A 72089-nucleotide genomic window follows, 5' to 3' on the forward strand; every position below is an offset into this window, starting at 1 on the left:
CCTTGCTGGAGCAAAATAAACCTTTCAATTTTGATGAGCATTGCTTGGTAGCTAGTTGGTACCAAGGTCACAGTCTACATGGATCACTCTACTATAAGGTATTTGGTGAGCAAGAAAGATGTCAATCCAAGATTGATTACGTGGATACTCTTGTTGTAGGTGTTCGACTTGGAAATTAGAGATCGAAAGGGGACTGAAAATCAAGTGGCTGATCACCTGTCAAGGTTAGAATTTGGAAATGAAGATGGCAATGGAAAACTTATTAAAGAAGACTTTCCAGATGAGCAGCTATTAGTTGCCATGACATTACCTTGGTATGCCGATATAGTGAACTTTTTAGTAAGTGGTGTAATGCCACCTAATCTTAACAGCCAAAGAAGATGAAAATTCCTTCATGATGCCAAGCATTATTATTAGGATGAACCCTTCCTATTTAAGCATTGTACTGATCAGATAGTTAGGAAGTGTGTCTCTGATGATGAAATACATAACATTCTGCAGCATTGTCATTCAGCTCCTTACAGAGGACACTTTGGAGGAATGAGAACTACTGCCAAAGTATTTCAGACAAGATTTTATTGGCCGAGTTTGTTCAAGGATGCTCATGAATTTTATCAATTGTGTGACTGTTGTCAGAGGACATGAAAGCTATCTAGGAGACACGAAATGTTGCTGCAAAATATTCTAAAGATTGAGTTGTTTGATGTATGGGGAATATACTTTATTGGTCCATTTCCACTGTCAGTGGGAAACTTGTACATACTGTTGGCAGTGGACTATGTCTTTAAGTAGATCGAAGCTGTTGCGCTTTTTACTAATGATGCAAAGTCAGTAATGAAGTTCTTGCACAAGAACATTTTCATAAGATTCGGTACGCCTAGAGCCATTATTAGTGATGAAGGATCCCATTTTGATTGCAAGCTAGTAGCTAATGCCTTGCATCAGTATGAGGTGAAACATAAGATTGTCACGATATATCATCTCCAGACAAATGGACAAGCTGAGATTTCTAACTGAGAAATTAAAAAGATTCTAGAAAAAGTGGTGAACCCAACTCGTAAGCATTGGTCCTCTAAACTGGCTGAAGCTTTGTGGGCTTGTCGTACTACATTTAAAACACCGTTAGGGATGTCACCTTTTAAGCTTATTTATGGAAATCCATGTCACCTACCTGTTGAGCTTGAGCATAACACATTTTGGGCTATTAAAAAGCTGAACATGGATTGGGTCACTGCTGACCATAAAAGGCTGTTAGAGCTAAATGAAATGCAAGAATTCAGGGCACATGCATATGAAAATGCTAAACTGTACAATAAGAAGACTAAACGTTGGCATGATAACAGAATTATGCCAAGAAAATTTGAACCAGGGCAACAGGTGTTGTTGTTCAACTCTAGGCTCAAATTGCTCCCTGGTAAATTAAAATCTCGCTAGTCGGGTTCCTTTGAAGTAGCTCAAGTGTACCCGCATGGAGTTCTTAGTATCAAAGACCTAAAAACGGGGCTCACATTCAAAGTTAATGGACAACGCTTGAAGCACTACTCGTGTGCTCATGTGGATCGTGACAAGCAATCCATTGACCTTCGAGATGTTTGAGTTAGCAGTTTTGTTTTTATTTTCCTTTCTTTAATTGATTTCTTTCATTTCGTTTTTATTATCTGTTATCATTAATTATTTAATGTGGCTTCATTTATGCTTTTGTCTTTGATTAATGAATAGTTTTTCTAAATTTCCAGAGACAGAATAAAAGTTTGGGATTATCAGTTGTGATACTAAGAGGACTTTGTCGCGATATCTCAAAAAGGAAATTATGCCGTGGCAAACTGGGTGAATGAATGTTGAGGTACGAGGTAACATGGGTTGATCGAAAAAAAGTTCCAAGGGAGAGATTTTTGGATAGTTGGGTCCATTCTGTTACTTGGGTAGCCCAAGGAGGAAAAGCCCAAGCTTTTATTTTAGGGTTAGGTCACCTTACATTTTCCCCCAAAAATCCCCTTATTTTTCCCTCCTCCACGCCATAAAGATTACTCTGCATGTTTCATTTTTTCTGAACTGTCAACATTATCTCTTCTACTCATATCGTTTCAACTGCTCACGTCTCTTACGTTTCCCACAAAGTTTCCATCTTTTCCATTTCTTTCTCTTCAACTTTTCCTATATTTCCTCTGACCATATTTTCTAAGATTTCTTTCTATCTTCCTTCAATGGCACAAGTAAAGACTGCTTCGAAGGTTGTTGAATCGTCGCAAGCCAGCATTACCTAACCTAAAACCTTTTTCAACAAATTTGCGGCCACAAAATACAACAATAACATCTCAAAATGCCCTTTTTGTTTCAACCAAGGGTTCTTATTCAATGACGAACCACACATGGGCTATGATGAGTTGATGTCCTCTATCTTAAAGAAGCACGGATGAAGTATTTTCTATTTATATCCCGAGGATATTCAGGAAGGTCGTTCGTGAATTTTATGCATTGTTAACTCACCTGATTCTCCTTTTATCTATGTTCGTGGCACTTCAGTTCCGTTTGATGAAGATCATATTAATGCCCAATTTGGGATTGCTGATGTGTAAGATGAACACACACCTTTCGCTGACAATGTCACTACTAATGGATTGACTCAAGTCTTGAATGATTTATGTGTCAAAGGTACGAGTTGGACTATTTCTAGTTAAGATTGCTAAACTGTTGAAAAGGCTTCTTTAAAGCTTATTGGGAAAGTGTGGTACCATTTTCTGAAGAGTCGTCTCATGCCATTAGCTCACAATACAACTATTTCAAAGGAGAGGATGCTTATTACACTCCATCATCATAGGGGGAAGAATCAATATTGGCTGAATCATTTTTCAGTAGGTGCACCGGTGTGCCGAGAAAAATATTTGCAGCCTAAACTTTCCCTCCCTCATTACTTTTTGGTGCCACATTATTAGAGTCCCTCTCAATGTTGATGAGGATGTCACCCCCAACAAGGGAGGACTGTCTCGAGCCATTTTTGCCAAACTCCAAGGCATTGATGCTACAAAATCAACTCAGCACAATCAGGCTACCACTTCTACTGCTGTACATTTTCCCACGGTAGCACCCTTAACATCTCGCAACTTCTTCGAACAACAAGTGTTGCACTCCTTAAAGCAACTGGAGCAAAGGATTTCCTTCTTTGAGATTCAGTAGATTCAACTAGTTGAAGTGATGGTCAAGGCCCAAGAGCAGTAGGCTCAATATTGGACTTATGTGAGGAACAAAGATTTGGCTCCTAAAAGATCCCTGCAAAAGAACTTTACAAAGCTAATGCCAGAATTCTCGGCCTTTTCCACCTCTTTGCTCCAAATTCCTAAAGCTGTAGAGGAGCCAACTCAAACTCTTACTGCCAGAACTGAATCCGTAAATTTGGGAATCGCTGCTAATGAAGAGGAAACTGTTGTTGAGGAACCTAAAAAGACGACATCATTAAATCTTGAGAATGAAGAAGAAGAAGAGAAAGATGAAACTGCCACTGCCACTACTGCCACCATGAAAGGTAAAGACCCTATTCCACCCACCCCACCAGCTTCCGCGACTACACAAGACTGTGACATCGGTTGTCTTATTGATAAGCTCACGGAAATTGATAAGGAGGGGGATGAAATGAACCTTTTTGAATAGGAAGCTGTGGTTTAAAGTCAGTGCCCGTAAATCCAATCACAGGGCCGAATGAAGTAACTACACTCCAGTCCAAGTGAGGGAAGTTTTTTTTCCCTATCTCATGCATTTTATTTCTTTTGCCATGACATTTTCTGTACATATCTAAATTTGGAGACTACTATAACCAATCGCAAAATGTAATATTAAAGCTATAAATTTGGTCCATGTATTTTTTAAATTTTCAATCATAACCTAAATAGTAATAGTTAAATCTGTTAAGTCAAATTTGTTATTAGTCTCTTACTATGTAGATTAAGTCATTGTTCTTCAATTTGATCTTTTGGTCTTTATAATTTTCTAAGTTTGAAATTTCAGTCTGACTCAAACGATAGTTGTTGTATTTTTCTTTTGGGTATTATATGGAAATATGAAGCTAAAATAATATATGTGGCATACAAGATTTTAGAAATAATGAAATTTAACTCAATGGATTTAATATATACTATTTGGTCAAAATTGAATTTTACAGCTAAAGAAAATTATAAAAATATCAAATTATAGTATATGGATCAAATTTGTAACTTACACATAATACAAAGACTAATAACAAATTTTACTTTGTTATGAAATAATTCCAAAGCCTACTCTAGGGCACCGTCATCGCCACCCATAGCCATTTGCCACCCATCCCATCGATGTCGCCTTGGGGAGCAATCAGTATTGATTAAAAGATACTTAAAACTTAACGTTGAATGTAAATACAAATTAAATACAATCCAATAATTAAAAAAAGAAAAAAGCTTTGTTTGTGATATGAACATAAAAGAAAAATAAATAAATAAAGGGCAAATTATCAAAATAATCACTTTTGTTTTCCTCAAGTTACATTTTAGTCCCTTGTGTTAACATGTTGTAACATTTTAGTCACTAAGCCATTAATTGTTGTTATCGGTGTAACGATAAACAACGTGATACGTTAAATCATCATTTCAAACAAAATTTTTAGGTTAAATTATACAATTGGTCTCAATATTTTCTCGTTTTGAGGAATTTTTTTTCTTTTATGTTCTTTAAACTTCCTTTTTTTTTCTTTTTTTCATTTTCTTCTGCTTCTCCCTCTATTTTTCTCCCTTCTCCATCTTTTTTAACGTAAAAGAAAAAAAACTAAATTGCTCCAAAACGAAAAAAATATAGGGACCAATTGTATAATTTAACCTAAATTTTTTGTTTAAAATGATGACTTAACGTGGCATTCACTAATTCTTATTACGATTAATGATAATTAACATTCAATAACTAAAATGTTATAACACAATAATGTAAGTGAGTAAAACATAATATTTTAAACATAAGTGACTAAAATGTAACTTGAGGAAAACAAAAATAACTATTTTTAGAGTTCACTCATAAATAAATAAGAAAAAATGATCGTTAATAATAGTATTGTTCACAACTTAAAAAATGGGAGATAAAAGTCGTAAAGCTCAAGTATGAACTATAATAATACATGTTTGAGTCGAGAGTCTTGAGACTTTGTAGGCTTTGGGTCTTTGTATGTCCTCAACCCATCCAAACATGAGATTTAAGAAGGAATTTTCCGCACTCCAGTCCTGTCCCTGTCCTTGTCTCGTTAACAAATTCATGGCCTTATTTTCCACAAGGTTAGACAATTGCGTGTCTCAATCAGTCTTGACTTTATAAACTCTGGGACGGTATTCTTAACCAATCCGAACCTGGCACATCTTTTCTAAATTAGACTTTTTTTGGCACTCCAATCTTTGGGTCTTCTCCGTCTCCTATAGGATGAAAGCTGCTCCTTATTTATTTTCCATAGAAAAATCAAAGTTAGCTTCTTGACTGGGTCTATGCATTACCGGATTTTCCACAAGGTAGACAATGAGCGATGCTTTAACTCTAAAACATTGGGACTTCATCTTAACCAATCCGAGCATGGCAGATATTTCCTAAATTGGACTTCTTTTGGCACTCCATTCTTGAGCCTCGTCACCATTCTTTATTATGAAGTTGCTCCTCATTTACCACAGAAAACTTACGTCTTTTTTTTACTGGGCTATTTCAGCAATTGTATCGGGCCATGAATATAGTCAAACTAAAAATATATATTTATATTGGTTTAGGTACAAATGCATTTGTGGGTGATAGAATTTGGGATGCTAATGAGGATAGATTTTTCTTCATCTAGACTTTAACTTTTTCATCTCCCATAATACTGAATTCAACCCCCTCCAAGAAAAACCTCTTCACCTAATAACCCTTTCATCAGTACCTAAATTGATCAAAATTAGTAGAAACATTTTTTTTATAAAATAAATAAATAAATAAACAAACAAAAGAGAAAGTTTAACTTGGGAGAGCTCTCTAAAGAAACATTGACAAAAAAAGTTCAAAGTTCACCAAATATGGCTTCCCTTTACTCCACCATAGTTTTCTTGTTTCTTTTCATGTTCCTTGGCCTTACCAGTCATGGCAAAGCAGCACCAACATACACCTCCCATTACTGTGATAATACCACTTCCTTCACGCCCAATAGCACCTTCCAAGCCAATATCAAAACCCTTCTATCCTCTCTTTCTTCCAATACCAATAGCAGTAAAAATGGGTTTTACAATATAACCGCAGGGCGAGACCCCAACTTGGTCTACGGTACCTTTCTTTGCCGGGGCGATGTATCTGCTAATCTCTGTCAAAAATGCGTGGAAACTGCCAGCAACGATATAGCTCGACGGTGTGTTACGGAAAAACTAGGTGTGATTTGGTACGATGAGTGTACTGTTCAGTACTCTGATCAAAACATTTTTTCCATCATCCGTGAAGTACCGGGAATGGATAATAGCAGTTCAGTAAGCATCCCGGGCGACAAAGATCGTTTTGATCAGTTATTATCGGACCTAATTGTACAAGCCCAATTTTAGCCCGAGGCCCAAAACCCGAACCAAACTAAACCTAACCTAAACAGACCCAAAAACAATCCATGGCCCAATACCAAACACCCAATTACAACCAGAAACCCAATAGCCTAGACCAAAACCCGAAGCCCAACAGGCCCAAAATAGACCAACAGACCCAAGCCCAAGTGTCAAGGGTCAAACTAGGGTTTCAGCTTTTCTGAAACCCTAGCGCCGCAGCCACCGACCCCAACTGCCACCAAGTCTGCCACCGCACGGCCTCCTCACTGGCCTCACCTGCTCCACCTGCAAAACAAAGAACAACACGCAACAACAAAGGACAACAGAGAGAAAACAACAAAGAAACAAACAAAGGAACAGCAGTAGACAAAAAATAAAAAAAACAAATGGAAAATGACAAAAAAAATAGCAAACAGCCCTATAAAGGCTGAAAACGAGACTATTGTATTTTCTCTCTTCGACATGAATACAAAGAAAAAAAAAGAAAGATCTGAACTTTTGAAGTTTTTTTCATTTTTGCATTTTAGATCTAGGGTATTTATTATTATTATTTCATCTACGAAAATATAAAAAAAGGAGGAGAAGGGGAATACCTGGAGTCTCCCGCAAGTCCCATCGCCAGAGCCCTTTGCGACCGCCAGAATCGTGCCGAGGGAGGGCGCGGGGGTCTCCTTTTCCTCCGGTCTTTGGGCCAAGAAAGGCACCGTCACCAAACGGCCTTTTAAATCGGGTTAAAATCGACCTTCGGGTCGCACGCCACCGCCCGTGGTGGATCTATGGCGACGCAGGCGACGGCCCTATTGGCCTGATTGGAGGGCTGCGAGAGAGAGAATCTGAAAGTTCTCTGAATTTTTTTTAAAAAAAAGAGGGGTTAAACTGATTTTTTTCTTATTTTTTGCATTTATATTGGGTGTAATACGGCGCCGTTTTGGGCCTTGGTATCAGTGGCCAAAACGGTGCCGTTTTGTCGTTTACTCGACCCAGTGGTACCAGGATCCGCGTGTTTTGTTGGGAGGGGCTAATTTCATGTTCAGCCCCTCCGCTTTTGCAAATAGTGTAATCAGATTCTTCTTTATTTTTGATTTGGGCCATAAGATTTACTGCTTGTTTCATTTTAGTCCATTGAAATGCAGCACAGGAGGTCAATGGGATATTTTCCCGATTAATCTCCGCTTTACTTTGCGCATTTGAATTTGGTCCCTTATTTATTTTTATTTTAATCTATCCTGCTAATTTAATTTAAGCTACAATTAAACCCTTTTTTTTTATCTTATTTTTGTATTTATTTATTTATTTAGTTATTTGTTTGCTTATTTATATCTTTATTTAAAACTTTGTTATACACGGACATATACATCATTTTATAATATGCATACGCACATATATTTTATGTTTTATATATTTATATATACATATGTGTTTTATGTTCTATAACTTTAAAAATATATATATATACATACATATTTTCTTTTATATATATATATACTTTATAATCTTAAAATATATGTATACCTATATACCTTTTATAATACAGAGATGCACACATATTTTATAATTTATATATATATATATATATATATATATATATATATATATTTCACAATTTTAAAATATACATATATATCTCTTTACATTTTTGAGTTTATTCATTTTTTATTGTTATTATTATTTATGTATTTATTTATATGTTCATTATTATTTTAAAAGACCGTTTTAATTCTATTCGTTTATGTACTTGTAATTATATAATTGATTTGTCTCTTATATTTATTTATTTCATTTTTTATGATTGTTCATATTATTCATACTTATATTATCGAATTCATTATTGCTTTGTACGCGTATTAACATTGTGTTTTATTCCTACTATTTTGTGTTTGATTAATTTTAGTCGATGCATAAATTATGATTTTTGAATAAGTAAAATCTCGTGTTTAGATTTGAGAAGGTCGTACCCTAACTTACCGGGTTTCGATTTTCACAATAAAACTAAATACATGAATCTTTTCAAACTCAAGTTTTAAACGATCTCGGGAATTGGGAAAAGATCGTGTCTTAATTCACTGGGCATGAATCCCTTTTTTAAAATCCGAGATAGCCAAATATTTTCTTAAATAAGTAAATTTTTCGGCATGTATTCTCGTATCGGGAATTCGATACGTTATGTCCTAACGCATTGGATATGACATGTCGTTTTCTCGAGATGAAGATTTTTCTAAAAAATAATAAATGCAATATTTTGCGTTTGGAAATTTGAGAAAAAGTGCCCTAATGTGTTGAGTTTCGATTTCTCGTTTAGCCAAATAGCTTGATATTCTTCTAAAATTTCAAAGTATGGGTTTTGAAAACCATAAGGTGATCTTGATTTCGAGAGTTTAAAATATCGTATCCTAATGTGCTGGATGTGATATTCTTTCATAACAAGAGAATCTTAAATTTCAACCCATATCGTTCAAAATTTTTTAGGATTGTATTTTTAAAATTCTTCAAAATTTTTAATTTTCGACATTAAGACATTAACTAATCAACTAGGTACCAATTTTGGGCGTTACGAGGGTGCTAATCCTTCCTCGTACGTAACTGACTCCCGAATCCGTTTTTCTGAATTTCGTGGACCAAAATCGTTGTTTTAATAAAATCAAATCGTTTATTAAAAACAATCACTTTTTAAGGTGATACGATCACACTTTCAAAAAAAAAAGATTGGTGACGACTCTCACATTCGATTTCATTTTTCAAAATCCAAGTCGACCCCTTTTTTATCAAAAAAATGATGTCAACACTAATGAAAAGCTTGGTGAACCGTGCTGCGTATGATGATCAGTCGGGCAAAAGGTTCGCAACTGGTGAAGCGAATTTTACCAGCTCTCAAACACTGTACATTTTAGCGCAGTGCACGCCGGACTTAACTGATGCACTTTGCTTTAGGTGCTTACAAAGTGCCATTGCCGAGCTTCCAATGTGTTGTGAGGGGAAACAAGGTGGACGAGTTTTGCTTCCCAGCTGCAGCATCAGATATGATATGTTTCCCTTCTTCAGTCGTAATGGCACAGCCACCATAGAGTTTCCTTCGCCATCCTCACCCAACTCTACTAAACAAGGTCAGTTCCTGTATAATTGCTTGGCTAAACTATGCTCTTCCCACATATATACTGATATATTTATGTTCAGGAAAAAGAAAGAACTCTTCTCCTATTATCATTGCCATTGTTGCTCCAGTAGTTACCTCTTTGGTGCTATTGGCGTTAGGCCTACTTTTTATGAGAAAGAGGGCGAGCAAGAAATACAATGCATTACCTGAAAAAAATGGTAACGATTATTTTCCAATAATCTCCAATTCTTAATATGATTTGACAATCTAGTCTTCAAGTAATGATATTTATGATTTTATTCTAATGGAAAGTTCCCTTTGATTATGTAGCCGTGGAGAACGTCATAGGTTTAGAATCCTTGCAATTTAATCTGAGCACAATTCAAGCCGCAGTGAACAATTTCTCTTCTGATAACAAAATAGGTGAAGGTGGATTTGGTGAGGTCTACAAGGTACATAACTTTTAAAGCTATAGCAATTTCAAAAACTCTGGAAATTTGCAAAATTTGAAGGGATGAAATGACAAAATACAATTACTTTTTTTTTTTTTTTTTGATGTGTATATGATGCCAGGGGAAACTATGTAATGGACAAGAAATAGCCGTGAAGAGGTTATCTAAGAGCTCTAACCAAGGAACAGAAGAATTCAAGAGTGAGTTGGCACTGTTAACTAAGCTTCAACACAGGAATCTTGTGAGACTGCTGGGATTTTGCTTGGATGGTGAAGAAAAGCTACTGGTTTATGAATATGTGCCAAACAAAAGCCTCGACTTTTTTCTATTTGGTATAGTCATTTAAACAAACAATAGTCTTCATACTTCCTAAACTATGTGATTGAGTTTGATGGATTTTGCAGACCCTGAAACACAAGGGAATTTGGAGTGGTCAGCACGTTACAGAATTATTGAAGGGATCTGTAGAGGACTTCTTTATCTTCATGAAGATTCTCGGCTTAGGAGCATCCACCGTGATCTCAAAGCTAGCAACATTTTGTTGGATGAGGATATGAATGCCAAAATTTCAGATTTTGGTATGGTAAGGATTTTCGGTGTTGATCAAACTCAAACAAACACTAGAAGAATCGTTGGGACATAGTAAGTCTGAAATTATCCTATGATTTGATGTTCCCCATATTTGAAAAGATCAACACTTGCTTGGATTTAACAACAGCTAATATTGCAGCATGAAACTCTGTTCATATGTTTTTTTATTTCAGTCGCTTAATTTGTGCTTTACTTGTTTGTAGTGGTTATATGGCTCCAGAGTATGCAATGCATGGACAGTTTTCAATGAAATCTGATGTTTTCAGCTTTGGGGTTTTAGTACTAGAAATTATAAGCGGCAAAAAGAATAGTTGGTTTTATGAATCAGAGGGCGGTGAAGGCCTCCTAAGTTATGTGAGTCCATTTAATTTGCTCATCAATCTTTCTGTGGTTTAATCAAATGCAAAGAATGTGACATTGTTTAGCAAATTGTTGCAGTGTTGGAAGCAAAGGAGGGATGGAAGTCCCTTGGAAATGATGGATCCCAAATTAAGAACACACTATTGTAGAAATGAAGTTGTTAAATGTATCCATGTAGGGTTATTATGTGTTCAAGAAGATCCAGCTAAAAGGCCTTCAATAACAAAGGTGGTTCTCATGCTCGACAGCAACTCGGTTTCGTTGCCGCAACCTCAGAAACCGGCATATTTAGCAGAAATGAGTGGAGTCCTCCAGGAGCAAAGGGGCTTGAAGAAGTGTCTGTCAATGAAGTGTCGATAACTGAAATAGAGCCTCAATAGAGGAACTCTGGATTGTACAAAATACGTACAAATTGGCAATGGGTTCTCATGCTCGACAGCAACTCGGTTTCGTTGCCGCAACCTCAGAAACCGGCATATTTCCTTAGTAGCAGAAATGAGTCGAGTCCTCCAGGAGCAAAGGGGCTTGAAGAAGTGTCTGTCAATGAAGTGTCGATAACTGAAATAGAGCCTCAATAGAGGAACTCTGGATTGTACAAAATACGTACAAATTGGCAATGTTTCTGGGTCTTAGTTCATTATAGTTCGGAACATCAACCACTCTCAATAATCAGTGCTGGGTTGATTAGCAAAATCTGTAAAATCATGGCTGGAGTTTGGTCTAAAAAGAGTCTTGCCACGTCACTAAATATTTTGACTTAATCAAATTAAATTATTCAGTTTTCTCAAATCAATTCAAATAAAGAGTTTAGTTTTTGAGTTTAAGTGAGTTGAATTTTACAATTAAAATAATTCAAATTACTCGAATAATAAATTTATATAAATACCTCTTAAGTCCTTAATAGTTTTTAAAATGTGCAAATTGATTTCTCTAAAAATTACAAAAGATTCAAAATAATCTTCAAAATTTTAAAATATTTATAAAATATTTTTCCAAAATTTTATATATATTCAAAAAAATAAAAATTAAAAAATACTAAAATCTTTAAAACATATAAATATGTTAAATATAATATTTTAAAAAAATCTAAAATGATAAATTTGAGATGTTAAATAAGTAAATTATCAACTAAGTTTATCATACTAATTATCTTGTTTTTTCCTCTTATTTTTCAAAAGAGTTTTCATATATACATGACATTTATGTTCTTTAATTTTTAAATTTAACTCAAATAAAATTACTCAACTCGATTCTACTCAAATCAATTCAGATAATAAAATAGAAATCTTTAATTCGACTAACTCGAACTTTTTTATTTCATTATATCAGATACTATTAAATTAATTATAAAATCTAAAAACGATAATTTCACAAAAAAAAAAAAAAGGAAGTGTAGCCACGCTTTCGGAAGAGAAATCTTGAAATTTTGACAAATAAGAAATCAATAGTTTTTTGGTTGATTAAACTTGTAAGATCTGTGTACCATAAGACAAGAGACTCTATAGATTTTGTTTTACCCAAAACTTGGTTCTTCTACTTGATGGTGATATGGGTGGTTTTAGCTTCCAAAGCACGAAAGTGTGGGTCAAGCCAGTTGTTTTTTCAATTGCCAGTGATGTGTCATTGTTTACAAGGGAGACTCAGTCAAGTTGAATATCATGAGTCACTGTTCTAATTTACTTTGAGCATTGAATAAACATGGTGGATCGATAAGTAAAATAATGGAGAACCACAAAATGCTTTAAAGAAATAAGCAACTAACTCAATATCCCCACTAGGGACGAAGCTAGATAATTCACTTAGGAATCCAGCCGATGAGAAATAGTAACCTTTTTAAAAATAAAAGTTAAGTAAAACAAAATATCAAAATAAATTTTAGAAAAGATTAAAAAAGTTCTGGTTCTCACATTTAGGGTCCGTTTGTTTACATGTAAAAGGTTTTACGGAAAATATTTTCTGCATTTTCCTGTGTTTGTTTCACAGAAAACAGCTTGGTCAACGGAAAATGAACTTACAGTCAACGGAAAATAAGTTTTTTCTTGTAAAATGACTTACCCTTTTGAAAAGCGTAAGTCATTTTAGGAAAAGAACTTATCAATAGATAAATTTACTTTTATATAAAAATTAACTTAAATCAAGTTTAATATTATTATATTGATAATAAAATTTATTTTTACTTTTAAAATATTTAAAATATTAATATAAAATACTATATTTTTAATATTATTAAACATACGTATTTAATTATTTATATTTAGTCATATAATAAATTATTAATATAATTAATATAATTTATTATTTTTAATAAATTATTTAATATTTAAATTTTATTTTAATAGTAAATTTTAAAAATAATAATTTTAAATAATATTATTCACATATTATTGAAAATATCAATATTAATATTTTAATACTAAATATTAATTACAATTATTAATATATTAATAATAAATGTTTTGTAGTATAAATGTTAAAATATGTCATAAGTCTATATACTCTTCACAAATTTGCAATTTACTTTCTGTACTTTTATTTTCAAGAATTTAGTCCTCTACTTTCCAGATTTGAAAATCAAGTCCAATTCTTGACATTGTTGAATTTTTTGTCAATTTTGTTAAAGTCACATTTTAAATAAAAAATACTCAGTTGGTAGTCATGTAACTAAAAATAATCGTTGTAATGAACCTAAATTTAACAAAATATTTTTAATATATGTAAAAACAATGTAAAATATAAAATTATAGATATAAAATAAACTCAATTAAACAATGAAAAATAAAAAATCTCAAATGTATGTTTGTTTAATTGAAAATGACTTTTATGAAATATTTTAAAGAACGCCAAACAAAAGAAAATATTTTACATGATTCATCCAAACACTAGAAAATATTAGCTTTTCCAGAAAAGTAAGTCATTTTCCAGAAATCATTTTCCAGAAGTCATTTTCAGTGAAACAAACGGAGCCTTATATTAAATTTTTGTGATTTTTCCTTCAAATAAATAACTAAAGAGTTTCTTATAAAACCATCTTTTATGTTTTTTAAAGTTGGGTCTTCACAATTTTTATAGTAAAAAAATGCTCTATAAATGTAGCTAAAACTGGAAGAATCAATATAAAATAAATCAATCTATCAACGAAATAATATGTAACTAACTTTCCACACTCAACTAAACTTCTATAAAAAAATAAAGTGTTGATATTTTCACAATTTAGGATGTTGACACACGTCAAGTTCATAATATCTCAAATCATATTAAATATGTTCTTTCTCTTACCGAGAAAAATCATCTAGATAAAACTTATTTATAAGAATGCAATATTTTTCAATATCAAATAACTTGAAGAACTTTTTAGAATCTAAAGTTGTAGCATGTTCGTTAAATTTGTTGTTCAATTCTTGCAATTTGTTATCTATTATAGTCAAATATATATCCACTCAATAGTGATACTCTAAAGTAACATCTTCTTTTTATGACTATGACCTACCGTGTATTCGTATCTAGAACATCCAATTCTCAAGTTTCACAAAAAAAATCATTTTATTCAACAAGTTATCACATCCATTATCTTTTAACTTTTGAATTAAATCTTTTGTTTTCAAGATTAGACTCATAGCATTTAATATATTTTTGGAATAACGTTGTAAATGCTAGTTGGGTGGGTCAAGTTAGTTTGGATCGGATCAATTCAGGTTTTAAAATTTTTGAGTTACTTCAGGTGGGGTGATTTTGGGTTTGGATCATTTCGAATTCAGGTCATTCTGGGTTTGAGGGTTAGGTTTTTTGAGTTATAGTCATTTCATGTTTAGTCATTCGAGGTTAATTTAATAAACGATTATAATGAATTTCATCGTTTTAGATTCAAGTTATTTGTATTTCTTATAGGTTTGTATATTAAGGTCGATAAGGTTCAATTCCTTAATTTTAAAATAAAATAAAATCAAAGTTAAATAAATTACATAATTGATTTAAATCTTTTATAAAATTAGTAATTATGAGAAATACATTTTCAAATAAAATTGTCGAAACCATTTTTTTGAAAACAAAAATTTAGTTGTCGACTTTAAAAAACAAAAATTGGGAGTCGCCACCAATTTTTTATTGAGGTGTGATTGGATCACTTAAAAAATAACTTTGGTCTACGAGTTTTAGAAAAAATGATCCGGGAGTCGGTTACGTACGAGGAATGATTAGCACCCTCGTAACGCCCAAAATTGGTACCTAGTTAATTAATTAGTGTCTTAATGTCGAAAATTTAAAAATATGATCCTTAATAAAACTAAAAAACGTTACTTATTAAGACTTTTATCATTTCGGAGAAAGAAAATGTCACACCCAATGCGTTAGGGCACAATTTCTCAAAATCCTAAACTTGAAATATTTCCTTTATTATTTTTAAAAAAATCTTCATTTCGAGAAATCACTGCGTCACATCCAATACGTTAGGACACAACGTGTTGAATTCCCAGTAATGAGTTCTTATTTTTTTTGACTAAAGAGAAATGCTCGATTGTTAGATTTAACGAAGAAAATTGGAACCCAATATGTTAGGGCTCAATTTTCTTGAAAATCCTAAATACGAACATTATCTCAATTTTGAAGATTTTAAAATCGATTAAAAAAAATGATGTGATGCTACCTTAAGTATAAAATGCAATAAGAAACACAACTATGGCATAGAAATAGATGAAATTAATGTGCATAAAAAAATCACATGTAAAGTATCAAACAACCAAATACACATGAAAACATGAATCAATAAGCAAATGAAGGAAATAAATAAAATATAAAAAATGGGGTACAAAATATATACATGAAAATAGAAAGAATAAAAGACCTACACATGGGATTACATATAAAATTTTGGACTATAGAATTTATAACAAGATATATAATGCATTTATGAAAATAAAGAAAAATATATAAATATACATATATATATATACATATTATAACATGTGTGTTCAAAATATAAATAGGTGGTTAACATTTTGAAAATAAAAAATAGACATATATATATATATATATATAAATGAAAAACATTCATTTTAAAAATAAATATATACACATATACATTTATACAAATATATATAAAAATAAATTAAATAATAATTACATTATATTAAAAAATATACATATATATATATATGGAAATAAATATGTACATAAATATACATATATATAAAAAAGAAAAACATAATTACATATGAAAATAATAATTACATTATTAATTAATGAAAAAAATAAAAAAAATAAAAAAAACTAAGTTGAATTGTAAAAATAAAAAAATTGGGGCAGATTCGTAAATAATTAAAGATCGGAGGACCTTATTGAACACGCTAATAATTCAGATGGGCTAGAAGGGCAATTTTCCCTTCTCCTCTAAACGACGTCGTTCCATCAGGACGAAATTGAAATAAAAAATAAATAAGGGGTAAATTTAAAAAAATATCAAAAACTCAATTGCAAAAATATTAAAGGGCGGAGGGGCCAAAGGAGCAATTTGCCTCTCCGTATAAAACACGCGGATCCTTAGGCTGGGTCGGATTCGGGTTAACCCGGGCCTTAAACGGCGTCGTTTTGGAAGGGCCATTTAAGCCAAAATTTAGTTTAAAAAAATCATTTTCATTTGGTTTTAAAATAAAACAGAAGAAAAACTTCAAAAAAGTTCTCTCTCCCCCCAGCCCGTTGGTCTCCAGTTCGACCATCGGCCGGTCATCGGCCACCGTGTCGACCGCCGTTCTCCGGCGCCGGCACCGCCATCTGCGGTGGCCGAAAAAGGGGGAATCTCAGATCCGATTCCTCCGAGGCCCCTAAGCCTAGATCTGGCCTCGAAACCCACAAAACACAACTGCAAGAGCCTCAAATCTCCGAGAAACCTTTCGGTTTCCGACCATTCATGGCGGTTCTGGGCACCACTCAGGTCGTTTTTTCCTTTTTCTATTTTATTCGTATGTATACAAAAAAATAGTAAATAGCAGTAGATTATAGAAATCAACCTTTTTTTTTATTGATGTTTGCACTATTAATATTCTGATGTTTTGCTGTGAGAATAAAAACCCTTCTCTTTATTGATTTTCCAAATAGGATCCTTATTACAATGTGTTAAGATTGCTTTCATAGCAATCTTAAAAATACAAAGAAATCTGCTAATATCTGTTTGATTTGATTTCGAAATCCTTGATTTTCTTTCCTTTCTTGTGTTTGCAGGTGAAGATCGCTCGGAGATTCGGACTAGGTGGCTGCGGCGCGAGTTCTCCTCAGAAAACCTAGGGTTTCTGCCATTGTTTTGGGCCACTAGATTTGAGCCTCTACTTTATTTCAATTTGGGCCATGTATTCTGGGCCCATTATTTTTTTTAGATTTAGCTTTGTAAACACAAACTGGACATTTTATTTTATTTATATTTATAAAAAGGGCCGGGTAAATTTTGGGTATTACAGCTGCCCCTCTTTGCTCGTTGTCGTGAAACGGGGACGGAGCAAAGACTTTAAAAATGCCCAATTTTTCTCGGTCGTGCTGGACCTTAGTACTCTTCTCCTTCAAGTAGCTTCATTCCTTCCTACTGCATCTTTAGAGGTATAGGAACTAAAGCTTCAATCTACTCCACTGTAATGTCAGAGAGATAGGATCTGTATGTTGTAGTTTCTCAAGAGAACAAAATTTGATATCTTTAATCTGCTCCACTGCAACTTCAGGGAGATAAGATTCATCATCTTCAATCTGCCCCCTGCAACTTCAGGGGAATAAGATCTGATATGATCTGTTCTCTACAACTTCAAAAAGATAAGATCTGTGCCGTTAATCCACTCCACTGCAACTTCAGGGAGATAGGATTATTGGCTTTAATCTGCTCCACTACAACTTCAGGAAGATAAGATTCGCCATCTTCAGTCTTTTAAATTCCAAGATTCGCTGTCGTAGCTTCAATCTGTTCCACTACACCGTCTGGGGAGTAAGATTCACCGTCGTGGTTTCAATCTGCTCCACTGTAATGCTAAAAAGATAGGATTCGCTGCCCACAGCTTTAATCCGCTCCACTTCAGCTAATCCAAGCCTTAAATCTAGGGAGATAAGATTCTCCGTCGTGGCTTCAATCTACTCCGCTACAATGCCAGGGAAGTAAGACTCGCCGTCGCGGCTTCAGTCTTTTAAATTGCAATGTTGAGGAAATGTGATTCGCCGTCGTAGCTTCAATCTGTTTCACTACACCGCCAGGGGAGTAAGATTCACCGTCGTGGTTTCAATCTGCTCTACTGTAATGCTAAAGAGATAGGATTCGCTGCCCACAGCTTTAATCCGCTCCACTTCAGCTACTTCAAGCCTTAACACTAGGGAGATAAGATTCACCATCGTGGCTTCAATCTGCTCTGCTACAATGCTAGGGAAATAAGATTCACCGTTGTGGCTTCAATATTTTCCATTGCAACGTCAAGGCGATAAGACTAAATATCTTCGATCTACTTCACTGCCAGTACAGGAAGGCAAGATCTGCTATTTTCAACCTGCTCCACTACAACCTAGGGAGGCAAGACTGGTGTCTTCGATCTGCTTCATTGTCGATGCAGGAAGGCAAAATCTACTATCTTTAGCCTGCTCCACTGCAAACCAAGGAGGCAAGGCTTTGTGATCTCACCGATCTGTTCTCTGAGGAACATGACCTGTATAATGAACCTAAATATGCCTAAGATTAGGATGACATGATCGAAATGCATCAAATGCTCCTAACTAGACATGTGTGAATGGTGTTTGCATGAATGTAGAATGCTATTTTTGAGAATGATCCATTTTTCGCTTAAGTTATCATTGCTCGAAGCTAATTAAGGCTTTATCACTAATGTGCTATAGCCTTTTGTTTAGTTGGTGTCTCCAAAGAAACACTTGACCAGATTTCCCCCCACTGTAAACCTCCAAGTTTGATCCACTGGGATGCAAAATTTGTACCATCTTTCTCCCGTTGTAACCTAAGAGTAAAAAGATTTGGCCTTTTCTCAATCCTCTACTATCACAATTTAAGGATACCGAATGCGAAACTCTTTGGTCTCTTACACCATTCCCAGGGTGTCATACCAAATGCTTTTGCATAAACGAAGAATTTTCTTTTAAAGGGAACTTCTTCTTGGTGATTAAAACTTTTCCACCCACAAGATATCTTGACAAAATCTTAAAAATTTCAACTTTCAAACTTGGCATGTTCTAAACAATAGTCCTACTTCAGGTCACTGTATGATTTAGAATCTTCCAGAGTAATATGCAAAACTTTCTTTGTGAAAGTATATTAGTCCACTAACCATTATTCTAATGCAACATGCTCGCACCGAGATTATGAAAGAAAAAGAATTTATTGAGATCAAGTGTCTTGAAAAGAAAAAGATATTCAAGAACAGTGAAGAATAAAGTATTACCAGAACAAACAAATTATGTATAAGTAATATGAAGACTAGATGCCTTGGATATCGCAACTTAAGCTTCTCCGTGCAAACTAAGAATCATTTTGAATTTAACATGTGTTTAGGAGATCTACAGTACTTCATTGATGCCCCAAGATGTCGCCTACCCTTTCCTGTTGATTCGGGTATATCAAGCTCATTACATGCCCCAGTCTGGTCAATATTTGAGCGGCCCTTTTCGAGTTTTCAACTCAAATCCCCTTTGGTCTCAAGACGCCCTTTGCGGATTTTCACCTTGGCCTCTCCCTTTTTTTTTTTAAAAAAAGCTCCCTTTGCGAGTTTTCACTTTAATCCCACCCCACTCTTCAGGTGAAATATTTCTTGACTGAATCCGAGTTTACAAGATTCGGTAAATTTTTACCATCTATCTCACCCAAAATCAAAGCTCCTCCGGAAAAATCCTTTTTTACAACATAAGGTCCATCCCAATTTGGCATCCATTTCCCTCTAAAATCCTTCTGCCAAGGGAGAATCTTTCTTAGCCCCAAGTCTCCCTCATAAAATTCTCTGGGACGAACCTTCTTATTATAAGCTCGCATCATTCGCTTCTGGTACATTTGACCGTGACGAATAGCTTTTAGTCTTTTCTCTTCTATTAGGTTCAACTGATCATACCGAGATTGGATCCATTTGGCCTCATCTAGTTTTAGTTCAGCCAATACTCGGAGAGAAGGAATTTCAACCTCAATGGGTAAAACTGCCTCCATCCCATAAACCAAAGAAAAAGGCGTTGCCCCAGTAGAAGTTTTGATAGATGTTCGATAAGCAAGAAAAGCGAACAACAACTTTTCATGCCAGTCCTTGTAAGTTTCAGCCATTTTCCCCACAATCTTCTTGATGCTTTTGTTGGCCGCCTCCACTGCACCGTTCATTTTTGGGTGATATGGTGATGAATTATGGTGTCTAATATTGAACTGATTGCAGACTTCCGCTATTGTGCTGTTGTTCAAATACAACGCATTGTCAGATATGATCTTTTCAGGCATTCTATATCGACATATAATCTATTTCTTAAAAAACTTACTGACTGCTGACTTCGTGACATTCGCATATGAGGCTGCTTCTACCCACTTAGTGAAATAATAAATAACCACAAAAATGAAACGATGCCCATTAGCAGCCTTCGGTGATATTGGTCCAATGACATCCGTACCCCATATGGAGAAAGGCCATGGAGAGGTCATAACGTGAAGAGGTGCGTGCATTTTATCCCCATAAATTTGGCATTTATGACACTTCTTGGCATAATTGATGCAATCTCTTTCCATGGTAGACCAGTAATATCCGAATCTCATGATCTGTCTAGCCATGGTGAATCCGTTGGCCTGTGTACCACAAACACCCTCATGGACTTCTTCTAAGATTTCCTTAGCCTCTATAGCATCCACGCGTCTCAACAGTACTCGATCTTTTCCCTTTTTGTATAGAATCTCTCCATCTAAGACATAGTCAATAGCTAGTCTCCTCAATGTCCTCTTATCATTCTCCGTTTCCTGATTAGGATATTTGCGACCCTTCACGTATTGCAATATGTCTTGGTACCAAGGGAAATTATCATTCTCCACCTCTTCAATGCTGTAGCAATGGGCTAGGATCTCATAAATACTGATTTGAATGGGCTTCATGTCTTCTAATTTATTCACTTTAATCATGGAGGCTAGTGTAGCCAGAGCATCAGCCATCTGATTTTCTTCACGTGGGAGATACCAGAAAGTGATATTGTCAAACTCTTCAATCAAATCCAGAACCAATCTCCGATAATGGATTAACTTTGGGTCTCTCGTTTCCCATTCTCCTTTTAGCTGGTATATTACCAATGCCGAGTCCCCATATACTTCTAGTGTCTTGATTTTTCACTCTATGGCTGCCCGGATACCCATGATGCAAGCTTCATATTCAGCCATGTTATTGCAATCAAAGTCTAACTTACTGGTGAAAGGATGATGATCTCCGTTTGGAGATACCAGGATTGCCTCAATCTCATTGCCCAACGCATTTGAAGCTCCGTTAAATTTCATCCTTCAAGAATGATTTTCTTGAGAATCCTCCTCAGAATTTGCTATATACATCAAGTCTTCATTCGGGAAGTCAAAGTCTAGAGGCTCATAGTCTTCTAAAGCTCTTCTAGCCAAGAAATCTGCTATTGCACTCCCTTTGATGGCCTTCTAGCTTACATATACTATATCAAATTCAGAGAGTAAGATTTTCCATCTAACCATTCTCCCATTCAGCGCTGTGGACTCCATCATATACTTTAAAGGGTCTAATTTTGAAATTAACCAAGTCGTATGATAGAGTAAGTATTGCCTCAACCTCTTTGTCGCCCAAATCAAGGCACAACATAATTTTTCGATAGACGAATATGTCATCTCGCAATCAGTGAATTTCTTACTAAGATAGTATATCGCCTTTTCCTTTTTTCCAGTCGCATCATGTTGACCCAACGTATATCCCATGGAATTGTCGAACACCGTTAAATACAAAATTAAGGGTCTATCTGGGCTAGGTGGTGACAGAACTGGAGTATTGGATAGGTACTGCTTTATCTTTTCAAAAGTTTCCTGGCATTCTTTATATCAAACCCCTGGATTATGTTTCTTCAGAAGACGAAATATAGGGTCACATTTCTCGGTCAACTGTGAAATGAACCGAGCAATATAATTTAGTCTTCCTAAGAAACCTCAAACTTCTTTCTGAGTACGTGGTGGCGGTAAATATCGTATTGCCTTGACTTTATCTGGGTCAATCTCAATTCCTTTTTCACTAACTACGAAGCCCAACAGCTTTCCTGACCTAGCTCCAAAAGTGCATTTCGTCGGATTGAGTTTGAGCTAAAATTTTCTTAGTCTAAAGAACGATTTCCTTAGGACCTGTACATGTTCCTCCTCCGTTCTGGATTTGGCTATCATATCATCGACATAAACCTCAATCTCCTTGTGCCTCATGTCATGGAACAAGGATACCATCGCTTTCTGATATGTTGCACCCGCATTCTTTAATCCGAATGGCATTACTTTATAGAAAAATGTTCCCCACAAAGTAATGAATGTAGTCTTTCTCATATCTTCAAGATGCATCTTTATCTAATTATATCCTGAGAAACCATCCATGAAAGAAAATAGTGAATATCCCGCTGTATTATCGACCAAAGTATCAATATGTGGCAATGGGAAATTATCCTTCGGGCTTGCTTTGTTCAAATCTCTGTAATCCATGCACATTCGTACTTTTCCATCTTTTTTAGGGACTGGAACGATGTTGGCTACCCATTTAGAATATTTGACCTCCTGCAAAAACCTAGCATCAAACTGCTTTTTGACCTCCTCTTTTATCTTAAGCACAATATCAGGTCTCATTCTTCTGAGCTTCTGCTGAACTGGCTTACAATCTTCCCTTATAGGTAGACGATGCACTACAATATCTATGCTCAATCCAAGCATATATTGGTATGACCATGCGAAGACATATTTGAATTCCTGGTGTAATTCGACAAGGTCTCGTCTTGTCTTTGCGGAAATCTCTGTTCCAATTTTCACCTCTTTCCCTTCTTCTAAGCTCACAATTTCAATTGTTTCTTTGTGAGGCAGGATCTATTTCTCTTCCTATTCTACCATCCTCAACAAGTCCAAGGATAAACCACAATCTACGTCACCTTCAAAGTCATGCGATCCCTCTAAACACATGTTTCGTTCAAAAGGAAACTCTGAGTTTGTAGCGGCGTCATTCACGTCATTGATATACAAGGACCTAATATGGTTACAAAAGAATGTATGAATTTATGTACCATTATTTGTGCAATATGATTGTGAAAGAATAATTAATCTATTTACTTATATGGAAGGAATAAAAGAATATTTGCTTGAAACAATTGCAACGATGTATTTTATTAAAATAATGATATCTGAACATAAACCTTTTTCACAAAGGAGTTCTTATTATTTCTAGGCTAAAATAACAAGTTTGTTCTGAACATTACTCTGAGAGAGTTCTAAAGACTTCAGGTATTTCTTCCGCAGTCCAATTATCTAGAACACTCCCAAGTTCAAAAGGGCAGATATCTAACATGCTCCCTTCATCATTGGCCTTCTCATATATGACATTGATGTGCACATTTTCCAACGTCTCTTCAATGCTTTCTTCAATCATTACCCTTCTCTCAGAATGAATGGTCCCTCTGGATACGAAAGTTTTGGATATGTGAGGACTGATCATTGGCTCCCATTTGATTTCCTCTCCATTCAGGCGCGCCCTTCTTCTTTCTTGCCTCATTTCCAGCTCCTTCCTTCTCTGCCCTCTATCTGGCTTGTACCTTAAACCAAAGCTGTCTTGTTTCTCTTTTAGTGTTGGGACCCCAATTCCCCCTTGCAGGTATTTCCCTAATCCTCTTCTGGGTAAAGCTCCTTTTCCTACCAACAATTTGCAAACCCATCTCTGTAAATCTGGATATTTTAGGTACTAGAATTTTGCTCCCTTCAGGAAAAAATGTTGCATTTACAAACTCCAAAGATCGAAAAGAGCATTCTACTGATTCGTCATTGGTCTCTACATACGGCACCTCGTTGGATGCAGCCGCTATAATATCCTCTTCAGCATTTATTGTCACCAGCCGACCTTCTGTCACCAACTTCAACTTCTGATGTAATGAAGAAGGTACAACCCCCGCCGAATGTATCCATGGTCTCCCTAATAAGTAATTGTAGGAGGGTTTAATGTCCATCACAAGGAAATCCACCTCGTAAACTGTTGGACCAATTAATAGGGGTATCTCAATTCTTCCCATGACCTTCCTTTCTGTACCGTCAAATGCCCTCACTATATTTAGGCATGTCTTCATGTGCGAGCTATCTATGGGAAGCCTATTAAGCGTAGATAATGGCAACACGTTCAACGCTGATCCATTGTTAATCAAGACTCCTGGCAGAGTATACCCCTTGCATCATGTAGTAATATGCAAAGCCTTAGTGGACACCATACCCCCAGATGGTATCTCATCATCGTTGAAGAATATGAAGTTATCAGCACTGATATTATTGACCAGTCGATCCAATTTGTTGACAGAAATATCTTTGGCCACATAGGTTTCGTTCAATACTTTCATCAACGCACTACGGTGTACTTCTGAATTCAAAAGCAAGGCCAGTACAGATATGCGAGCCGGTTGTTTATGCAACTTTTCGACAATATTATACTCACTATGCTTCAAAATTTGAGGAATTCCACAGCTTCTTCCTCTTTTACTGGCTCGTTAATGGATGACACAGGCTCAGCTATTTTCCCCTTTTGCTCTACTGTTACGGCCCTTTCTTTCACCAGCTCTGGATAGGCATCTATACCCCGATCATCTGTAATCTCTTTTCCAGGGACAGTTGTATTGCACTCGTAATTCCATGGTACTTTCTTACTATCTTGGTAAGAAAAGGCTGCAGGTTTCTTTATTATGATCCTTGGCATTACTGTCGTTCTCACTTCATCGTTCTTTGGTTGCGAGATAATGACCACAGGCTGAGTTACTCTTGGAATCTTTGTGGATTCGGATGTGCAGATACTCCTCTCTTCCTTAACCTCTTCGTAAAACTCTATTTCCTTGTCATTCATCAAGTCTTGAACCAAGGCTCTGAATTCTGTACACTCTTGAATCTCATGTCCCTCCTCGTGATGGAATTCACAGTAGTTTTCCACCCTTTCAAAGCTTCTTTCTGAATCCAAAACAAACAATCCACTTTCTACCATATTCCTCTAGACCCATCTCAAAGGAATTTTCACTTCTGCTATGCCTTCCTTGATTCTTCTACCCTCGTTCCCACCTATCATGTTTACTCCATTATCATTATGATTAGGTAACAGATTCTCTGTATTGGGCGAATCATCCAATTTAATGACGCCCATGCCTATGAGTTTTTCAACCAGCTTTTTGAACACCGCACAATGCTCTATGGAATGTCCCGTAATTCCCGCATGATAATCACATTGTACATTTGTATCATACCATTTGGGGTAGGGAGGCTGTAGAGGTTCTAAGGAAAAAGGAGAAACTACGTGTGCATTGAATAACTTTTGATACAACTCCCTATACGACATTGGAATGGGCGTAAATTGGGGCTTTTCCTTGTTTTGCCTTGTGTCAGCTCTTTGTTTGTCAATAGCCACCTTTCTCGACTGATTCACAGTAATCGTCTTTGAATAACTGGTGTTATTGACCTCGTTTTCCTTTTTCTTCGAGGCTAACCTTCTACTAGTTTCTCCAGCATCTATTTTCCCGCTTCTGATAGCATTTTCTATCATTTCACCATTCATAATTATGTCAGAAAAGCTTTTAGTAGCACTTCATAACATATGCGTAATAAATGGAGCCTTCAATATGTTAACGAAAAGCATTGTCATCTCTCTTTCTAGAAGAGATGGCTGAACTTGGACGGCAACCTCCCTCCACTTCTGTGCATATTGCCTAAAACTCTCACCGGGTTTCTTCTCCATGTTTTGTAGAGTAATTCTATCAAGTACCATGTCGGTTACATAACTGTATTGTCTTATGAATGCCTGTGCCAAATCTCTCCATGAATTAATCTTGGTACGGCTCAATTGATTGTACCACTTGGATGCTGCCCCTGTGAGGCTATCTTGGAAGAAATGTATCAGGAGTTGGTCATTATTGACATAACCAGTCATTCGTTTGCAAAACATGGTAATATGAACTTCGGGGCTACTAGTTCCGTTGTACTTCTCAAACTCTGGCATTTTGAACTTGTAAGGGAGTACTAAATTCGGAACCCGACTCAATTCTTTAGCATCCATCCCATAGTAGCTCTCCGCACATTCCATCGCTCTAAATTTCTCTTCCAGCCATTTGTACTTTTCCTCTAGCTGTTTTGGCAATTCATCATTCATTTTCTCCTTCCCAGCTGTCTCATCGAAGTTAGGGATAGTAGGATTAAAAAGGTTGGCTCCGGGGTTAGAGCCTGATCTAGCTTGAAGATTCATTAGCATTGCAGCGCCATCTTGAAATTGCTGAGGCTTAATGGTAACAGAGGACCTGCGCGGGTATATCTCAACTTGCTGGGGGTAAAGTCTGGAGGATAGACAGGTCAATGTCTCCTTCTTTAACATTAAGCACAGAGCTTTTTCCTTTATCAACTCCTCCAGTCAACAACTGAGTCAACTTAGCCATAATATTCTCTTGAGATTCCATCACTTTATCCATCATTTTTTGTTGAATCTTCTCAAGCTGCTCATTCATTTGTTGTTGAAACTGATCTTGCATTTCCTTTTGGAACTGTTCTAGCCTTTGGTCCATGTCTTTGGTTTTCGATCGAGTACCGTATCGGTGTTTGGTAGGTTGGTTGGTTTCAGATTATCTGAGGAATGGCTTAAATTAATTAGAATCTTTTAGTATTTTTTAATGCATGTGAAGCAAATTCAATGCATGAAATGAATGCAAAAAGACGTCAATTTTGATTCAATTCCATTTAAGAAAACTTTACTAGAAATTAAATTTCTTTACATAAAGTGAATTACAAATAAGACTTTGCCCTAGTACCTAGAACTCTAATCTTTCTAAGTAACAAAGCTAATTCTTGCCCCTGATCCGATTCTAATTCATACTTCACACTCAGCATGTTAGACTGTACTGCTAAAGCCTGTATGTGATCAGCTACTTCTCGAATCTGGACCATAGCTTCCTCCATAAGATGATCGCTGCTCCTAACTCGACTCTGAAAGTAGTGGAGCTGTTCATTATTACTACTCTCATTTTCTTTCAAGTATTTGATCTGGATCTCACAATTTTGTAGTGCCATTTCTAGCTCTTCGATTCTTTTATTCATTTCCTCAATCTTGCTCAAGCTTGCTTTCAACTCTATTGCGGAATTTCGATTCCGATACTGATGAAGAGATCTTTCCAACTTGGCCACCCTATCATTTAATTCACTTTTTTCTCTTTTCTAAGGCCTCGTTTCGCATCTACATCTCTTGGAATTTTCATTCCCATCTATCGGCTTTGTCCTTTTCTTCTCAAAGTTCTTTACGCCACTGTTCTGAAGTTTTTCCCAACCAGACAGTTCTTATTGACAGACGCAACTTTTTATAATCCGTCTTTAGACTATCCAACTCCTCCTCAGCCTTGTTTTTCTCTTTCCTTAATTTTTCAGTTTTGAGTTTCTAAACGTTTATGTCTAATCTCAAGTTCGTCTGTTCTTCCTCCATCTGTTCTATCTTCTTTTCTAAATCCACATTTCTTATTTCAAAATCCTGTTTTATAATTTCCAACTCAGAAGGGAAGACTCGCAAAGATTCCTCTATTGACTGGCTGTTTTCCTTTTTTAATTTAAGTGTATTATTGTTGATCCTCCTAACCCACCATTCATGATACTCAGGATTTGTCATCAGACCCACAGCTAACCTCTTCATTCGGCGAGTCTATTTCCACTCACTAGACATCTCTTGAATCTTCTTTCTATAACCATCATCCCTGTACGAAAATTCGCAATCAGCTATCCCTTGGGTCGCAGGTATAAATTGTCTTGACCTATACTGCCTTAGCACCAATAATGGGGCATATCCAATAGCTCCCCAAATACCAAGCAGAGGAACCCAATCAAAATTACCACACCTATACAGGATCTCATCTGGAAGCAACCAAGGAGCTCTCCACTCCACGTCATCCTCTTGAAGATTTTGAAGAATTTCCATCCACTTTTCCTCCGAAATGTCATCTCTGCTTGGTGTAGCAACTATCTCCTTTAGTGGTGAATAATTTTCAGAGAAAACCCGATACGAAACCTTATCCACTTTCCAAAAGTGACTATGAAACCACGCGAGTAGTAGCTGTGCACATCCAATAAATCTACCCTTACCCGCTTTTCGGCATGCACTCAATGACCTGAAGGTTTCTGCCAAAATCGTTGGAATCAGTGTAACCTTCTTATCAAGACGGTCAAATAAATCGATGACTGCTTCATCCACATAACCCAAGGCTTTGGGGAAGACAACCAAGTCGTATATACTTAAAGCAAATACATCTAACCTCTTTCTCACGTCTGGGTGTGTTAGAATTGCATCTTTCAAACTTCTCCAAGGAACACATTTACTATCCCCCTTTTGCTTAATCCGTGCAGCAACCCACTGCCCACTCATTCTTGTTATACTCATCAGCTTCTTTGAAAAGGTTGGCACATTTACCGCTCTCGAGTAGACCCTGTCCACTTAAAACTTTGAACATCGGAGTAAAGCCACATATTCCTCTATCGTAGGCACCAAATCGACCTTCCCAAATGTAAAGCAACTGTAAGTAGGATTCCAGAACTGGGCGAGGGCTTGAAACAAATGCTTGTCTACCTTTACATTAAGAAAATAAGGTAGATCCCCATAATTATCATAAAATAGCTGTCTAACCTCATCACTCCACTAACCACAGATTTCATTCAATTCTTGCAAATTGTTTTGAGTTACACTGATGCGCGTAAAGTCCCATAATTCTGATATATGCCCGTCCGCCAAACTATCACCCTTTTCTTGCTGTGTTGTTTCAGACCAAGTTCGGACAATTGCATTATCCTTCACTTTATCAAGAAACCCTTTTTCCATGATGAGCTTTCTATCTAGCCACTGAATATGAACCTACGCCTTTTATAATGAAATGAAATGCCATGACATGTAAGTAAAACACGAAAAGTCAGTATCATATAAACATAGAATATAATAGTAAAATACCTACTCGGATATCTACTAGGGTTTAGTGTAGTCCTACCTAGGGTGGATTTCTAAGGTTCATTATATGAGGTTTGGCTTCTAGAGCAAGGGTACCCGAACTAGCAGATTTCTCAATCCTCACCCATTAGAGGCTCATATGGGCCGAGTTCAGTTCAGGGGAATACATTTTCCTATGGCTGTACGGAGATAAAAATCTCACGAAGACATAGGTACGGATGTATCCTGGAAGCGGTCCACTACCCTGCACGGAGGTGAAAACCTCACGAAGGACTAGTTTCTCGCTCATACTTAAAAGGGTAAAATTATTCAACTCATGTAATGTGTAATGCAAACAATACTTAAATCCATTAAGCAAGAAATAATGAATGCAACAGGATACCATGAATTTTTTTAAAAAACAAAATTTTCTCGACCATAAGACAAGAATTAATCAACTTTGTGGCTCGACTCTTATTTTTTTTTTAAAAATTCCCCAGTGGAGTCGCCAAGCTGTCGAAACCATTTTTTTGAAAACAAAAATTTAGTTGTAGACTTTAAAAACCAAAAATTGGGAGTCGCCACCAATCTTTTATTGAGGTGTGATTGGATCACTTAAAAAATAGCTTTGGTCTACGAGTTTTAGAAAAAAAGATTCGGGAGTCAGTTATGTACGAGGAAGGATTAGCACCCTCGTAATGCCCAAAATTGGTACCTAGTTAATTAATCAGTTTCTTAATGTCGAAAATTTAAAAATATGATCCTTAATAAAACTAAAAAACGTTACTTATTAATACTTTTTTCATTTCGGAGAAAGAAATGTCACACCCAATGCGTTAGGGCACGACATTCTAATTCCTCAAAATGAATTAGTCCAAAATACTCGTGTAATAAAAATTTAAAAGAATATCCATTTATTCAAGATTTAAGAAATCGCAGCCCAATACGTTAGGGCACAATTTCTCAAAATCCTAAACTTGGAATATTTCCTTTATTATTTTTAAAAAAATCTTCATTTCGAGAAATCAATGCGTCACATCCAATACGTTAGGACACAACATGTTGAATTCCCAGTAATGAGTTCTTATTTTTTTTATTAAAGAGAAATGTTTGACTGTTAGATTTAACGAAGAAAATTGGAACCCAATACGTTAGGGCTCAATTTCCTTGAAAATCCTAAATACGAACATTATCTCAATTTTGAAGATTTTAAAATCGAGTAAAAAAAATGATGTGATGCTGCCTTAAGTATAAAATGCAATAAGAAACACAACTATTGCATAGAAATAGATGAAATTAACGTGCATAAAAAAAAACCACATGTAAAGTATCAAACAAACCAAATACACATGAAAACATGAATCAATAAGCAAATGAAAGAAATAAATAAAAATATAAAAAGGGTACAAAATATATACATGAAAATAGAAAGAATAAAAGACCTACACATGGGATTATATATAAAATTTTGGACTATAGAATTTATAACAAGATATATAATGCATTTATGAAAATAAAGAAAAATATATAATTATACATATTATAAGATGTGTGTTGAAAATATAAATAGGTGGTTAACATTTTGAAAATAAAAAATAGATATATACATATATATATAAATGAAAAACATTCGTTTTAAAAATAAATATATACACATATACATTTATACAAATATATATAAAATAAATTAAATAATAATTACATTATATTAAAAATATGCGTATATATATATGGAAATAATTTTGTACATAAATATACATATATATAAAAAGAAAAACATAATTACATATGAAAATAATAATTACATTATTAATTAATGAAAAAATAAAAAATAAAAAAACTAAGTTGAATTGTAAAACATAAAAAAAAACTGGGGCAGATTCGCAAATAATTGAAGATCGGAGGACCTTATTGAACACGCTAATAATTCAGAGGGGCTGGAAGAGCAATTTTCCCTTTTCCTCTAAACGGCGTCGTTCCATGAGGACGAAATTGAAATCGAAAATAAATAAGGGTTAAATTTAAAAAATAACAAAAAACTCAATTGCAAAAATATTAAAGGGCGGAGGGGCCAAAGGCGCAATTTGCCCCTCCGTATAAAACACGCGGATCCTAAGGTTGGGTTGGGTCGAATTTGGTTTAACTCGGGCCTTAAATGGCATCGTTTTGGAAGGGCTATTTAAGCCAAAGTTTAGTTTTAAAAAATCATTTTCATTTGGTTTTAAAATAAAACAGAAGAAAAACTTCAAAAAAGTTCTCTCTCCCCTCAGCCCGTCGTGTCTAGTCCGACCATAGGTCGGTCATCGGCCACCACGCCGGCCGCCGTTCTCCGGCACCGGCACTACCGTCTGTAGTGGCTGAAAAGGGGGAGAATCTCAGATCCGGTTCCTCCGAGGCCCCTAAGCCAAGATCTGGCCCCGAAACCCACAAAACACAACTGCAAAAGCCTCAAATCTCCGAGAAACCTTTCGTTTTCCGACCATTCACGGAGGTTCTGGGCACCACTCAGGTCGTTTTTTCATTTTTTTATTTTATTCGTATGTACACAAAAAAATAGTAAATAGCAGTAGATTATAGAAATCAACCTTTTTTTTATTGATGTTTGTACGATTAGTATTCTGATGTTTTGCTGTGAGGAAAAAAACCCCTCTCTTTATTGATTTTCCAAATCGGATCCTTATTACAGTGTGTTAAGATTGCTTTTATAGAAATCGTAAAAATACAAAGAAATCTGCTAATATCTGTTTGATTTGATTTCGAAATCCTTGATTTTCTTTCCTTTCTTGTGTTTGCAGGTGAAGATCGCGCAGAGATTCGGACTAGGTGGCTGCGGCGCGAGTTCTCCCCAGAAACCCTAGGGTTTCTGCCATTGTTTTGGGCCACTAGATTTGGGTCTCTGCTTTATTTCATTTTGGGCCATGTATTCTGGGCCCATTATTTGTTTTAGATTCAGCTTTGTAAAAACAAACTGGACTTTTTATTTTATTTATATTTATAAAAAGGGTCGGGTAAATTTTGGGTATTACAAAAATATAATAAATAATTAAATTATAATATATATAAAACCACAAAAATTAAAACTTTTTTGAATTGAGAAAAATAGTTATTGTTATTTAATTTATTTTTCGATTGTTATGTTGTGAGAAAGAAAAGGACCATCTTTTTGGGTAAGATATTGTCAATGGAAAAGTTTGATTTGGGGCAACTTAGGAAGTTTTTGAAGGATGCTAAGACATACCATCCAAGGTTATTTCTACCATATCCTCCTCTGACTTTTTAGATGTTAATGAAAAATATTATGTATGAATGAGTGAGTTAATTGAGTTGGATTACTTTTACTAAATAAATAACACCTTTAAATATCAAAGTGAAAGATTGTTAGTATTTTAGCAACAATATAAAACCAAAAAAAATATGAATGAAAGATATATTAGAAGCATAATATAATTTGTTGTATTGTTCATATTATATAGTAAAAAATAACAAAAACTTGCAAAAATTACTCCTAAAAAATGTATCACAAATACTTAACTTACTCCTGAAAATCATGTAACATAAATTTAAATCCCTAAAGGCTTGGTCTACAGACCTTTTATTAAGCAAGACTAAGACACATTCTCAATAAAGATTATGTATATTTATAGAAAATGCTGTTGAGCTTCATCATGATCATCCATTATCGGATTTAACGAGGGGATAGTTCAGTAAGGGACGTCTTGTTAACTGTGGCCAAGTGTCATGGGTTACGCATGGGAGCATGCAACCATGACAAACTTGTGTGATCCATCGTATTTGAGGGAGGTAATTTGGCCCAACCAAACTGGCCCGGTGCCTGGAGAGATTAAAAGCCCATCTCAAGAGCCTAGTAAATATGGAGAGTGATCCAAGAAGATATGATTATGTAATCTTAGAGTTCTAATTGTATACAACTTCTAATTTTCTCTTAGAGTTCTAATTGTATACAGCTTTTAATTGTAGCCCTTGATATACTTTGAGGCTCAACTATAAATAGAGACTTCTTTGCTCATTGTAATTCATTCAGCTGTAAATAAGAATTTTAAGAGTATTCACTCAAACTTTTTTCTCAAGCGTTCTTGCTTTTGTTCATCTTTCAAGGTTCGTTCTTACTTCGTTCTTATGCTGTTCTTCGTGGAAACAGTGAGGGAATTACGTTGAACCCTTTATCGTTGCAAGTTAGGCTAACTTAGGTGTTTTTGAGCAAAGAAGCTGCCTAAGGCCGCATGGATCGCGTGGGAAAAACCTAAGTCCGTGACAGCTGGTATCCCAGCCAAGGTTCGAAGTGATTGTTGAAAGATGTCGAAAGAAGTTGCTGGGAATGTTGAGGGAATGCAGACCCGTGGGAGGGCTAGGAAAGCTAGTCACTCGAGGGACATATTGTCAGCTTTAGAGGATCGTGTCGTCACTCTCAAGAATTTCGTGGGGGATATCAAGGAGAGGATTGATGATGTCAATGATAGGCTCCATGATGGATTGTAGTCCATGCAAGAACAGCTCAAAGTGTATGTGTTGGACAATGTGGAACAGTTGACGGGTAGAGATGATGCCATTGAGACTATGGTGGTGGCCTTGAAAGGGGAGATTGCGGAGCTCAAGGGTGAACTCACAATCTACAAGGCTGCTTTGGGCAATGGTGGGTTAGTTGCTGTCGCACCCAAGCCCAATATTGATGTTCCCAAGCCTAAGGAGTTCAAGGGAACAAGGTCCGCAAGAGATGTGGACAACTTTTTGTGGGAATCGAGCAATACTTCCATGCCAAAGGCATCACAGAGGATGTCACTAAGGTAACTACTGCTGCGATGTATTTATCTGACGTTGCTTTGTTATGGTGGCGTCGTAGGTCCACTGATGTGAGACGTGGTGGGACCGAAATCGAAACTTGGGAGGAGTTTTTATATGAGTTCAAAGCACAGTTTTACCCAGAGTATGCTGAGGATGAGGCTCGGGCAAAGTTGCGTCGGCTTACGCAACAAGGCACTGTTAGGGAGTATGTGCAGGAGTTTAGAGAACTTATACTTCAAATATCAGATATGGGGGAGAAAGAGGCATTCTTTTCCTTTATGGACGGATTAAAGTCGTGGGCGAAGCAGGAGCTGCAACGCCAAGGAGTTCAAGAACTCACCAAGGCTATGTCCGTAGCAGAATCGCTTGCTGAATTTGGTAGGAAGAAAGACAATGTCAATTCTTCTAAGCCCAGATTTAATCAAAAGGGTAATAGTGGGGGAGATAAAGAAAGACCCACTAGGAACAGCAATGGTAAGAAGCCTTGGGACAAGAAAAAGAGTGGGCCTATAAGTTGCTTTCACTGTGGTAATCCACATATGATCAAGGACTGCCCAAAGAAGGTCGCTCTCACGGCTATGGAAGTAAAGGGGGAGTCTGATATGGAGGATAACAACCTTGGTTTGATACTAAGGGGTGTTGAAGATAGAATGGGCTATGATTTGATGTTTGTAGACATCATTGTGGCTGGCAGAAAATTGAATGCACTCGTTGACACAGGCGCTTCTGATTTGTTCATGTCCAAGGAGGCTGCTTGTAAACTGGGCCTCAAGATAGATAATGAAGTGGGTCGGATCAAAACAGTGAACTCAGAAAGTGTTCCAATCAAGGGGGTTGCAAAGGGAGTGGATCTTCAGCTCGGCAAATGGTCTGGGAAGGTATCCATTAAGGTAATACCACTTGATGATTATGATTTTGTGGTTGGACTAAGCTTCCTTGATCAGGTTAATGCTCTTATTGCCCCTTCGAGCAATTACATGGTGATTTCGGACGCGAAACATCAATGCATGGTAAAAGTGACAAGGAAAAGAAGCTTTGAGGGAAAAACATTGTCAGCAATTCAGTTTGCTAAAGGTGTACGTAGAAATGAAGTCTTATATTTAGCCACCTTGAAGATCGAAGAGACCGCTGAGTCTGCTAGTGAGACCCCGAAAGAAGTGGGTCAATTGTTGCAATCATTTTGAGATGTAATACCTGCTCAGTTTCCTAAAATTTTACCACCCAAGAGGGAGGTGGACCACAAAATCGAGTTAGAGTCCAATGTGGTGCCGCCAGCAAGGGCCCCCTATCGTATGTCGCCGCCAGAATTAGAAGAGTTGCGGAAACAATTCAAGGAAATTTTGGATGCGGGATTCATTTGACCATCTAAATCCCCATACGGTGCCCCAGTGTTGTTCCAAAAGAAACATGATGGGTCCTTGAGAATGTGCATCGATTATCAAGCTCTAAACAAGATCACTGTGAAGAATAGATACCCTATTCCTTTTATTGCAGATTTGTTTGATCATCTTGGTAGTGCAAGATGGTTTACCAAGTTAGATCTGAGATCGGGGTATCATCAAGTTCAGATAACTGAGGGGGATGAACCAAAGACAGCTTGTGTGAAACGGTACGGATTGTATGAGTTCCTTGTGATGCCTTTCAGACTCACGAATGCCCCAACTACATTCTGCACCCTAATGAATAAGGTACTTCAACCATTTCTTGATCGTTTTATGGTTGTTTACCTTGATGATATTGTGGTATATAGCAAGTCTTTTGAAGAGCACATGGGACACTTGAGGGAGGTATTCCAAACTTTGAGGGAAAATGAGCTGTTCATCAATGAGGAGAAATGCTCATTTGCCCAACAAAAGGTGTCATTCCTAGGCCACATTGTGAGAGGTGGTAAGATCCAAATGGATAAGAGCAAAGTTCGAGCCATTTCAGAGTGGGAGCCTCCAACCAAGGTAACGGAGTTGAGATCCTTCCTTGGGTTGACAAATTACTATCGACGCTTTGTCGAAGGCTACTCTAGAATCACCACTCCCTTGACAGACATGTTGAAAAAAGGGAAGGTATGGGATTGGAAACCGGAATGTGAGAAGACCTTTAATCAATTGAAGCAAGAAATGACGAGTGAACCCGTACTTGCCTTGCTGGATTTTGCGAAGCCTTATGAGGTACGCACGCATGCATCAGATTATGCTATTGGGGGAGTACTGATGCAAGATAGGCACCCAATTGCTTTCGAGACCCGAAAGTTTAATGAGACGGAGCGTAGATATACGGTCCAAGAGAAAGAGATGACTGCGGTAGTACACTACTTGCGCACATGGAGACATTATCTATTGGGTTCCAGGTTCGTGGTCCTTACTGATAATGTTGCCAATAGTTAATTTTTAACCCAGAAAAAGTTGTCTTCCAAGCAGGCTCGTTGGCAGGTTTTACTAGTGGAGTTTGATTTTACAATGGAATATAAACCAGGAAGTGCCAACATTGTGGCTGATGCACTCAGTCGAAAGATGGAATTCACAGCAATTAGTCAACTTGATGGTTCCTTGTTTGAACGGATTCGAGAGGGATTGTCCCATGATCCCACGGCCAAAAAATTGATTGAGCTTGCCAAGGAGGGAAAAATAAGAAGATTTTGGCTTGATGGGGAGCTGTTATACACTCGTGGACACCACCTATATGTGCCCCATAATGGGAAACTCCGTAAGGAAGTCATGAAGGAGTGTCATGACTCGAAATGGGCAGGCCATCCAGGGATGCATCGCACTTTGGCCCTTTTGGAGGAACATTATTACTGGCCTCACATGGGTGCTAATGTGGAAACCTAAGTGAAAACTTGTCTAGTGTGCCAACAAGACAAGGTTGAGTTAAAAACTCTAGCCGGTTTGCTTCAACCCTTGCCAGTTCCGGAAAGGCCATGAGAGAGTTTATCCATGGATTTTATTATTGGTTTGCTTAAGTCTGACGGGTTTAGGAGTATTCTTGTTGTGGTGGACAGGTTTTCAAAGTATACGACATTTATTCCGGCGACCAAGAAGTGCCCTCCTGAGGAAGCAGCTCAATTGTTTATTAGACACGTGCTGAAATATTGGGGAGTGCCACTGTCTGTTATCAGTGATCGAGATGGGCGATTTACGGGCTGGTTCTGGACGGAATTGTTCAAGTCAATGGGCTCAGATTTGAATTTCTCCACGAGCATGCATCCACAAACCGATGGGCAAACTGAACGAGTAAATGCTTTGTTGGAGACATATCTTCGACACTACGTAAGTTCCACACAAAGAGATTGGCCAAATTTGTTGGATGTGGTCCAATTTTCATACAACTTACAGCGAAGTGGGGCCACGAATCAAAGTCCATTTGAAATAGTGGCGGGTTAATAGCCACTCACACCCAACACTATTGTGACCTATTATACAGGACCAAATCCGGCAGCCTATCTATTCGCAAAAGATTGGCAAGAGAAGAATGACTTGGCTAGAGGCAAGTAAGCATAGCAAGAAGTGGGCTGATCAAAAACGAAGGGATGTGCAATTTCAAGTGGGTGACTCAGTCCTCGCTAAACTACACTTGATTTTGCGATATACTGGCTTGCACAAGGGTCTTGTGCGAAGGTATGGGGGGCTGTTCAAAGTTTCGAAGAGAGTAGGCAAGGTGACCTACAAGCTTGAGCTGTCAGTAAAACTTAAAGTCCACCCAGTCTTCCATGTAAGTATGCTTAAGCCATTTCATGAGGATCAAGAGGATCCGAATCGAGGCAAGTCCGAACGAGCACCGATGGGGGTAAAGGTGTCGTATGATCTTGAAGTCGAAAACATTGAGGCAGATCTGGTAATTAGACAAAAGTACCATCGACCACGGCATGAGTACTTAGTTTGATGGAAGGGACTTCCTGATAGCGAAGCAAGTTGGGAACCTGCCGAGGCATTGTGGCAATTCCAAGGGAAGATTGACCAGTTCCATAAGGAGGATGCGACGAGGGCGTCGCTAGAACAAGTGGGGGAGAATGTCATGGGTTGCGCATGGGAGCATGCAACCATGACAAACTTGTGTGATCCATCGTATTTGAGGGAGGTCATTTGGCCCAACCAAACTGGCCCGGTGCCTGGAGAAATTAAAAGCCCATCTCAAGAGTCTAGTAAATATGGAGAGTGATCCAAGAAGTTATGATTATGTAATCTTAGAGTTCTAATTGTTTACAGCTTCTAATTTTGTCTTAGAGTTCTAATTGTATACAGCTTTTAATTGTAGTCCTTGATGTACTTTGAGGCTCAACTATAAATAGAGACCTCTTTGCTCATTGTAATTCATTTAGTTGTAAATAAGAATTTTGAGAGTATTCACTCAAACTTTTCTCTCAAGCGTTCTTGCTTTTGTTCATCTTTCAAGGTTCGTTCTTGCTTCGTTCTTCTGCTGTTCTTCGTGGAAACAGTAAGGGAATTACGTTGAATCCTTTATCATTGCAAGTTAGGCTGACTTAGGCGTTTTTGAGCGAAGAAGTTTCCTAAGGCCGCACGGATCGCGTGGGAAAAACCTAAGTCCGTGACACAAGGCACTACTTGTTGATTGATTGGATTTATAATTCATAATCGAAGGCTTTCCTTTAGTAATGGTGCCAAAATAGAATGTTGTTCTTTGAGGTGATGGCAAAGTAACCGAGGAACTACTGAGCATGAGAACAACTTTCGCCGTTGGTGGCCTTGCTTCTGGATCTTGTTGAACGCACAACAAGGCGATGTGAATGCACCTTGCAACTTCATTGCTTACATAAGAATCTCTTAAGGCTGAATCCATCACTTCTATTGGTGTCCCATTTTTCCATTGTCTCCATACCTGCAAACAACCACCATATAACACTTCTCAGTACACAATTATTTGAAGTCGGGTGCAAGTGTTAGATCCTCTTAGACTTATGTAAGTTAGAAGGTTTTCGGCATGTGCAGAGTGACAGAAACTTGTATTCCTTTTGCCACATACAATTTCCAGCATCAAAATGCCGAAACTATATATATCAGACTTTTCAGACAATAGTCCATGCACAACATATTCTGGAGACATGTAACCATTGCAACATAAAAGCGTCAGTGATTAACCCAGAACTTAGTAGATTTTTTGTCAATATAATGTAGCAATATCAAAACAGAGATTTGCATAAGTGAAAGTAAAATGCAATTGAATGGAAATTAACTATGTGCCGGCGATTCTCTTGGTCTGTTGTAGGCTTTTATTCTCCCCAACAATCTTTGCCATACCCAAATCAGAAATCTTTGGGGTCATGTCCTCGTCTAATAGAATATTACCAGCTTTAAGATCACGGTGTATGATTTTGAGACGCGAATTTGAGTGAAAGTATAAAAGCCCTCGAGCAATCCCTTTAATTATTTTGTATCGTAGGGGCCAAACTAACTATCTTTGTTTTTCAAGTTCTGAAATGAAAGAGCAAAAGAAAAAGTAAATGTTGTTTGTCATGATCAATAGGTCATAAACAGGTTATTTTTGGTGAAAATAAAAGCATGTTGTATATCTGTCTGTGTGAAAGGGCCAAACCAAATATGAAGTGATCAAGGCTTTTGTTGGGCACAAGTTCATAGATAAGCATCTTCTCTTTTCTTTCTAGGCAATACCCTAATAGCTTCACAAGATTCCGATGCTGAAGTTTGGCTACCAATACAACTTCAGTTTGAAACTCATCAGCACCTTGACCCGAGCTTGTTGATAGTCTCTTCACAGCTATTTCTTGTCCATCAGTAAGTATACCATAATCGTGTCAAGCACAATAATTCTTTATGAAACAATCAACCTTGGGGCTATCTCTAAATCTTTAACCAAAAAGAGTGGAGATAATTTTATACGATGATACCATTTTCCGCACCTTATATACACTGCCAAATCCACCAGCACCGATCTTGTTAACTTCAGCGAAGTTTTTTGTAGCAGCTTCAATTATACTCAAATCAAATCTCAGAGATTGCAATGCCATGGCTTTGAGTTCATCTGCAAATTATATAAATTGTGAAAGTCATTGGCTTCTAAGCAAATATAATGGTGTTTTTTGAGTTGAATGGTCATATTACAGATTTTGGCTTACCATTTCTGGTTTTTCGCGCAGTTAGTTTCTTGGTTGCTTTCCAACCAAGAACACAACATAAGAAACAGGACAAAACCAAGAAGCCAACCGTTGAAACAACAATTTTGATCACTGTCTGTGATGATATCCCCCTTTTACCTGAATAAAGAAGAATGGTTTGAAAATTATTGATAGAACTCGTTATAGTGATACAATGATACTCCGATTCACACTCACTACATAAAGAAAACCTATTCAATGTTCCCACAAAAGCAGAGGAGATTAAGTAAAGCGAATTTAAAACAAATTTTGAGTAAATGATGCATCGACGACACTACTTTGATCTATTACACCGACCTGGAGGAGGAGGTGGAGGGAGTAGAAGAGGATGTTGAGGCGAGACTGGGGGCTTAGCTAATCCAGTTTGGTTTAGGCTATAGAAAGGGCTTGTCTGATATTGTGCAGTACAGCTAGGGTACATAGCAAATCCTGATTGTTTTCCACCTAAATGGAATTGCAAGTCTGCAATAGCGTCCTGGAGGCATCTGTAGCAATCCTCACTGGAAATGTCGGGTGTGCACTGTGCTAGGCTGTAAAGTGTTTGGAACGCATTAAAAGTTGCCTCTTTCGTAGAAAACTTTTTAGTCCTGGATGTAGCGTTTGGAGCCCGAGTTGCAATATCTTTCATCACAGTTGCAACCAGCCGGTTAAAGCGGTATGGTTCCATGGCGTCTACCCTGTACGACAAACTTACATTAGGTCTTTCAGCCATGGAGGAAAAGATGGACCGGTTCGAGTAACGTAGCATGCACTGGTTATACCAAATAATAGCCCAACTTTGGTTAGGACAAAGTTTAACTACATCGGCAGCAGCAAGGTTGATGCAGTCACGGCATATTTCAGGACGGGCATCCCCACGGCAGAGAAAGAGACCATACACCATGTTAGGCTCCTGTCCCGCGGTGGTGTTGAAGAATCCGTCGTGCTCCGTCGCTTTGGTTGAGAGATAAGAGAAGAGCTGATCGACATTCGCGGCATAGACGATGTTTCCGGTCAAAGTGGTTGCGTTGGAACAGAAGTAGTACCATCGCGTTAGATCCTCTAAACTGCCGAAGCTAAAGGTTGAAAGACACACAGCTACAAGAAAGACTTTGGTGAAGGAATCAACCATCATCATTTTTTTTTAAAATTTCTCAATTAATTTTATTAAGACAGGAATTTTTATTACAATGTTATAAAAAAAAATAGGGTAAACGAAATGGTCATCTCCTTTAACGTTTTGGATTTAAAATTTTCTATTTTATTAAAATTTAATATTTTGGCCACTCATCAATTAAATCATTGATGAAAGTTTTTTATTAGAATAATAATAAATTTAGCCCTCTAATATTTATAAATTCTATTAATTTAGTTTTAATTTAAAATATTCAACAAATTTAACCTTTAACTTTTCACATTATGTTAATTTAGTCTTTAATATTAAAAATTCAGAAATTAGAAAACTTTAAAAATTATATATATAAGTTTATTTTTTGATAAGAATATATAAGATTTTATAAAAATAGATACAAAATTATAAAAATATTTTGAATAAATCAATACCCATTTTCTAATATTGAATTTATTTATAAAAACAATAATTTTATAAATAAAATTAATAATCTTATAAATAAAACAATTCAAGAGACAAATCATGAAGAAGACTTAAGCAAATTCAGTTTTTTCTCCTTTTTTCAACATTAACAACCAGTGTGTTCAAGTTGGGTCAAAAACTATAGCTTGAAGGCGAATACAATTGGAGATGTATAAGTGAGGATGAAGTCTTAGAGACCCAGTAGGTAAAAACCCATGCTGATAGCTCTATAACTGATTTCGAGTTGGATGGCACAACAATGAAAGATGTGGAAATAAAAAAAATTCGAAGTAAGAGTTATTGGTGCCATTGGTTGTACACAAAGGTAATCCCCAACGCTTAACAAATTTGACGAGGACTAAGGATCACGACCATATGTACATTAAATAAATTATTATTTATAAAATAAAACTAAAAACGAGAAAAGTTTGAATATGGGTTTTCTTAAAACTATTTTATTTGTAAAATAATATTAGCTTAAGCGTAAAAAAACCGTTAGTAAAAAAATAAAAATGCAATTAAATCCTTAGGAAAAAAAGTTCATCTTATTGAACTCTTAGTGACCCCTAAAAAAATCAACTAGGCCATTCCGTTAACGAAAGTGGTTAGTTGATCGGTTTGACCGTTAACTTTGCTGATGTGTCAAACGACGTTGATCTGACATGCTAACATGACATACAGTGCTATGTGGCATGTCACATCAAAAAATTTAAAAAAAAATGTGTGTTGACGTGGCATGTCACGTTACCAAAAAAATAAAAAATTATAAAATATATTTTAAAATTAATAAAAATATATATATCTAGAATGAACTTGAACAACCATTTGTTTAAATTCATTCAATGAGAGTGCAAAACTATAAATTTTTAAAATATCATAAAAATTATTATAAATTATATATTTTTAAATATTAATAATTATTTTCCTTATTATAGTATATTTTCATTTTTTTTCTTCCTCTTATCTTTCTCTCACCTCTCTTTACAAGGAAGATTGCGTGGCACTCTAGTCATTTTGAATTCTATCATGAAATCTTTTTCAATTTTTGAAAAGCTTCTGTAATTTTGAATTCTTTCATGGCACCCTCTTTCGCATTTTAATTAATTTTTTTATTTTTTTAAATTTTATAGTTATTTACATATTCAAATTTTTATAACATCTTTATAATTTTTAGTAATTTTATAAATTTTTTTTAAAAAAATTATAGTTTGTACTCATCTTGAATGAATTTGGACTATTTATTGTCCAGGTTCATTCTCTCTCTATAATTTTTTTTTATAATTATAGTTTATAATTTTTTTATAATTTTAAAGAGGGTCACATGGCTGTGTCGAAGGTTGTGTGCCAAATTGTGTATGCATTCGAAGTTTGGTCACACGGTTGTGCCGCCAGGCCATGTAACTATCTGTGACTGTGTGTATATTTGAAATATGATCACATGGCTGTGCCGTGGGCCGTGTGCCAAACCGTGAGCTAGGCCGTGTGAAATTTGCACCTAAAATAATAATGACACCGACCGTATGGGGTGGCCATGTGTGGCAGACCGTATCCCAGACCGTGTGCACCTTAAAAAGCTTGCATTTCAATTCATTTTTCCACCAAAACTTAAATGCCAAGCCAAGCTATTTTCAACTACAATTTCATGCACAAACACATTCAATCACACCCAAAAACATGTCAAATTCACTCAACCTATGTCTAACCAATATGCCATCATTTGGCACCTCAATTCACATTCCAAAACAAACCAAATTCAAGGCTATATTCCTTATCACATTCATACACCAAACATATTAACAAGTATTCGTTCAAACTCTCAAATCTTATATCATCTCATTTTAAAATTTACCATTACTCTTCTCATTCAAACATATACATTTATACCATAATTTCGAACATCTACATAAGACTTATACCAAAATATCAAATAACATGACATGAACATGAACACTGTAATAGGCCCAATCTGCCCTGCCCGTTAGTGAAATAAACCAAATAAACAAATAAATAAAATAAAACCAAATTAAAAATTAAAAGTCCAAAAATAACACAGTCCAGTTCTTTACATCAACAGGCCCAAATCCTAGTAGGCCCAACTAGCCTAAAGTTTCAGACACCCTAAACCCGGACACATTAGACCCACTAAAGCCCAAGCGTTACAAACCCAACACCAGCCCAATACCTAGCCCAAATCAAGGCCGGAACCCTAGCAACAAGCAAGCCCCAGCGCCGCAGCAGCCCTAACGCCTCCGCGCGTGCCAAGTCTCTGCCTTCACGCATGCGCCTTCGCCTCCGTACCTCCACGTCGACTTCTGCCCCCGTACACCTGCAAATGGGATGCAAACAACGCAGCAAAAAACATAAAAAAATCGTATTTTTCATTTTTTGTTTATTTTTCAGCCTATAAAACAAAAGGCGAGACCTTTGTAAACGGTTACGTAGACAAACACAAAAAAAAAGAAGATAAAAATAGTAATCAAAAAAAGGAAAAGTGGGCTAAAGGTGATTTCTCTTTCTTTTTTTTTCTGTCCTTCCGATTCGTTTATTACTGTTGATATTTGTAAAATAAAGAGGGGCTTTGGGTCTGCGTCGATCGAAACCTCGCTCACTTCGTCGCAATCGAAGATCGAGCGAGGTAGGTGAGGCCGGAAATCGGCGGAGCTTTCGATGTTGCGAAACTAGGGTTGAAACCCTAGTATAAACGAGAGGAGGGGGCGGCCCTCTCTTTTATTTTTTTTAAAAAAAATAGCAAAATGGGACAAAAGTTTTTTTCTTTCAATTTAAATAATGGATTTGTACGGTGTCGTTTTGGGTTAGGGTTAACAACTCTCAAAACGGCACCGTTTAACCTACTTAACCCGATGACCCGACCCAGATGCGGCTGAGATCCGCACGTTGTGGTCTTGGTAGGGTTATTTGTGCATTTGGCCCTCTTTCCTTCGTGGCGTTTTCATATCAGTTTTTTATTATGAATTTCATGCTTGATTTTGTGTTTGCTTTATTTTGGCCCAAGTTGTACGCCGCGTTTTGGGAGGGACGGGATTATTTCCCATTTGGCCCCCAAATCATCCGCGTGCTACATTTGGCCCCCTCTGCTTTATTACATTATCATTTTGTCCTTTCGATTAGACTGCTAGTTTAATTTAATCCCTACTATTTTAATGTGTTAGATTTTATTTAATTACTTAATATTTCATTATTTTCGACACATTTATTTCTATCTAATATTGTTGGTAATTAAACTTAACTTTCTATCTTATATTATTTTACATCTTATGCGCATCATTGTTTTAAATTTTTAAATTTTAGGCATTATTACTTTAAAAGTTTTTAAAGTGTTTTATTGATAGTATAAGTTTATTACATATTACATTTTAGATTTGTTATGAACTATGGTTTTAAAATTCACATATATATAACTTATATAGTTTATCCTATATGTAAATTCTGCATATATTATTTATTTAAAATTTTTTTCGTGAACACACTTTATTAGTTTATGATTTTCCTTCTTTCATGTTTATTAGGTTATAAGAAAAAGCTATACAATTTCATGTGTTAATTTGTTCCGCACTTTGATTGATTTTATATTCATTAGCTTTTGAATGCTTGCATAATATAGGATATAAGATTGTTGCTCTTATGTATAATAGTATTTATTCGTATTTGAATTTTTGTTATTCATTAGGGTATGCTTTAATTTATGAATTATCATTTCGCATTGTACCATTGTTTTTATATATGCATTCAAAAGATTATAAATGTCAAAGTTATTTCATACAAAGGTTTTCAAAATAATGCAATACTCGAAATTTGGAATCCTCAAGAGAATGGAGCCCTAACGTATTGGGTTCCAATTTTCCTCGTTGAATCTAAATAATCAAAAATCTTCTTCAATTAAATTGCCTAAATAAAAACTCATTCTCGGGAATTCGATACGTCGTGTCCTAATGTATTGGATGTGACATGTCGTTTGCCCGAAATGAAGATTTTAAAGAAAATAATAAAAGCTATACTCAATGCTAGCAATTTTGAGAAATTGTGCCCTAACGTATTGGGTTTCAATTTTTCATCTGATTTAAAGCAATTGAATATCCTTTTTAAACTTCACCACATGCGTTTTGAAAATTAAAAGACAAGCTTATTCTCGAGGACTAAAAATGTTGTGTTCTAATGTATTGGGCGTGACATTTTATTACTCTGAGACGAGAAGGTCTTTAGCATTCGCCTCGATTTATTCAAGCATCTTTTATAAAATTAACATTAATAAAAAGGAGGGGTCGTATTTTAAAATCTTTTCAAATTCTCGAGACTAAGACATTAAACAATCAATTCGGTACCAATTTTGGGCGTTACGAGGTGCTAACCCTTCCTCGTGCGTAACTGGCTCCCAAACCTATTTTCTCAAAATTCGTAGACCTAAAATCGTCTTCAAGGTGTTCCGACCACACCTCTTTAAAAGATCGGTGGCGACTTCCAATTTTTCGTTTCATTTTTAAGTCGACTAAAATTTTCACACTTTTTTGTTTTTCAAAAAAGGTGGTCTCGACAGCTTGGCGACTCCACTAGGGACCTCAAGAGAGTCAAGCTGTAAAATTGATTGTTTTTGTCTTATTATTGAAAATTGAAAATTTAATTTGAAAAATTACGATCCTCTCATTGCATTTGTGTATGGTGATTACTGTAAATTGAGTTTTATACCTTGGCATCATATTGCATACAGACTGTTCAGTCTTACCCTTTTAAGTGGGAGTGAGAAACTAGTCCTTCGTGAGGTTTTCACCTCCGTGCAGGATAGTGGACCGCTTCCGGGATACATCCGTACCTATGTCTTCGTGAGATTTTCATCTCCGTGCAGCCATAGGGAAAAATATTCCCCTGAGCCGAACTCGGTCCGTATGAGCCTATAATGGGTGAGGATCAAGGATTCTGCTGGTTCGGGTACCTCAACTTTAGAACCGAACTGCATATAGGAAACCCTAGGAGCCCACCGTTGATCGTATTACGGAAACCCTAGCGATTACCCAGATAAGTGTTTGATGTTTTTTTTACTTACTTGAAGTTGTGTTTTTTATGTTGCGCTAACTTATGGTTTTTGCTATGTTTGCATGTCATTTCATATTCAAAAGAGTCCCGATTCAAGTTCGATTACTAAATTAGAAAGCTTGGCATGGAGAACGGATTTCTTGATAAAGTAGAGGACAATGTTGCTGTCCGTATGTGGTCAGAAAAAACACAATTAGAGAAAGAAGATAGTCTAGCCGGGGGATACACGTCAGAGTTGTGGGATTACACCCGTATCAGTGTAACGCAAAATAGCCTTCAAGAATTAAAGGTAATATGGGATCATTGGGATGACGAAAGTAATCAATCGTTCAACTCTAGTTATGGAGATTTGCCGTATCTACTCAACATGAAGGTAGATGAACATCTGTTCCGGGCCCTCGCTCAGTATTGGAACCCCGCATATGGTTGCTTTACCTTTAGAAGGGTCGATCTAGTGGCCACTATAGAGGAATATATAGCTTTGGTTCGTTGCCCGAAGATCTAAGTTGATAAAGTCTACTCTAGAGCCGTTAATGTCCCAAACTTTGTAAAGAAGTTGATGAAAATCACCGGAATGAGTGAGCAGCGAGTCACAGCACGGATCAAGCAGAAGGGGGAAAGCAAATGCATCCCTTGGAAAAGCTTGCAGGAGCTGATTTTAGCACACCCTGATGCAAGGAAAAAGGCCTACGTCTTTGCTCTGAGCATTTATGGGTTAGTAATTTTTCCTAGGGCCCTAGGGCACGTAGATGAGGTGACCTCGGATCTCTTTGACCGACTTGATAAGAGGGTTACGCCAGTTCCGGTAATTTTGGCAGAAACCTTCAGGTCACTGAATGCATGTCGAAGGATGGGTGAAGGCAGATTCATCAGATGTGTGCAGCTTATACTTGCATGGTTCCACAGTCATTTTTGGAAAATTGATAAGGTTTCGTATCGAGTCTTCTTTGAAAATTATTCGCCATTAAAAGAGATAGCAGCTACACCAAGGAGAGATGACATCTCGGAAGAGAAATGGTTGGTCATTCTTCAGAATCTTCATGAGGAGGACATCGAGTGGAGGTCCCCGTGGTTGCTTCCGGATGAGATCTTGTACCGAAGTGGTAATTTTGAATGGGTCCCGTTACTTGGAATCTGGGGAGCTGTTGGTTATGCTCCATTGATGGTGCTAAGACAGTACAGGTCAAGGCAGTTTACACCTGCAACCCAAGGCTTAGCTAAATTTGAATTCTCATATAAGGACAATGGCTATAAGAAGAAGATTAGAGATAACCAGTGCATGGAACCAAACTCGACGGATGAAGAGACTAGCCGTAGGCCCGATGACGACTCTTGAATATAATGAATGGTGGGTTAGAAGAATCAATGATAATATCCCAAGACCAGGTCAAGGAGACAGTCCATCGATAGAAGAACATTTGCGGGTTGTTCCCTCTGAATTGGAAATTATAAAGCAAGATTTTGAAAAGAGGAATGCAGAGCTTGAAAAAAGGATCGAGCAGTTGGAAGAAGAAAAGATACACTTGGGATTAGATGTGGATGTTCAAAAGTTAGAGACTGAGAAATTAAGAAAAAGTAAGAACAAAGCTGAGGAAGATCTGGACAGTTTGAAGACAGACTATAAGAAGTTGAGGTTATCAATAAGAACTGCTGGGCTAGGGAAACTTCAGAACAGTGGCGTCAAGAGATTCGGGAAGAAAAGATCAAGGCTGATGGATGGGAAAAGAAATTTTGAGAGGTTCAGGCGCGAAATGGAGCTTTAGAGAAGAGTCTGTCAGAGAACCAAAAGGAAAAATGTGAACTAAAAGGTAGAGTGGTTGAGTTAGAAAGATCTCTTCATCAGTACCAAAGTCGAAATTCCGCAATGGAATTGAGAGCGAGCTTGAGCAAGATCGAAGAAATGAAAGAAAGAATAGGAGAGTTGGAATCGACATTGCAAAATTATGAGATTCGGACTGAGTACCTGGAAACTAACGAAAGTCATCAGAGGGAGCAACTTCGCCACTTTTAGAACCAAGTTGAAAGCAGAGATCGTATCATGGGAGAAGCTGTGGTTCAAATTTGAGAGGTAGCTGATCACCTGCAGACTCTGGCGATACAAACCGATACGCTGAGCGTAAAGTATGAGCTGGAATCAAGTTGGGGACAAGAATTAGCTTCGTTACTTAGGAAAATTAAAGTTCTAAGCACTAGGGCAAAACCATATATGTAATCTGTTTTATGTAAAGAATTTTGTTTTCTAGTAAAGTTTTCTAAATGAAATTGAATCAGAATCGATGCCTCTTTGCATTCATGCATTCTTATTACATTGCATCATATACATTAAAGTCCACCGAAAGACCCTAATCGGTTAAAATCATTACAGCTAATCTGGAAACCGACAAAAGCTCACCCATTAAGCATCAATACGGTACTTGCTGGAAAACTAAGGAAATGGACCAAAGATTAGAGAAATTGGAGCAAATGCAAAAGGATATGCAAGAACAGTTACAAGTACAAATGCAAGAGCGGCTAGATAAAATCCAAGAAGACATGATGCAAAAATTGATCAAGGCTCAAAAAGATGCGATGGCTGAATTGACCCATCTACTGACGGGGAGAGTAGATAAGGGAAAGGGCCTTATGGCCAATCCTGGAGAAGGTAATGAGGTTCCGTTGTGTTCTCCGGGTTTTACTCCACCAAATGTACAAACCCAAGCTGAAATATACCCAAGAAGGCCGTCTGTCACAATTAGGCCTCAACAATTACAAACCGGTGTCACAATCCCCACGATTTTCCAGGGAGGATTTAGTTTAAGCCCGAGAGATAACCCAATTAATCCTATTGTTCCTGATTTTGATGAAACAGTTGAAGAAGAAAAGGCGAACGCGAAATTGCCAAAACAGTGGGAAGATAGGTACAAATGGTTGGAGGAAAAATTCAAAGCCTTGGAAAGCGCTGATAGAAATCAAGGAATTGGTGCTAAGGATTTAAGCTTAGTCCCAGACCTAGTACTTCCTCCCAAATTCAAAATGCCTGAATTTGAAAAATACAATGGAACTAGTTGTCCCGAAGCCCATATCACCATGTTCTGTAGAAGGATGACTGACTACATTAACAATGATCAGCTGCTAATACACTGCCTCCAAGACAGTTTGGTAGGGGCAGCGTCCAAATGGTACAATCAATTGAGCCGTACAAAGATTGGTTCATGGAGGGACCTAGCTCAAGCATTCATGAGGCAATACAGTCATGTGACAGACATGGTTCCTGATAGAATCACTTTGTAAAACATAGAAAAGAAGCCAAGCGAAAGTTTTAGGCAGTATGCACAGAGGTGGAGGGAGGTTGCAGTCCAGGTTCAGCCACCCCTCTTGGAGAAAGAGACGAAAATGCTCTTCATTAACACCTTGAAAGCCTCGTTTATCACACACATGATAGGAAGTACCACCAAAAGCTTCTCTGACATAGTCATGATGGTGAAATGATCGAAAATGCTATCAGAAGTGGGAAGATTGACTCGGGAGAAAGTAACCGAAGGTCAGCTTCGAAGAAAAAGGAGAATGAGGTGAACAACGCGAGTACATATAACAAAGGTTACTTAAATTTGATTACAGTGAATCAACCGAGGAAGGTGACAGCCAACCAGTCAAGCTCATTAAGACAAGAATCTGGAACAAGGCAAAGCACTGAGAAGCTCCAGTTCACGCCAATCCTAATGTCGTATAAGGAGCTATATCAGAGGTTATTCGATACACATGTTGTTGCCTCTCATTATCCAAAACCCCTACAACTGCTGTACCTTAATTGGTATGATGTGAGCACGCAGTGCGACTACCATGCGGGGACTATGGGGCATTCCATAGAAAATTGCATAACCTTCAAGAAACTAGTTGAAAAGCTTATTGGTATGGGTGTTGTCAAGTTGGATGATTCGCCCAATGCAGAAAACCCATTGCCTAATCATAACGAGGTGAACATGATGAGTGGAAACGTGGGGAGAAATGTTAAGATAGACGTTATAGAGGTAAGAACCCCTTTGAGGTGGGTCTGGAAGGAGATGAAAAAAATGGGGTTAATCATTGCAGATTTAGAAAAGAGTTATGAACAGAAAGGGAACTACTGTGAGTTCCACCATGAGATAGGACACGAGATACAGGAATGTACAGAATTCAAAACTTTGGTTCAAGGCATGATAGATAACAAAGAGACGGAGTTCTATGAAGAAGTTCAAGAGGAAGGAAACATATGCACATCGGAATTAACAGCGGGAGTTCCAAAAGTTAATTATCCTGTGGTCATCATTTCGCGACCTAAGAATAGTGAAGTTAGAACATGTATAACACCGAAAATCATCATTTAGAAACCTGCAACCTTCCCTTACAAAGATAGCAAGAAAGTCCCATGTAACTATGAATGCAACACAACTGTTCCAGGAAAGGAGACTTCGGCTGCTATGGGAGAAGGGGATCAAGGTATAGGTTTTCACACGCGTAGTGGGAAGCGCTAAGAGTTAATAAACCCCCGAGCAGAATCGACGAAAGAAGGAGCTTCGACAAAAAAGCAAAAAAGAGAAAAAGCAAGTGTGCTTGAACCGTTGATCAATGAGCCAATAAAAGAAGAAGAAGCTAAGGAATTTTTAAAATTTCTGAAACACAGTGAGTACAATGTTGTGGAACAACTGTATAAACAACTGGCGCGTATATCGATGTTAGCTCTACTCTTGAGTTCTGAGGCACATCGAAGTGCGTTGATAAAAATATTGATGAGACGTATGTAGCTAATGACATTTCATTCAATAAGTTGGATTGGTTGGTCAACAACATAAGTGCTGACAATTTTATCTTCTTCAATGATGATGAAATACCTTTTGGAGGTAGGGGCTCAACTAAAGCTTTGCACATTACCACCCATTGTAAAGGGTAAACGTTGCCGAGATTTTTGATTTATAATGGGTCTGCATTGAATGTATTGCCCCTGTCCACCCTAGATAGACTACCTGTGGATAGCTCACATATGAAGGCATGTCAGAATATAGTGAGGGCATTTGATGGAACTGAAAGAAGGGTCATGAGAAGAATTGAGATTCCGTTGATAATTGGCCCAACCACTTATGAGGTAGACTTCCTGGTAATGGATATCAAACCTTCCTACAACTGTTTGTTGGGAAGACCTTGGATACACTCGGCAGGGGCCATGCCATCATCACTCCATCAAAAGTTGAAGTTAGTGTCAGAAGGTCGATTGGTGACGATAAGTGCTGAAGAACATATCATCGCGACAGTAACTAACAATGCACCATATGTGGAGACCGATGATGAGGCACTAGGATGTTCTTTCCAGTCCTTAGAATTCGTGAATGCAATGTTTATTATCGAGGGAGATAGAATCCCAGTACCAAGAATATCCAAGACCACGAAGATAGGTCTGCAGTTGATGGTAGGAATGGGAGTCTTGTCAAGAAGAGGTTTGGGAAGGCATCTACAAGGAAGAGTTTAGGCACCAGTACTGAATGACAAGTTTGATCGCTTTGGCCTGGGCTACAGACCAGATATGAAAGAAATGAAGAAGGAAATAGAAAAGAGGCAGGAGAGAAGAAGGGCACGTTTGAGCGGAAAAGAAGTCAAGTGGGAGCCTATGACCTTTCCTCACATATCCGAGAATTTTGTATCGGGAGGGATTATTCATCCTCAGAGAAGGATACCGATAAAAGAAAGCATCAATGAGATGTTGGAAAATGTTCACATCGACGCCATTCATGAGGACACAAATGAAGAAGAGACCTTATTGGATATCTGTCCCTATGAACCTGGGAGCGTTTTGAATAATTGGACTGCAGAAGAGTTACCTGAAGTTTTTAGAGTCTTCTCAGAGTAATATTCAGAACACACTTGTTGTTTTAGCCTAGAAACAATAAGTATTCCTTTGAGAAATAGGCTTATGTTCGAACATCATTATCTTAATGAAATTCATCTTTGCAGTTATTTGGAACAAATATTTCCTTTAAGATTCTTGCATTCTTTTATATGAGTAATTACTGTGGATTCTTTCATATCCTTCCATATCATTCTTTTATCAATTTTATAACCATACCATACAAATAAATATACTTAAAATTTTCACATTCTTTGTATACTCCTTGGCACCTGTAACAGGTCTCCGGATATCAATGACATGAGTGACTCTGCTATGGACTCAAAAAACCTTTTTGAACGAGACATGTGTTTAGAGGGATCTCAGGACTTTGAAGACGACATAGATAGTAACTTATCTCAAGACCTATTGAGGATGGTAGAGCAGTATGAGAAACAGATCCTACCTTATAAGGAAGTGGTGGAGATTATGACCCTGGAGGAAGGAAAAGTAGTAAAGATGGGAATACGCATAACTGAAGAAACAAAGCGAGACCTCATCGCATTACTTCAGGAGTTTAAAGACGTCTCCGCATGGTCATACCAAGATATGTCTTGTCTCAATACATACATTGTAGTACATCGTCTTCCTATAAGAGATGATTGCAAACCGGTTTAGCAAAAACTCTGGAGAATGAGGCCTGATGTCGTGCTAAAAATAAAGGAGGAGGTTCAAAAGCAGTTCGATGTTGGATTCTTACAAGTGGTCAAGTACTCAGAATGGGTGGCCAACATCGTACCCGTCCCTAAAAAGTATGGGAAGGTACGAATGTGCATAGAATACAGAAATTTAAATAAGGCCAGTCCGAAATATAATTTTCCCTTGCCTCACATCGACACATTAGTGGACAACACGGCAGGATACTCATTATTTTCTTTCATGGACGGTTTCTCAGGATATAACCAAATTAAGATGCATTTTGAAGATATGGCGAAGACCACATTCATAACCCTATGGGGAACCTTCTGTTATAGGGTGATGCCATTCGGGTTGAAAAATGCAGGAGCTACATACCAGAGAGCCATGGTGACCCTTTTCCATGACATGATGCATAAAGAAATAGAAGTCTATGTCGACGACATGATTGCCAAATCTCAAACGGAGAAGGAACATGTGCAAGTCCTGAGAAAGTTGTTTCTAAGATTAAGAAAGTTTCAGCTCAAGCTCAACCCAGCCAAGTGTACTTTTGGAACTAGGTCCGGAAAGCTTCTGGAGTTTGTAGTCAGTGAAAAAGGGATTTAGGTCGACCCGGACAAAGTCAAAGCAATACAAGAATTACCTCCACCGTGTACTCAAAAAGAGGTTTGAGGTTTCCTAGGGAGATTGAATTATATTGCTCGGTTCATTTCACAACTAACTGAGAAATACGATCTCATATTTCGTCTTCTGAAGAAGCATAACCCATGTGTATGGGATGAAGAAAGTCAAAAAGCTTTTGACAGAGTAAAGCAGTAGTTGTCCAGTACCCCAATATTGTCACCGCCTAATCTGAATAAACCGTTGATCCTATACTTAACGGTGTTTGATAAGTTCATGGGATGCGTGTTAGGTCAACATGACGAGATGGTGAGGAAAGAGAAGGCGATATACTATCTTAGTAAAAAATTCATTGACTGTGAAATGAGATATTCGCCTATTGAAAAATTATGTTGTGCCTTAATCTGGACGACGCGAAGATTGAGACAATACATGCTCTACCACACCACTTGGCTAATTTCAAGATTAGACCCCTTAAAATATATGATGGAGTCAACTACGCTGAATGGGAGGATGGCTAGATGGCAGATTTTACTCTCCGAGTTCGATATAGTCTATATAAATCAGAAGGTTGTTAAAGGGACTGCAATAGTAGACTTTTTAGCTAGTCGAGCTTTAGAAGACTTTGAACCCCTGGATTTTGATTTCCCAAATGAAGACTTGATATGCGTGGCAACTGCTGAACAAGGTTCTCAAGAATATCATCCTTGGAAATTAAATTTCGATGGAGCTTCAAATGCTGTAGGAAATGGGATTGGGGCAGTCCTGATGTCCCCAATTGGAGACCACTATCCTTTCACCAGTAAATTGGATTTTGATTGCACAAATAATATGGTCGAATATGAAGCGTACATCATGGGCATCCGTGCAGCTATAGAACGTAAAATTAAGACGTTAGAGGTATACGGGGACTCTGTGTTGGTAATATACCAATTCAAGGGTGAATGGGAGACGAGAGACCTCAAATTAGTCAGGTATCAAAAGTTGGTCCTTGAACTGACGGAAGAGTTTGATGACATTACTTTCCACTGTCTCCCACGAGATGAGAACCAAATGGCTGATGTATTAGCCACTTTAGCTTCCATGATTAAGGTGAACAAGCTAGAAGATATGAAACCTATCCAGATGAGCATTTATGAGACCCCGGCTCATTACTACAATATCGAGGAACAGAAAAATGTTAGTCATCCTTGGTACCAAGTCATATTACAATACGTGAAGAATCGCGAGTACCCTGAGCAGACAACGGAGAATGATAAGAGGGCATTAAGGAGATTAGCCATAGATTATGTCCTAGATGGAGAGATTTTATACAAAAGAGGAAAGGATCAAGTACTACTGAGATGTGTGGGTAATGTGGAAGCCAATAAAATCCTAGAAGAAGTCCACGAGGGCATTTGTGGAACACATGCTAATGGATTTACGATGGCTAGACAGATTATGAGATTCGGCTATTACTGGTCCACCATAGAAGGAGATTGCATCAATTATGCCAAGAAGTGCCATAAATGCCAAATCTATGCAGACAAAATACACGCACCTCCGTCACCTCTTCACATTATGACTTCTCCATGGCCTTTCTCCATGTGGGGAATGGATGTTATCGGGCCCATATCGCCAAAAGCTTCTAACGGGCATCGTTTCATCTTCGTGGTTACTGATTATTTCACTAAATAGGTATATGCTACTTCATATGCTAATGTCACGAAATCAGCAGTCAATAAGTTCTTGAAAAAAGAGATCATATGCCGATACAGAATGCCCGAAAGAATCATATCTGACAACTTGCTGAACTTGAACAATAGCGGAAGTCTGCAGTCAATTCAAAGATCAAACACCACAAATCGTCACCGTATCGTCTGAAGATGAATGGTATAGTGGAGTCAGCTAATAAAAACATAGTAGGGAAATTGACTGTGACAGACAAAGACTGGCATGAGAAATTACCGTTCGCTCTCCTTGCCTATTGAACATCTGTTAGGACGTCTACTGAGGCAACACCTTTCTCTCTAGTTTACGGGATGGAGGTAGTATTACCCATTGAAGTTGAAATCCCCTCTCTTCAGGAGCTAGCTGAACTCAAGTTAGATGAGGCTAAATGGATCCAATCTCGATATGATCAGTTAAACCTGATAGAAGGAAAAAAATTAAAAGCTATTCATCATGGACAGATGTACCAGAAGCGAATGATAAGAGCCTATGACAAAAAGGTTCATCCCAGAGAATTTCATGAGGGGGACCTGGTGTTGAAAAAGATCCTTCCTCTACAAAAGGATTTTAGAGGGAAATGGATGCCAAATTGGGAAGGACCTTATGTTGTAAAGAGGACCTTTTCTGGTGGAGCTCTGACCTTGAGCGAGATGGATGGTAAAAGCCTACCTAATCTAGTAAACTCGGACTCAGTCAAGAAATACTTTGCCTAAAAAGGGGAAAGGACCAAGGTGAAAACCCTCAAAGGGCGCCTTTGCAAAAAAATGAAAAGTGAAAAAGAAAAATGGAGAGGCCAAGGTGAAAAACCGCAAAAGGTGCATTGAGACCAAAGGGGATTTGAGTTGAAAACCCGAAAAGGGCAGCTCAAATTTTGGATCCAAATGGGGCACAAGGTGATCTGAGCAACTTGAATTTTGACCGAATTAAGGCATGTGATGATCTTGCTATACCTGAACCAACAGAAAGGGGTAGGCGACGTCTTGGGGCATCAACAGAGTACTGTAGATCTCCTAAACACATGTCAACCTCAAAAGGGTCTTCAGAAAGTTTTTGCAGAGGAGTTCAAGCTGCGATATTTGAGGCACCTAGTCTTCATACTATTTATATTTGAATCTATTGTTCTTGGAATACTTCATTCTTTTGCAAGATACACATTACCAATCAATTCATTTGTTACTATATTTGATAGTTTATTCATTTCGAGCTATGTTCTCAAATAAATACTATTTTACCCATCATTACATTCTTCTCGCAAGCATGTTGCATTGGAATAATGATTAATGGACTAATAAAAATTTCACAATGGAAGTTTTGCATATTACTCTAGAAGTTTCTAAATAATACAGTAACCTAAAACAAGACTATTGTTTAGAATGCACTAGGTTTAAAAGTTGAAATATCTAGGAAGGAAAAGTTTAAATTGAGACTATCCCTTCAGATTTTATTGTCTAAACATTGATTGAACAAAGTGACAAGATGTCGTGTCGGTGATAGGGCTCTAGTGAACAAGCAAGCAAGCAATAAGAGGGGGTTTTCTTAGGGAAGAGAATCCTTCGTTTGCGCATAAATACTTGGTATGAAACCACAGGAATGGTGTAAAGGACCAAAGAGTTTCACATTCTATATCCTTGAATTGCGACAAGAGAAGTTTGAGAAAAGCCAAGTTTTTCTACCATTGGGTTACAATGACAGAATGATGGTACGAATTTTACGTCCGAGTGGATGGAACTTGGGGGTTTACAGTGGGGGCAATATAACTAAGTGTTTCTTCAAAAAAGCCAACCGAGCAAGAATGCGTTGTAGCACGTTAGTGATAAAGCCTTAAGAAACCTCGAGCAATGATAACTTAAGCGATGAAGAAGGATCATTCTCAAAAATGACATTCCACATTCATACATCATTCATACATGTCTAGTTAGGAACATTTGAATTATTCTGATCATGACATCCTAATCACTAGGCATAATTAAGTTCATAAATGAATTATACAGGTCATGTTCCCCAAAGAATAGATCGGTGAAATCACAAAACCTAGCTCTCTGACCAGCATTGGAATAGGTTGAAGATTGTAAGTCCTATCTCCCTGACCAGCAGAGGAATAGGTAGAAGATTGCAAGTCCTATCTCCCTGACCAGCAGTGTTATAGGTTGAAGATTGTAAGTCCTATCTCCCTGACCAGCAGAGGAAGGGGTAGAAGATTGCAAGTCCTAACTCCCTGACCAGCAGTGGAATAGGTTGAAGATTGCAAGTCCTAACTCCCTGACCAGCAGTGGAATAGGTGGAAGATTGTATGTCCTATCTCCCTGAATAATAGTGGAATAGGTTGAAGATTGTGGATCCTGTCTCCCTAAGCAGTAGTGGAGCAGATCGAAGATGACGAATCTTACTTCCCCAATGTTGCAGTCAAATAGATTGAAGCTATGAAAGTGAATCTTATTTCTCTGGCATTGCAGTAGAGCGAATCGCATCAGACTTCTCTTCAAAGTTGCAGCAGAACAAGTTCAAGCTACGAGTTGCAGTGGAGTGGATCGAAGCACCAATTCCTACACCTCTGAAGAGGCAGTAGGTTGGAATAAGGCTACCAAGGTCCGACACGACCGGGTAAAATTGGACCTTTTTAGTCTTTGCTTCATTCCCGTTACACAACAATGAGCAAAGAGAGGCAGCTGTAATAGGCCCAATCTGCCTGGCCTGTTAGTGAAATAAACCAAATAAACAAATAAATAAAATAAAACCAAATTAAAAATTAAAAGTCCAAAAATAACACAGTCCAGTTCTTTACATCAACAGGCCCAAATCCTAGTAGGCCCAACTAGCCTAAAGTTTCAGACACCCTAAACCCGGACACATTAGACCCACTAAAGCCCAAGCGTTACAAACCCAACACCAGCCCAATACCCAACCCAAATCAAGGCAGAAACCCTAGCAGCAAGTAAACCCCAGCGCCGCAGCAGCCCTAACGCCCCCGCGCGTGCCAAGCCTCTGCCATCACGTATGTGCCTTCGCCTTTGCCTTCGTACCTCCACGTCGACTTCTGCCCCCGTACACCTGCAAATGGGATGCAAACAATGCAGCAGAAAATAGAAAAAATCGTATTTTTCATTTTTTGTTTATTTTTTCGGCCTATAAAACAAAAGGCGAGACCTTTGTAAACGGTTACGCAGACAAATACAAAAAAAAAAGATAACAATAGTAATCAAAAAAAGGAAAAGTGAGCTAAAGGTGATTTCTCTTTCTTTTTTATTTTTTTTGTCTTTCCGATTCGTTTATTACTGTTCATATATGTAAAACAAAGAGGGGGAAGGGAGATTTACCTTTGGGTCTGCGTCGATCGAAACCTCGCTCACTTCGTCGCAATCGAAGATCGAGCGAGGGCGGTGAGGCCAAAAATTGGCGGAGCTTTCGATGTTGCGAAACTAGGGTTGAAACCCTAGTACAGACGAGAGGAGGGGGCGGCCCTCTCTTTTATTTAAAAAAAAACAGCAAACTGGGACAAAAGTTTTTTTTTCTTTCAATTTAAATAATGGATTTTAACGGTGTCATTTTGGTTTAGGGTTAACAACTCTCAAAACAGCACCGTCTAACCTACTTAACCCGATGACCTGACCTAGAAGCGGCGGAGATCCGCACGTTGTGGTCTTGGTAGGGTTATTTGTGAATTTGGCCCTCCTTCCTTCGTGGCGTTTTCATATCAGTTTTTTTTATTATGAATTTCACGCTTGATTTTGTATTTACTTCATTTTGGCCCAGGTTGTACGCTGCATTCTGGGAGGGACGGGATTATTTCCCATTTGGCCCTCCAAGTCATCTGCGTGCTACAGTTGGCCCCCTCTGCTTTATTACATTTTCATTTTGTCCTTTCGATTAGACTGCTAGTTTAATTTAATCCCTGCTATTTTAATGTGTTAGATTTTATTTAATTACTTAATATTTCATTATTTTCGATACATTTATTTCTATCTAATATTGTTGGTAATTAAACTTAACTTTCTATCTTATATTATTTTACATCTTATGCATCATTGCTTTAAATTTTAATTTTGGGCATTATTACTTTAAAAAGTTTTAATGTGTTTTGTTGATAGTATAAGTTTATTACATATTACATTTTAGATTTGTTATGAACTATGGTTTTAAAATTCACATATATATAACTTATATAGTTTATCCTATATGTAAATTCTCGCATATATTATTTATTTAAAAAAATTTCGTGAACACACTTTATTAGTTTATGATTTTCCTTCTTTCATGTTTATTAGGTTATAAAAAAAGCTATACAATTTCATGTGTTAATTTGTTCCGCACTTTGATTGATTTTATATTCATTAGCTTTTTAATGCTTGCATAATATAAGATATAAGATTGTTTCTCTTATGTATAATAGTATTTATTCAGTATTTCAACTTTTTGTTATTCATTAGTGTATGCTTTAATTTATGAATTATCATTTCGCATTGTACCATTGTTTTTATATATGCATTCAAAAGATTATAAATCTCAAAGTTATTTCATACAAAGGTTTTCAAAATAATGCAATACTCGAAATTTGGAATCCTCGAGAGAATGAAGCCCTACCATTGTTTTTATATATGCATTCAAAAGATTATAAATGTCAAAGTTATTTCATACAAAGGTTTTCAAAATAATGCAATACTCAAAATTTGGAATCCTCGAGAGAATGAAGCCCTAACGTATTGGGTTCCAATTTTCCTCTTTGAATCTAAGTAATCGAAAATCTTCTTCAATTAAATTGCATAAATAAAAACTCATTGTCGGGAATTCGATATGTCGTGTCCTAATGTATTGGATGTGACATGTCATTTGCTCGAAATGAAGATTTTAAAGAAAATAATAAAGGCTATACTCAATGCTAGGAATTTTGAGAAATTGTGCCCTAACGTATTGGGTTTCAAATTTTCATCTGATTTAAAGCAATTGAATATCCTTTTTAAACTTCACCACACGAGTTTTGAAAATCAAAAGACAAGCTTATTCTCGAGGACTAAAAATGTTGTGTCCTAATGTATTGGGCGTGACATTTTATTACTCTGAGACGAGAAGGTCTTTAGCATTCGCCTCAATTTATCCAATCATCTTTTATTAAATTAACATTAATAAAAAGGAGGGGTCGTATTTTAAAATCTTTTCAAATTCTCGAGACTAAGACATTAAACAATCAATTCGGTACCAATTTTGGGCGTTACGAGGGTGCTAACCCTTCCTCGTGCGTAACCGACTCCCGAACCTATTTTTCAAAATTCGTAGACCTAAAATCGTCTTCAAGGTGTTCCAACCACACCTCTTTAAAAGATCGGAGGCGACTCCCAATTTTTCGTTTCATTTTTAAGTCGACTAAAATTTTCACACTTTTTTGTTTTTCAAAAAAGGTGGTCTCGACAAACACATACAAGTTAATACTGAACATAAACATCATTCATCACTTTCACAATTACCACATAACATACAATAAAACATTTAAAAATTTCACCTATTACATGCCATATAACCCAAAAGTTAACTTTCAAAAACTACCTAAATGTGACTAGATAGTGTGATCTTCAAGCTGATCCATTCGCCTGATTCCACATAACGCTATCTATAAGGAAATAAGAAAATAACACGAGTAAGCTTCTATAGAGATTAGTAAGTTCGACAGTTAAACCGATAAAGCTTACCGAAATAAACATAGCAATTTTAATAACAAGATTAATAGAGAGTGCTTCCTATCAACCACAATTATTAACAAGTGAGGTTATATAAAATCATATACAAGTTACGTATTAATACAACATACTAACTCATTCAATATCAAGTCACAATGCTATTGGAAAATTCATGTACAACCTTTTACAATTCATTAACAAAACATTTAACATTTAAAAATTATGCTCGATGAATGATATAACGGATATAAGTACATAGTTATCCACCCGAAACACGCCAAAAGCTCAAACAAGCCATTCTAACCAAAAACACGTTAGGGCACTAAGTGCCAAGCCCAAAGGCTTTACATCCACCTCCAGTAACACGCCAGAATCACTGTAATATTTTGCAATAGCCCACAACAAATGCTGGACTATATTAAGTGTACAATAACAAGTCATGAATCATCGTCTCATCTCAAATCAGCCCCATACTACGCGCGACATAACCTATTGGTATGCCAATCGTACTATATCCTATGTTCATCTAGCTCTAAACACAACATCGTTTAACAAAGTTCAAAGCAATTGTTTTCTAAATTTAAAATAGTTTATAATCAAACATTCACTAAAATATTCAATAACCAATTTCATAATCAATGTACATTTCAAAATATGTTAAAATAAATTGAACGAACTTACTAGGCCTAAATTGTAGACTTTGTAAAAGTTCAGGGACTAGTCAGCAACTTTCCCTTTTCCTCAGTTATCCACTTGTTCTTGATCTATAAAATAGCTTACTTCACTTTATTAGCTTCAATTTCATGTATCATTCAATTTAATACATATTCCTTTCTATTTACAATTTTTCACATTTGCCTCAAAATTTTACACTTTATTCAATTTAATCCCTAAACCTGAAAATTAAAAAATTAACCTTAGTTGAAAACAACTCATACCATCCGAATACTTAGGGTTTCTATTATAACAACCCATTTTTCAGTTGTGTCAGAAATAATGGTTTCGGGGCCACCAAATCTGATGAATAAGTTCGTAAATATTATTATTTAATATTTATGAGTTAATTGTGACTTTGAAAAGGTTTTTGATTTGATAATCTATACTATTCCGAGGATTAATTAAGTCCAAGTGGTAAGACCCTAAGGTAAAGTGGTTTTAGAAAATGAGGTATCGGGACCTCGTTTCTATAAACTGAGTCATAAATATTTTTAAATATTTACAGAGTGTCATTAAAGTGGTATTAAAGTTTCATTGAAAAATTTTAACGTTTCGATAGTTAATTAATTAAAAGGACTAAATCGTAAAAGATGTAAAATTTGATCGCTATTTGATTTGAGTGATTAAATGGGTAATTGAATAAAGGAAAAAGACTTAAATGGTAATTAGACCATTCAATGTGTTAGTGGAAAATTATGGGCTTGAATTTATTGTTTATTGTAACTATTAATGTTAAAATGGTAATTTGATAAATTATATTATATTAAAAATAAAATAATTATGCTATCATCTTTGTTCTTTAGTTTTGTCAAAATTGGAGAATGAAGGAAGCCATGGATGATGGCTTAAACACTCGGCCAAGTCCTCCTTTGCATGTAAGCTAAATTTGGGTTTATTTCTTTTATTTTTTATGTTTTTAAGATCATTGCAACTAGGTCTAGCTAGCCTGTACCTTCGATTTTGAAACTGTTAAAGATTTTGAATGTTGCCATTGATGGAACCTTAAAATTTTATATGTTAAATGATGAATTTGAAATGTTGGTTGATGTTTAAAAGTATTTTATTAAGTGATTTTTGATGAATTTTTCAATTAGGGACTAAATTGTTAAAATAGTAAAAGTACACGGAATTGATGTGAAATTATTGCAATAGTGTGCTATATTTGATGCCATAAGTATTAAGATAGGTTCAATTTTGGGTAAAAATGGTTAATTTTGTGTTTTGGGCTCGGGGACTAAATTGAATAAAAGTAAAACTTAGGGGTAATTTTGTAAAATTTCAAAATGATCAAATTTCATTAAATGAATTTTTATTTCTAAATTAATATATTGATTATTAATTTAGATCAATATCGGTGGAAAATGGAGGAAAATAGAAAAATACCAAAATGCCCTTAAACTTTGGTATTTCTGCAATTTAGCTAGGTAAGTTCATATGCAATGTATTCTTATAATTTTGATTAAAATAAATGTTAATATTTGATTATATTGTGATTAAATCAATATATATTAGTATGCAATTTATTGTGTTATAAAACAACATAAATCCAACAACGTATGATAATTACCAAGCCTTGTTTGAACCTTAGGAATTTGAAGGATATCAGTGACATGTCATTAGGGATAATCGATTTCAGATCGTGAGAGCTTATCGATTCTCAGCTCGTATAGGCTTATCGATTTCAGCTTGTGAGAGTTACCGATTCCCACCTCATATAAGCTTAACGATTTACAACTCGTGAGAACATATTAATTCATAGCTCATAGGAGAATACATGTGCAAGAATTGATAGATTACAGTTTAGCACACTATGTGTGAGCTATCCCGAGTATCTAATGATATTCTAAATGGTTCAATGGGAAATATTCTGATACGAAATGGTAAGAGTTCAATACTAACTATGACACAGACAGATATAAATTACATGGAAATGTTGTTACATGGTAGATGGAAAAATTGAATTGGATGATACATGTATATGAAAATTTATCAAATTGTTGTGCTCATCCATGATTATTGGTTTATATATGTATTTACATGGCTAACATGTGCTATTGTTTGATGCTTAAGCATGTGCCAAGCTATTGATTGAATGGTATTATGTTTACTTATAAGTTGCATTGAAATGATAAGTGCTCTAATGGAAATATACTTGTGTTTTTGAAAGAGTGGTAAGGTTTAAATTATGTAATTTCTTGTGAAATGGTTTATCATATGACTAATTCCCAAAGGAGTTATGTTTTAATGCACTAGCTTGTGGCTATGATTGAATGATATGCTTATGTCTTGTGTGTTATGCATATGAAACGGGTGTGGAAAGGTAATGAAATAGTAAGTTCATACTTGAAGTGTAGAATGATGAAAAAGGGAATGATGAATTGAATTATTGTTTTTATTTGAGCTAATGAGAGTAAATGCAATAGAAAGTAATGAAATGAAAATGAAAATAAGAAAATTTGAAAGGGTTTACAGTTTTATAAAGCCCTACTATGCTAGGGATAATATGTATATGTGATGCTGTGGATTTATTCACTTCATGAGTTGTTGGATATGGTTTTATGTACCTTACAGTATTGTTATATGATTATTCTTGATATGTATAAATTTCATATTTGAAATGGATTGATATGACTAAAGTTTATACGAGCTTAATAAGCATTCATTGCTTACATAGTTGTTTTTCTGTTACTTTTCAGATTATCAGAAGCTCGATGGAGTTGGAAGTTCATCGGAGATCTATCATACTATTTAAAAGTTATATCAGTAGATTCTGATATTTTGGTTAAGGTTATAATGGAATGTATAGGTGAACTTATGATTTATGATTAGTTAAATGTTAATTGATGTGTTTGGCATGTATATGTCATTTTAGCCTTGGTACATTTGGTGCCTTGTTGATATGTGTTAATTTGATAGTGTGTTAAACCATGTTTGAACGACCAAAGTGATATATGATGAATTGACCTCAACATGGTCAAGATATGGTATGCCTTGGAAAGGTTTTGAATAGATGTGTATGGTTGAAATATGGTTTGTATACATGTTGATTATTGGAACCATCTAGATGTGGTTAGATTTGTGTCATTTAAATGTCCTTGATGGTTGGAGTTGATATGGTCTTTTGATATATTTGAATGTGGTGAATTGGTATAATTGTTATAAATGACATGTATGGTTATTGGTGCTAGATGTAAAATGCAATGTTTGGTACTTTTAGTGTGAAATTTGATAGGTAAACAAAGTGGTAAGTTATGACATAAGTTTAGTTATAAGTTAGTTGAACTTTTAGCCAATTTATGTATATGGATATACATGTTTAATGATTGTGATTGAGGCACTTTTTGGACACATTGGTTGTATGCTTATGTATCTTAATTGGATAGCTTGTTATAGCATGGTTTGGTGCACTTTGGAGTGCTTGATTACCTGTGGTAAATTGGTTAGATGTGTGTGCATGAATGGGAGAGAAAAATGGCTTGAAAATGGCCTATTTTTCTTCAACACTGTCAGAGACACGGGCGTTTGTCTCAGCTGTATGTGACACACGTTCAGGTGACATGGCTGTGTGTCCCCTGTAGGTTTTTACAGGTTGCATTTCGAGAGTTACACTGCCGAGCATATGGGCATGTGGCTTGGCTGTGTGACCTAAGTCAGAGAGTTACACGGGCATGGACACGGGCTGGGACACGACTGTGTGTCCCTATTTTTGAATGTCCACACGGCCTAAGACACGGGTGTGTCTCTCCGCCGTGTGAGTCACACGGCCTGGTCACACGACCGTGTGACCCCTGTAGTTTGAAGATTTTCATCTTTTTTGAAAAATTCTAAATGATTCTGATTTAGTCTCGACTTGTTTTCAATGTGTTTTTAGGGCCTCGAGGGCTCGTATAAGGGACGATATGCATGTTATTGTTTGGTTTTGCTATTATTAGTGATATGAATTAAAATGTTTAAAATTTTTGTTTGTTTTGAAATGTAACCTCCAGTAATGCTCTATAACCCTATTCCGGCAACGGAAATGAGTTATGGGTGTTACATCTATAAAACCCTCTATTTAACATAATTTCACAACAATACTATAAATTTTTACCGTTTAAATAATTTAGTCCTTTAACATTAAAATCAACAAAAATTACTTTACAAAATAATCCTATTCAGCAACCAAGTTGAGTAATCTGTCACAAATTTTCACAAACATCTCAAACTCATCCATGGCACATTCTAAAACATTTAATATTTTCGAAAACGGAGGTACGGGTTTGCTTGAACTAGTTGCAACGATATCAAAAACATAAAAATTAAAAGAAATAAATTCAAAACGAACTTACATGCAAGGGTTAACCATAGCCAAGCCTTCAAACTCTTCAATGGAGTTTTTTCTTGTTCAAAATCGATGGAAGATTTGGAAGATGACCATTTTTTTATGTTTTAATACTTTATTATTAATTTAATCTTAAAATTAACATATAAAATGTATAAAATTCACTTATTAACCGTCCCACTATATAAAAATGGTATAATTACCATTTAAGTCCTTCCACCTATGATAATTAAACCATTTAATCATTATAAATCAATAGCAATAAAGTTTTACATCTTTTACGACTTAATCCTTTTTCTTTAATTAACTATCTAAATGTTAAAATTTCCTAACCAAAATTTAATACGACCCTAAGGACCTCATAAATATTAAAATATTAAATAATTAATATTTATAGACTCAAACGTTGAAGTGTGATCCCGAAACCATTGTTTTCGACACCATTAAAAACGGGTTGTTACATTAATTGCATTTTATTTTTTACTAAGGAGTTTTTACCCTTAAGCCAATAATATTTAATAAATAAATTTCATGTTAGAAAGGGAAAAATAGGTATTCATTTATTTTAACTTATTTATAAATTTTATGTATTTTATCGAAAAATGAACTTATAAATATTTTTATTTTAATGCTTTTAAATTTTAAGAATCAAACTAAATTGGTAGAATTTATAAAGTTGGTGGTTGAATTTGTTGATTTTTTAGAATTTGGACCAAATTGATAATTTTTAAATATTGGAACGATAAATTTGTTATTATGCCAATGAAAAAGGCTTATGTCAGTGATTTAACAAATGAGTGACCAAATTATTAAATTTTGATAATGTTGGTGACTAAAATAGAAAATTTTAAACTTGTGTGACCAAAACAAAAATACGCTAATAGTTGGGTGACTATTTTATAGTTTACCCTAAAAATATTGCTTAAAATTTATTTAACATCTCTACTAATTTTAACATCGTATGCCTTGACCACCTATTTTGTAAAACCCCTAACCTGTTTCTGTCGTCAGATTAGGGTTACGGAGCATTACCATACAAATCGAAACAATTAACTTCAAAAGAGATCAATAATGTCATTTAACATTAATTACCTAAGACTCATTACAAACCTAGCAAACATATACATTTGGGCCTTAAATCGAGCCCTTGAGGCCTTAAAATAGTTTGGAATTAATTCAGGACTAAATTAAAACAATTCAAAAAATTTGGGGAAAAGTTAAAAATTTTGAAAACAGGGGTCACACGGCCATGTGACATAGCTCAGACTGTGTGGTATTCGAACAATGGGACACACGACTTTGTCCCAACCTGTGTCTTAAACTGTGTAACTCAATGACTTAGGTCAGACGGTCGTGTCGTAGACTGTAACACCCTTAACCCGTATTCGTTGTCGAAATAGGGTTACGGAGCATTACCGGAGTTTATGTTTCAACTATAAAAAATTTTAATCATTTAATAACTCAACATCAATCGTAGCAAAATCAATCAATATCATTCATATTGTCCCTTATATGAGCCTTCGAGGCCCTAAAAACACATTAGAAACAAGTTGGGACTAAATAAGAAACATATAGAATTTTTCTAGAAAAGAAAGGAATTTTTCAAACTGCAGGGGTCACACGGCCGTGTGTCAATCACTTCATCATTAGTAGTATAACTACCGAGAGATTCCTTAGTGATCGTCTGTCAAAACATAACTGAGAAAACCAGATTATCAAACCCTAACTGATGTATTTGATATGTTTGCATCTATGACTTTTAACTGATATTTGTGCCCTTTACATGGAAAGCGTCAATCAATATCCTTTAACACAGGCGCTACAGCTTCAACTATCAAGACGACTCTAACCCATAATAACATTTCCTAATTAGAACTGTTCTGATAGGTATATTTTTGTATCATTTCTTCTAGAATATGAATCCCTCATTCTGACTATTCGTTAATTTACCCGTGAATGCACTAAATTTATCCTCGGATCTAAGGATAAACTCAAATGCGTATAACTCAATTAACTTTTCAAATGAATAACCTGCTCTGATTAAAACAACTGAGTCAATTTTATGTATCGGATAATAAATTTTAGAATAATCCTTTCTTGTTATTGTCAAGACAACCCATACATACAATCTATCATAATTCACTTAGAATACCAATCAAAGATTTCTACAAACTGCATTAACTCAAACGAAACATAACATCCTGTTTTAACTTGTTGACATAATCAAGATTACCTGAAGAATGAGAACCAATATACAAGTTTGAGCTCAATCTTCCACCGTCTACACTTTTGTCGATGCCTCTCCTTGACGAAAGCTAGAAATGGAATATAATAAAGCTATTTCACTTATTAACATCAAAGCTTTGACCCATACCAGAGCCACAACCATCAAATAGATTAAAACCATAGTGCTATAATAAGACCGACGTTTCAATCATATAGATAGAACAATACCTCAACATCAATAGTGCACTCCAAAATAGAAGAGGAAAATCGAAGGTAGTCCTAATAACAACCAATGCAGGAACACAACCTTTATAATCTGAGATCTATATCATCGAGCTCCCATGATCGAACCAGGATTTTTAACCGTAATAAATGTAATTACCTTCGACCAATGAATATCATTTCGAAATGAACCATGTTTGATAGATAAAATTAGACCATAAAAATGATAAGAAAACTGAGATAATTAAAACCAAGATGTGAAGCTCTTTTCTGAGAATACAACTTATACTGAATGATAAAGAGATCGATGATCCCTCAAAGAAAATCTAGAAGAAGAATACCGCTAATGCTCACTAAAATCAGTTGTCATAAAGACAACAGAAATCGCATATATATAAATTAGAGCAATAACCAGTAGAAATAGAATAATAGCATCATATGAGTTTTATCGTCGAATTTTCTACCAAACATAGTGGAATAGAACACAAAAGAAAGATAAAATAATGCCGATCATAAATCAACCAGCCTAACAATACTTCCGTCTAACATTCTGGTTAGCTAGCGTTCTCATATGATAAGAATCACATCTGAAAATAAATCATTGCATATACCTCTGAGGATAAAAGAACATACAGAATACCCAGAAAAGATCGTCATAAGATACTCGACTATAACCACTGCATTCAAACATTATTTCATTCGACTATAATCCCACATTATCCCATTCACTAAAGAAATCAATTTAAAAGAAATTTCGATTAATCTGTTCTTTAGATACCACACCTGAATAAGTCTATTATTCGCGAATAACTTCTTCTTTAACGGTGACATTGTGGATCCCGAATGATCTTTAGAAAAATCTAATATCTCTTCTATAATTCTCTTAATTTGCTAATCAATCCTTGGCTTTGGCCGCATTGTTATTCGTTTAGCCATTGAACTCTTTGGTTTCACACTTGTAAGCTTAATCAAGATAAATCTTGTGAATTCATTGTATAAGATTGTAAAGCCTCAAAATTTGATTCTCATATAAATACATATAACATAAAATTCATCATTAGCATACATTATAAAACATTTATCCATACCTTTATGAGTTTCTACTCATCCTTAGCAACATCTTTACTCAGATACTTGAGTATCGCATTCAACATTATTGGAGTTAGTGGAACTACGGAAATGTGCAAGTGTACACAATCGTAACAAGTAATAAATTGACAAGTAAATGTCAAGTTATCATACCCACAGGGATTGTGAAAATAATTATTTATGAATGCAATTAAAAACACTTTGGTGAAGAAAAATATTTTGATTTGAGTAGGTGATTAAAAACTAAGATTTTTAACTAAGTAAAATAAATAAAGAGGAAATAAAAGTTTCAATGCACGATTTCAAAAGATGATTTTAATCAAGATGACATAATTGTGTTAGATTAATTACATTTCTTAACTTAGAATTACTAAACTCATGTTCATGTTGTTACGAATAAATTCACGGACACTTGGTAATTTGCTAACTTATGAACATACTCACCTACCAAAATCCATTTATTTCTTGACTATATCTCTATGTCAATTCAACCGATTAAACAAATTTTAATAAGCAAATGCGTTAATGCATATGCATACTTATGAAATTAAAAATAATCTCTTGTACATATCTCTATGCCAATTCAAACAATTAATTCAATCTAATAAGCACATAAAAGATTACGTGAGGTAATAATGTCTGCCTACCTTGAAACAATTTAATCACAATAATCTTGCAAGTTATGCAAGGCTAATATATCGTTAGATACAGTTGCTAATTTAACCCTCAGCTACCTTAGATGATTAAACATGCACTGATTAAGTATCGTGTCAATTAATTACAATTTCAATCCGTTTAAACAATTAATTCATTAGTTACCTTACAATTGTAATGCAAGAATAACTTAGTCATGGTTTTACTTAATCAAACATCTTACCAAGGCCTATAACAACACAAGCACAATTTTAATAAATTAAGTTGACAAAATGCAATCAACCTAACACGAATTAAATTTAAGCCATATTAATTAAATTAAACATATCAACATCACAATTATTCATTGAAATGTTCATAACAACAACAATAAAATTAAAGGGATAAGGAACAAGAATCAAATTCGATGTTTCTCCGAGGCTTGACTAAGTTGCTCTACTCCTCATTCTCCGCTTGTTCTTGTTGAACCAAGACTTCCACGAACAGTTGAATGCTGCTCCAAATGGTGGTTGAAGGAATATTTTTCAAGAGATGAAATCGACAAGGAAATGGGGAAGAAAATGAAGAACAACAGAAGGGGATTGAAGAGAGAAAGTGAGAGAGAAGTGAAAGGATGAGAGGTTTTGAGATGTGTTTGAAATGAGCAGCCAAGGGGGGTTTTATAGGTTGAGTAGGCTGCTAAAAATAGAAAAAATCAGCAGCCATAGAGTCCTCCCATGACTGGCCACACATGTGGCAAGTTTGAAGGTTTCAAACCTACTATTTTAAGGTAAGGGCAAATCTAGAAAGGCATGAATAGTAGAGGGGTTTGAATGCAAATTCAAGGAGTCTTCAAGGGCTATTTTCAATCCAAAAAATCAGCCAAATAAGCTGATTGGGTCGGCATGTGGGACGGTTTTGGGCAGCCCAGTGCTCGGTTGGATCGGCGTTCTCGGTTCAGCTCAATTGGGCCTCTTTTCATAATTAATTAATAATAATTATTTAACCCAAAATAAATTGGATTAAAATAAAATTAATTATATTATGAACTAATATTCATAATTTGAACCGTCTTCGACTGAAAAATTAATTCGCCTCAATGCTTCAAAAATCGCTTCTTAGTTTTGCGTTTCTAGCAATGTCTGCTGAGCCAATTTTTGCCTTTTGTGCAAATCTGCCGAAAATGATCAAAATTAAGAAAAAATTATTATAAAATTAATTAAAATTCAAAATTTTAATAATTTAAGTATAATTTAATTATTTTATAATTATTATATATTTTTCGACAAGAATTACTACGAATTTACATGAATTTGAGTTAAGAAGGGCATGGAAAAGTGTGTATATTTTCATGTTTCCACACCCCCAAACTTAATTCATTGCTCGTCCCAAGTAATGCACAAATTGAAAACAATTTCTTGGAAACATCTTTAAAAAATTACTTCAGAACAACATTCTTCCCAAAATTATGAATTTAGTATACTTATGCTCAAGAATAAGAAATTTGATATTTATGCGATAAAAAAAATCCTAATAGAACCTAATCCTAAAACATTAAATAACCTAAGAACAAAAAAAAACAAAGTTAAGATCCCCCTCTTTTTTATTTATTTGCAGATCCCTCAGAATTCGACTCATC

At 36.1% G+C, this 72089-nt stretch overlaps 4 protein-coding genes across 4 annotated transcripts; 3 read left to right on the forward strand and 1 right to left on the reverse strand.

The window, feature by feature from the left end:
• The first annotated feature begins 6004 nt into the window (after nt 1-6004).
• Nucleotides 6005-7743, forward strand: LOC128041864 (putative cysteine-rich receptor-like protein kinase 9). Its single transcript, XM_052632438.1, has one exon. The coding sequence runs from the start codon at nt 6045-6047 to the stop codon at nt 6555-6557; it is 513 nt and encodes a 170-aa protein (XP_052488398.1). The 5' UTR covers nt 6005-6044; the 3' UTR covers nt 6558-7743.
• A 584-nt stretch (nt 7744-8327) lies between these two features.
• Nucleotides 8328-11869, forward strand: LOC105774567 (cysteine-rich receptor-like protein kinase 10). Its single transcript, XM_052632437.1, has 7 exons — nt 8328-9652; nt 9723-9860; nt 9973-10094; nt 10216-10426; nt 10499-10736; nt 10889-11039; nt 11124-11869. Exons 1-7 carry the CDS (start codon nt 9322-9324, stop codon nt 11403-11405), a joined length of 1473 nt encoding a protein of 490 aa, XP_052488397.1. The 5' UTR covers nt 8328-9321; the 3' UTR covers nt 11406-11869.
• A 26308-nt stretch (nt 11870-38177) lies between these two features.
• LOC105774190 (cysteine-rich receptor-like protein kinase 4) lies at nt 38178-41243 on the reverse strand. Its single transcript, XM_052632324.1, has 4 exons — nt 40395-41243; nt 40059-40196; nt 39843-39964; nt 38178-38803 (listed from the first exon to the last, which is right to left on the reverse strand). Exons 1-4 carry the CDS (start codon nt 41212-41214, stop codon nt 38438-38440), a joined length of 1446 nt encoding a protein of 481 aa, XP_052488284.1. The 5' UTR covers nt 41215-41243; the 3' UTR covers nt 38178-38437.
• A 13136-nt stretch (nt 41244-54379) lies between these two features.
• Nucleotides 54380-58142, forward strand: LOC105772048 (uncharacterized). The gene is made up of 3 exons (XM_052632062.1): nt 54380-55198; nt 55544-55676; nt 58030-58142. The coding sequence occupies exons 1-3, from the start codon at nt 54380-54382 to the stop codon at nt 58140-58142; spliced, it is 1065 nt and encodes a 354-aa protein (XP_052488022.1).
• The last annotated feature ends 13947 nt before the right edge of the window (nt 58143-72089 follow it).

The sequence above is a fragment of the Gossypium raimondii genome, chromosome 6, assembly GCF_025698545.1.
Source record: "Gossypium raimondii isolate GPD5lz chromosome 6, ASM2569854v1, whole genome shotgun sequence".
NCBI classification, from domain to species: Eukaryota; Viridiplantae; Streptophyta; class Magnoliopsida; order Malvales; family Malvaceae; genus Gossypium; species Gossypium raimondii.

Bases quoted from the DNA above. Each gene is read 5' to 3' on its own strand.
- LOC128041864 (XM_052632438.1), top strand. From the start codon at position 6,045: ATGGCTTCCCTTTACTCCACCATAGTTTTCTTGTTTCTTTTCATGTTC.
- LOC105774567 (XM_052632437.1), top strand. From the start codon at position 9,322: ATGATGTCAACACTAATGAAAAGCTTGGTGAACCGTGCTGCGTATGAT. The intron at 9,653-9,722 runs GTCAGTTCCTGT...ATTTATGTTCAG, and splicing joins ACCCAACTCTACTAAACAAG to GAAAAAGAAAGAACTCTTCT. The intron at 10,427-10,498 runs GTATAGTCATTT...TGGATTTTGCAG, and splicing joins CCTCGACTTTTTTCTATTTG to ACCCTGAAACACAAGGGAAT.
- LOC105774190 (XM_052632324.1), bottom strand. From the start codon at position 41,214: ATGATGATGGTTGATTCCTTCACCAAAGTCTTTCTTGTAGCTGTGTGT. The intron at 39,965-40,058 runs GTAAGCCAAAAT...TATAATTTGCAG, and splicing joins TGCGCGAAAAACCAGAAATG to ATGAACTCAAAGCCATGGCA. The intron at 38,804-39,842 runs GTGCGGAAAATG...GGTTGTTTGCAG, and splicing joins GATTTGGCAGTGTATATAAG to GTATGGAGACAATGGAAAAA.
- LOC105772048 (XM_052632062.1), top strand. From the start codon at position 54,380: ATGGCTAGATGGCAGATTTTACTCTCCGAGTTCGATATAGTCTATATA. The intron at 55,199-55,543 runs GTACTACTGAGA...TTCACTAAATAG, and splicing joins ACAAAAGAGGAAAGGATCAA to GTATATGCTACTTCATATGC. The intron at 55,677-58,029 runs GTCTGCAGTCAA...CTGGCATTGCAG, and splicing joins GAACTTGAACAATAGCGGAA to TAGAGCGAATCGCATCAGAC.